The 50914-nt window shown below is 50.1% G+C and overlaps 2 protein-coding genes across 3 annotated transcripts; both read right to left on the minus strand.

The window, feature by feature from the left end:
• Positions 1-24931: 24931 nt before the first annotated feature.
• MCM5 (minichromosome maintenance complex component 5) lies at positions 24932-35337 on the minus strand. 2 transcript variants are annotated; one of them, XM_037390120.1, is made up of 17 exons: positions 35256-35337; positions 34775-34957; positions 33743-33869; positions 33503-33631; positions 32877-33049; positions 31454-31609; positions 31190-31356; positions 30410-30581; positions 30127-30238; positions 29235-29378; positions 28853-28918; positions 27719-27895; positions 27503-27615; positions 27104-27232; positions 26695-26837; positions 25734-25861; positions 24932-25291 (listed from the first exon to the last, which is right to left on the minus strand). In XM_037390120.1, exons 2-17 carry the CDS (start codon positions 34939-34941, stop codon positions 25190-25192), a joined length of 2205 nt encoding a protein of 734 aa, XP_037246017.1. In that variant the 5' UTR covers positions 34942-34957; positions 35256-35337; the 3' UTR covers positions 24932-25189. The 2 variants fall into 2 exon arrangements, with proteins under 2 accessions (XP_037246017.1, XP_037246018.1); XM_037390121.1 differs by having other exon boundaries at positions 35248-35332.
• Positions 35338-37672: 2335 nt separating this feature from the next.
• HMOX1 (heme oxygenase 1) lies at positions 37673-44061 on the minus strand. Its single transcript, XM_037389262.1, has 5 exons — positions 43920-44061; positions 43476-43596; positions 40585-41076; positions 39926-40034; positions 37673-38403 (listed from the first exon to the last, which is right to left on the minus strand). The coding sequence occupies exons 1-5, from the start codon at positions 43949-43951 to the stop codon at positions 38267-38269; spliced, it is 891 nt and encodes a 296-aa protein (XP_037245159.1). The 5' UTR covers positions 43952-44061; the 3' UTR covers positions 37673-38266.
• Positions 44062-50914: the final 6853 nt, after the last annotated feature.

Here is a 50914-nt window from a genome sequence, read left to right on the forward strand (position 1 = left end):
TGTCCTACATGCAAGACATGAGATACCTGGCCTGCAGCAAGGGAAAGTGAGGCAGTTAAGAGTTTCACATCTTAATCACCAGGCTCTATTGTCCTGCATCCCTCCACCACTGCTTGCAGAAAGTGCTGCGCTCTCTGTGCAGTGCCAGGTGAACACCACACTGAAAGCACAGCCAATAGCCCCCAAATGCACCCCCTCCCCAGGTAATGCTGTGCTTCTTGAAGGTGAAGCCTCTGCGTTCAGACATTGGCAGCCAGCATAGGGATAGGGATGCAAAGAGAGCCCAGCTTATTGCAAGTGGGGTTGAGAGCTCACAGTCTTAAGACTGGCTGGCTAATGGCAGACAAATTTGTTGCCCAACTTTGCTTCCCTACCTGCGAAGCCTCCCTGAGCCTGAAGTTAGGACTCCACTCCTTCCCCATCCCGCTTTGGGCCAGCTCGGACAAAGATATATTGCTCAGCTGGCTAAGCTTAACCCTCTGTGCAACCATTTTAATAGACTCTGAGTCTGCTTTAAATCAGTTTTGTTGCATTCAGTTCCTTACTGAGCTGGGATGAATTAGTGAGGCTTTACTGTCACCAAAGGCAGTGGTTTATTTTGGTTGTTCCAGTTAACTGTTTTCTCTGTTTCCCTTCAGTTCTTTTCCTGGTGCCTTCTGCACTCCAGGTTTTCCTCCCACTTCTTGTTTCCCAAGTGGTGCCCTTGTTGTGACATGCTGTTTGCTGAATTTAAGCATCCCCAGTGCGGATGGTGGCCAGGACCCTCAGCAGCTGTGCCCCTGCTCAGCCACCCACACCCTTGCCCCTCCATTCCTCCCTCACACAGCCCTTGTTGCTGCAGCCCATGTCTTCTTCTGGTCTCTCACCCCAGCACAACTAGAACATTTGAAAAATTTTTTACACTAAATGGAACTACTTGCAAAACTGGGTCAAAATCAGCAAATAATTTTGTCTTCTGAAAAAGTGTGAAGAGAAGGAGGAATTTTGAAAATGCCATGCAATGTCACTTAGACATGTGAAAAATGATATCTTCCATTTTGGAAAAGCCTAAATTGTATCAAAGTTTTTCAGAGTGAGTTGCAAACAACATTCCAACCAATGAATTTCAAACCAGTGGTTTGTGATTAAATAGTTAACTCGCGTTTTTGTTTAAAAAAAAAAAAACAAACGGTAAGATTTGCAGAAGTTTCACAAGATAATAGTCAAGTGTTTTCTTCCAGCCTGAGCAAAAAGGTTTCAGGATGATCTGAAGCAATGTTTAACATTTTTTTGAGAAAAATATACGTAAAACTTTCTCCTTCAGTTTGACCCAAACAGTCCCCTCTACCTCTCCCAGTATTTACCACGCTGAAAAGGCACACTAGGAAAGACCCTCTTTCACCCAGTCCAGCCAGGGCCTTAATTCCCACCATTTTAAACAGAATTTTGAACACCACCTTTAACCTTTGGCTACAGGGGCAGCTCCTTAAGAGAGATTGGCTTTGCTAGGCTAACAGCAGCCTTTGCAAATCCACCCAAGAAGGCACACCTAGAGATTATAATTATAATGTGAAAAGATTTGAAGTTAACGTAATGCGCTTCTTAATACAGCCAAACCTAGAGATAACAGCTCTCAGCACATGGTGCCTCAGTCGGAGAACGAAATGGGTGACCCACTGCATTGCAGTTTAAAATTAAAATGGAAATTAACTTCTCCATTCACCCATCATGACATTCTTACCTAAAAAAAGCTGAGGCTAGCAAGAAAAATGATATATTTTTTTAAAATCTATTTCCATTATACATGAGTTAGTTTTCATGGAAATTCTGAGAAAGCACTTGGGAGAGAGCCCAGAAAAAGAAGGAGAAAAAAGGACAAATTTTGTGTGGTTTATGGGAACGTGAAAAAGAAGACTTTGTGATCAGTTTCTGAAGCGAGGTGCATTTCCTTCAGCCAGAAGCAGTCCTGGCAGCCTCCTGGCATTCCCAGGAGTCAGGTTTGCAACCGGGACCTGCTGGGCAGAGCACGTGCCTGGCCTGGCTTGCCCAAGGACATCCTTGCTCACGAGGAGCCTGCCCAGGTCCGGCTGGCAGTGCGCAGAGCCGCAGGGTTTGCAGGCTGCGCTTCGCTCTGCTCTGCCGCAGGAATGATTCGTACAAGCCCATCTGCATCCATTTCTGCACGTCAGGGATTGCAGCGTGGGCTCATCTTCAGCACACAAAGGTGTCAAAAGAAAAGGTGACTTCAAAGGCTAGAAATGTCGCCCCACAAAGCCAGGCGACTGACTGCAGGACCTGAGTCTGGCTGGGAGCTGCAATGCCTGATCCTGTGAACGATTTGTGGCATTTTTTCCTCCAGTATCTCTTTAGTCTCTCTCATCAGCCCCGCTTGCTAATTAGCATGCTTATTATGGGTTGCTTGCTTCTTTTGAAATGTGCTAAGATACACAGTTCTGGAAAAAGCATGCTGATAAACTTGTAACACCTGTAATTATCTGCAGTAATAGCTACAACTTTGGTCCAATGGCAGCGAGCCACACTGTCATATCACATACTCTGCCTCCCAAAGCATCTTCTCCATAACCAAGCTGTAGCGCTTGGCCCTCTGCAGCAGAACAGTGCTCATCCCAACCAGGCAGCACCACCGGCATTTCCACCCCACACTCAGAAGTGTGTCTTTTGCTACAGGGGACTGTTGAGTACAGCTGCCAAAAATCACCAGGGAATCCATAAACTTCACAGTTAAAATGATTTCACCGCCTTCGTTGTCATTTCCTTTTTATATCTAAATCTGCTGTTCTTGCAGGACTTAGTCAAGACTCACCCCATCTTTCTCACCAGCACATGCCTGGCATACATTGCTGAAATCAAATGCAAATGCTGTGAATCCTGGGTCACTGTATGTCTCCTGAAGAAAACTGCAGACTTGAGGGCACAAGCAGTATCAAGCAGAGAGGCCTCTGCTGGAGAAACCATTGTGTTTTAATCAGCACCTGCCTCTGAGAAGGACACCAGCTTGCAGGATCTTCTGCTTTCTTCCAACCTATGTGCCAGCCCATGCATCCTTGCTCAGATCACACAGCATTTGCATGATCTGAATCACACAGTCAGCGTTTGTTCATGGTCACATGGCTGGAGCAAACCCACACGTCACTTGATATATCTGCAGTTTAACCCAGGACAAAGGAGGGACTGCCACGTTAGGTAGCAGTGGGAAGCTCCTTCTCCTGAGGCTCCCATGGGATGTGGAGATCTAATGAAGCTGTTCAGGCCTCCAAGCAATTCTGTACCAATGAATACACCAGTCATGTCATCATGAAACCAGATGTCCGTAAAAAAGCTTTATTTCAAGCCCACACAGAAGAGGAACAGAACAGCTGGGCCCAAAGAGCAAAATATTTTCTGTCCACCTTTGACAGGGGCAGCAATTTATCTGATCAGTCTAGAAAAAAGAGCTCCATCTCTGCCTTGAAAGAGTAGCCAACCTGCCTGCTCACTCCTGGAGGTGTACCCTTAACCCTCTCTGCTCCTTTAGCTGGATCCCAGCTGCAGTGTTAGCTGGGGTTAGGTTCTTACGCTGATTCTTGTCAACTGTGCCTTGTCTCCTCACCGATTTAAAAATATCTGTATACCCTGCTACTCTTTGCCAGGTGTGACTTTCTGTGACCCTGCAGAGCAGTTGCGGCATGGTGATGAATTGCACAGCTCGGGCCACACATCATGGCGTGGTGAAAGTGCAAGATGGGGAGAAGGTGAGGTGGAAGACTAATGCTTGGGATTTGAATGTGCTCAGCCATGAAACCCAGTGACCTGGAAAGCAATGGCAACATTTCTTCATCATCCCTGAGCTAATGTTTGTGCCTCTGGGCTTGCCTTGCTAACATCTCAATCACCCATGATGACTTCTTGCATCCCCCTTCCTGCTCTGCACCAGTTTTTCACCTGGGTTTGAGAGCACGTGAGGGTGTCGTCCTGTGTGGTTAAACACGAGTGACCTCGGACAACACCTCTGCCACTGTGGCATCCTTGCTGAAGCTGGTGCAGCCTTCGCCTTACAGATGCGTGACCGTGAGGGCTGGAGGCAGAGTGTTTCCATCAGAGGGTGGCATGGTCTCTCTGCTCACCAGGGCCAGCCACCACGTCAGAGAGAGCAGAGGTGATGGTGAGGGGCAGAGGCAGGAAGGGAAGCTCCTTGGTGCGTGGAGTAGGGCAGGAGGCTTAGAGAGTGGTGGACCACACCATACCCCCTCTCTTGAGTTTAAAGCCATGTGGCAACAGGTACTCTGCAGGACCTTGGAGACCTTGGTCTCAAAGAGGCAAGAGAGACAAAGGAGATGGTTGGAGGTCCCTTGGCCCTGCAGCCCACGGAGCTGAGACTGAGCCACGAACTGGAGAAGGGACCTGCTGCCTCTCTTCAACAGTTCCGCACCACTGCCCTTGGTACTGCTGAACACCAGTCCAAACCGCCACACTGGGTCTTTGGCCACAGTGTAATACCCATTCTTTCGGCCAGCAGCATTTTGGATCATGTATGTTTAAGCACCTATCTAAAACCAGCTTGAGAAAGGACCACGTCATGTCACCTGTCCTCTTAATATAGTTATATATATGCTGTGTATACATGCAATGGCTCAAACTCACTCAGATTCACCAAAATAAACAGAGACAGCAGACATTTGACAGCTGTTTCTGCAGATGGTGTAACTAAATTTTATTATTCTTTCATGTTCTACTTCAATAGAGAAATGTGATTTAATTGCACCAGTATTTGCAAGGCAGCTTTAATTCATTTTATAGAACAAGCAGAGTAAAATTCCTTTACCTAAATTATATGTGTAGATTTTTTGATTCTTTGCCTCTATTTCTCCTCAATTGCTTGTTCCTTTCTTTCTTTCTCCTCTCATGTTGGCTTAAAATGCATTTTTCCTTTGTTCCCCATATTTCTCCCTCTCTCCCTCCTCCCTGTTTTCCTCCCTCTTTTTTTATTTATTTCTTTAGTTCATTGAAATAAAAAAAAAGAAAGGTGGATTATTAATTTTTTTTTAATATGGCTGTCCTAAGGAAATAAGACATGAGACAACGCTGTCTGGTCATCAGTCTCCCTAGTTTGTACAGTAAAAGTCACAAAGATAAATTCTTACAAGTTGCATGAAAATTAATGACCAAGTGAAGGTATCCAAGCTAGGAACTTGCTCAGGGAAAGGCCACAGTGTACATTTAACAGTTATTTTTCCAGTTTAGTGTGCTATCAAGGTTGACTGCAAATGGATATCAGCCAGATGATCAGTGTCCGTGTTTTTTGGGCTCTGAGTGGAAACAGAGACAGGGACAGCACGTACAAATTTATAGGAACTCGCATTGCATTCTTTGTGCTGTCCATTGGACAACTTGCTTTCTATATTTCCTGGAAGACATTTTATTAAAGTGAAAATAAACAACCCCCTACATAAACACATGAATGCAAGAACTTAGAGAAGATGATCTTGAGACTAAATGCTGGCTCAGAATCATGAACAAAGAAACTGTTCCCTGCTGTTTCATTCCTGGTTTGTCCAAGGAAAGAGGGTTTCATGTACCCTCTTTGTAAATAAAACAGGGCTGCAGTAAGGAAATACAGGGCTCCGTTATGAGCCTTTTTCTCCTAAATGAAACAGTCCACAGGACGTTTAAAATTGTCTAACCATGCAAGTAAAAAAGGGATAATAGCTTTGTGAAGTGAACCGAAATGATCCCGACATTGCACAGACCTGGTATATGTGCATTATCTTAACACTCCACTTCTGTTTACTTTATACGTGTTGTCACGTCAGAGTTGTGACAAAGCTGGAGCTGAGTTTCCATTCCCCTGGAAACACTTAACCCTCCCAAGACTGACAGCCTTGCTCAAACGAACAGAGCCTAAACATCCTCCTGGCCTTGTCATCTTTCCCTGTACCTGGTGTTTCCCACCACCCTGCGTTACAACTCCTAAGCTCTCTTGTCCTCCAATGGAATCCAAACTGCAGCACTGATGGCTCCAGAGCATTAAACTGGGGTCTAGAAAATTCCCAATTGTACTTTTAACTGTAAAATGTTCATGGATTAAAAACTTTAGGTTCATTGTCTTTCCCTTCTGATTTTGAACTTCCAAGGTATGTTGGTCTTTTTTGTCAGATTTGTCTTTCCTAACACAAAAGTCTGCTTTTTTTATTTCTTTTTTTTTTTTCCTTCCTCCCTCCTCCCCTTTTTTTTCAATTGAAGGTAAGATGGTCATCTAGCTCATGGTTTCTGGGGTCTGAGCTTTAGAGAAGCAGCATCCCGGATCACAGATAAAGATTATGATGAAGATTGAGTAGTACTGGCATCTGCTTTAGTACACTTAGACTCTGAGATCTCTGCTGTTGTTTTGTTGTATTCCCTAGTTGCCAAAGAGCTTTCCTGACTAGCAACATGGGGCTCTTTACCCTCATTGTGATGAAGAGGATCTCTGATGCCAAGAAAGAAAATCATATGGATTGAGTGCATCAGGACTCAGTCCAAAAAGGAGTCACTGATGCTTTTGCTTTCCAACTTGCCTCAATAATCTTAACCAAATTTCCAGCTCCAAAATGCTGATATCCCTGTTTCTCAGATTTCAGATGTCCTTTGCCTGAGTGATGCACTGGACTGTATCCAGTGATTTAAGTGTTAAGGAAGTTTCCTTTATTGAATTGTATTTTCATTCTCTCTCTACCGTTCCCCATCCCACACACTCTCAGGATTTTATAACCTCCATGCTCTATTTTGGCTAGTGATGTCAGAGGCAGAGCAGTTACCATGGAGAAGAAGGGGACAGACTCCACTGAGATGGACACAAACATAGCCTACATCTACAGCAAACTTGTGATTCATCAGCCAAATTGCTTGTCATTGTTAATGGCTTGCAAAAGGGGTCATCGATAATTTTTCATTTTAATGTAAGTCGTGGTGGAGAAGTTTATTAAAAACTTTGTGAAAGCCTGGCCACAACACATGTTATTAATGAATAAATGGAACAATATCAGGCATCATCTCAAGAGTGGTTACAAGAACATGGCTATAGAAACCAAGCTAGGGGTGTGGAGATTTTCACTGAAAGCACACACAGTTACTCATTGCATAGTAGAGTCAATGTCGCAGTGATGCACCGACAATGCAATGAGCTCCTTAAATGGTGAGTAGAGAGCAAACCCAGTGGCACTAGGCTGTATAAAGGGCATCTCCATGAAGATGCACTGCTGCACTTCAAAATATTTCTGATTTTCTCTCTGTTGTTTTGTTAATTTCTAATGTTTGGTTTTCTTTTTTAATTTTGTTGGTTATGTGAAACATTTCACTCTTGCATAACCCTCTTTTCTCAACCACTGTTTAAATTTTGCCCTCTTCCATCACCCTAGGAATATTTTCATAAGGTGAAAGCTCCACAGTAGCCTTTGCTTGTGTGAAGGGGTAAGCTTGGTACCAGACAAGGTTATAGGAACATCGTTTGGCTGTCACAACAGTGTCACAACACTGTGACATCGAGTGTGTTCACAGGCCAAATAAGTGTTTAAGATGTCTGGAAAATGCTACGTGATACCTGGATTTGGGAAAAGCAGCTGAGAAACACCAAACCCCCCTTTTTTGGTCATAGAATTCAGCACAGAGATGCTCTGCAAAAATGTTCTGTGAAAATAACTTTGCGTGTTATTTCTTAGGAATAGGAAATATTCTCATCTTATAAATAATAATAACAGAGTTATTTGTTTTCTCTGTTTGCTTTATGGTTGAGAGGGTTTTTTGCTCATCACCACGCTGCTGAGAGTATTTCTTTCTCTAGCAATAGTCTAAGCTGAAACACTAAATTCAGCTCACAACCTGACACATGCAGAACTGCATCCAGTTCACTCTCCTGTAGTTTTACAATGTTTTGAAAACTGTCAAGTATGAAAATGTAGTTACAATGACAGCAGTAAGAACCCTCTGAATCTTGGCAAGAAATGCTCATTATTGCACAGTGGAACTTCTTGCTGAGGTGTTGTGGTAGCTATAACCAGGTTCTCCAGTGATTATTAAGCATAGTCACCCAGAAGCATCTCCCAGCTCAGGAATCCCTGTAACCACTGATTTTTGGAAGGGTTCTCCAGAGGCAAGACCGCTCCAGATTTACCCTGCGTGCTGTACTCTTCCTTATGCATGCAAAACTGTCTGCTGGAAGAGGCAAAGGAAAGCTGAATCTTGGGTTTGCACCACCATAGCTGTTTTTACCTGACATTCACCTTAGCCCCACTGACACGAATCACACGAACCTGCTTTGGAAATCATGACTCTCGTTTCTGTCACCATATTGGATGCACAGAGGAAGAAGTACGGGTCTGCTACCAGGTGTCCTTTTCCTCTCACAGCTCACCGCTGTGACTGCAACTGCTCTTTAACAGCATATGTAGCTGTAAATGCCATCAGGACCCTGGATCCCAGAAAGCACTCCTCTGTGAACACAGCCATGCTAAGACTAGGAGCAGCGCTATTTCCAGAGCCAGAGCAAACACAACGCACCAGCAAGGAGAGCTGAGAACTGCTGTCTGGAGGTTGCTACGACACCAGCATTAATCTTCCAAATGTCTTTTAAACAGCTTGACTCCATTTAATACTCACTACCAACATCTTTTTAAATCTTTTGAGAACATTCATTTACGGGGTCAGTTGTGATGGGAATCATCCCTCTGCTAAATCTGGGTTTTCTGCAGTGCTGTAACACTACCCTTTTCCCTAAAGGTTCTGACCCCTCTCAACTGGACTTGTTCTCTGTCATGAAACAGGGAGTCCTGCTCTGGCAAGAAAGAGGCACAGTATCCTTTAGAAACACATCCCACCCTGCTAGGGTAGTGGGGGAAAAAGAGAAAATGAAATAATGAAAGACTCCCAATTGTGCTGCAGTACAAAAAAATATCTTGTTCTTTTTAAGATCCATGTGGGAAGCTTAAAATGAATTAGTTTGCTTTATGGATTTTTAACTCTGAAGTCAAACAACCCCATGTATAACAAATTTGCAGAATGGGGGATCCTGCCACAAATCTGCAGTTCAAAGAGAAGAAATACATCTCTTTCTTCCCCATTTATTTCCTTTCCTGACCCCCCATCCCCTAGCTGAGGGAGCACTCCTGCAGAGTGCTTTTCATTAAGCAAAACCCATTTGTTTGACGGCTGGAACTCAGGGAAGCAGGAGTAAACATTCCCTGTGAAGCAGCAATGTAAATTTCTTTAAGGGTGGGAGTTTGTAAGGACCAAATCACATCTTGTACTCAAAAGCCACTTACGTATGTAACCAGACTGAGAGTGCTCAGAGACTGTCTGGGAGCTGTTTTTAGAGGAAGAATTGTTTTGTTCTGTTATCTGAGCTGTCCCAGGAAGACCATGCTGAAGGGATGTTGTTACCAAAGGGTGCCCTAAGTTGGTACTCATGGAATAATCCTCTGAGTAAAATGAGAGAGACCTGGGATGTGGCATGGCAAAACACTTGCAGAAAGCTACCAGCCTTTTCCTTTAGTGTGTTTAGAGATTACCTGTTTTCTTCCTTCCAAGATGAATGCCATACCAATTTTCATTCCTGGCTTTGGTGGAAAATGTAGTATTGAAAATTTAAAAAGATTTTTTTTTCCTTCTCAGATTCCAATGTTTTTCTTTTCTTTATGATAAAGCAAACATTAAGAACATGAAAGTTTGAAAAAAACCCCTTATTTTTCTATTTCACTAAAATTTTTCATTTGCTGACCTGGTTTGCCTACCAACAATGCAAAGACCCTTGCCTATGCCCCCCTCTATGACATTTCTGCTGAAATCCACCCTCATCAGGGTTAGATGGCACTGCCTGAATGCTCTCAGGGCAATGGTTCCCTCAAAATGAGCCATCTGGAAGTGGTCAGCTCTGCGTGTCACAGCCCGCACGCTCACCACAAGTTGGCTCTGGCAAACCAAGTATCATCGACCTTTTTCCGAGTCATTTATTTTAGTATACCTGTCATTGCTTGTTCCACTCTGCGGTACTCCATGTCCATCCTAATGGCCTCAGTACTTAGAGATGATGCTTCCCTCCTCCCTTCTGATTTCAGGTATTCCTGGTGTCAACTTCATCAGCATGCTTGTGTCTCTTTCTGCTGCATTCTGCACATTCCCCTGGACATGGGAGCTATGCTGCCGCTGCCTCTGCACAGCAATAGTGCTTTTGGGCTCAGGGCTGGGTGCAAGCCAGTCCCAAGAGGACATGCTGGCCCTCCTGTCTTCAGACATGAGAGCTCTGTTGAGGAAACGGTTGCTGGAAAACCCATTTTACCATTGCATCTCATGTTGGCCATTACCAAATGGTCACACGTGAAGCCCAGATCAGTGCAGGGCCAAACTAGAGACCCTCAGGGATGCACACAAGAAGCAGGAGTGCAGCTCCGGGCTCTCCTGGGGCCCAGGAAGCATTCTGCCCTGGTTGCAAATTGCTGGGCTGTATCTAGTCCTACTAACTCAGCAATATCACAGCACACCTTGCTGTAGGACAGATAGCTTTTAGGTGGAGAGCAAACGTCCAGGAGGAGTCCACGTCTTCTGGTAACCAACGTCCTTGTATTTAAGGACTAGAGGTCCCTCTGATGTAGAGGAGGCCAGGGAGAAAGCATGTTGTTCAATGGCAGGGTGTGCTTATCTTGGTGCATGCTGGCACTTTTTCCAACTTGGCCAAAGGTGGCTGGCCAACAGCTGACATCTGTTTAACATGAGTGTGCAGCAACATGTTTTGTAGTGGTTGCAAGCTGAGTTTGGCCCCAACCCATCCCTGCTCACTGCTGCTCTGTCACTGCTCCTGTGTCCTGGGTTTTGTTCCTCAGCCAGGGTACCAAGCTCCATCAGCTACCTCCTGCTGCACAAAGGCAGTCTGTGACACAGAGCTCCAAAGCTGGCTGCCTGCACTGGCCCTGTGTCTTGCTGTCACTGGTGGGACAACTGTACACCAGCATAGGGGTAAGTAGCCCTGTGGCATGCTAACAACCCCTGTCTTGATCTGCTGGATCGGCCTCAGCCATCGAGAACTTGCACCAGCTATAAGATCCTCAGTTCCTCCCTAAGGGCCTCCTTTCTGACACCCTTTATCCAGTTTTACTGGGGTCCCCTCTTCTCTCCCCCACAACAACCCCATTCTTGTCCCCTTAGCTACTGTCTTTTCTTCTGGCATCTCTGCAATGTCCCTTCCCTTATCTTCCTCCTCGATGTAGGTTCTCCATGACCTTTCTCATATTTCCTTCTGTATAATCTGTGGCAACTACTGGCACCAAACACCTAATCTATTTGCCCTCATGTGCCCTTCCTTCTTCTTTCTAGCACTGTCAGCAATACTACCCCCACCCTGCTTTGTCCCATAGGTGCCAAAATCCAGTGTGACCTTCAGTTCCCTCTTCCCTCTCTCCTTCCCTGACTTTCTAATTAATTCCTGCAGTTTCAGTTCAGCAGTGCATGGGGGGCAGGAACCCATGGACTGATCCAGCCCTGGGACTGGGACTGGTTCTGCACACCTGTTCACACACTATAAAGAGAGGTTTGTGCCAGCTGCTGAGACCAGAAAGCAGGGATTCATTCAGCCATGAGCCCCTTTTAAAAAAAGAAAAAATAGAAGTATGGTGAGAAATCGCAGCCACATTCCTATTTTGGGATGTGGGAAATTGCAGATCTCCCTGCTTATTTATGCTGGTAGTGTTTTCATCTGACAGTTCTCAGGGGTCTTCGGGAACAAAGAGCTACAGCTTTCTTCAGCTGAGGGGCATGGTGATTTACAACTTACAGATGAGTGCATTCATGCACACACACACAGACACAAACTCTTGCACATATCAAAAGCAGCAAGACCCAAGCAATGCACCAGAATTGCAGGCAACCGCTTAGTCATGCAACAGTTCCTTCCTGCAGAAACCTTACAGGTTCTGTGAGGAACTGTCAGAGGTAACAGTTCGTGGCGATCTTCACCATTCTGGAAAAATCCATGTCACCAGGCTCTGTTCTGCAGCTGTTGATCAGGTCCCCTCCAGACAGTGAGTCAACTCTGAGCAAGAAAGTATTAGCAAAGCCACCACCATGGATCCACTGGGACTTCTCTAGGAAACCATTTCTGCTTCATTCCCATCAATCCAGCTTTACTCATCCCTACTAATACAAACTACACCCCAGGGAAGATACTAACATAACATGAAACTGACCTTCACTCCTTATCTGAACACCCTACACAGATCCCACTCCCTGAAAGCCTCCACCACTGGGGCAGGGTGACAGATTCAGGCTGCAGTACACACCATCTGCTTTCAATGTCCTGTCCCTCATATGGTGACTGTGACACCCTTATACCACGTACTCAGTCAAAAGACAGACCTGTTCCATGGAAAATAACAAGATGCAGTGGGAAGGATGATGGGCAGGGTGATACTTTAATTCCAGTAAACGATGCTTGCCAGAAATAGGCTTTTCCTTTTCTCTACTATGGAAAGAGAACAGGTTTCTGCCCTTCTAAGTTTGTAAAGTATGGGTCTCAGAAACATATTTAGCCCTCATGGCACAAAATAAACCTCCTGAATGCAGTTGCTGTAGGCTTGAGCACAAGCGAGTGCTCTTCTGGTAAACTGGAACAATCTCAAACGTACTGATGATTACAGATTTTATACATTTTTTTCAATTGTGTAATTAGTCTCCAGGAAAACGGCAATAGACATCAGACAAGCTCAGATCAAGGGCTTCATTTCAAGTAAATATTCAAAGTGACCTCATGTCCTTTCCATTCTTCTCACACTGTTCTCCAGATCCCATCTTCATCTGTCCGGTAAATACCACACCTTTCCATCCATTGGCACGGCTCTGTACAAACAGTAGATAAGAAGCAGAAGTTAGGCAGTGGCAGAGGGACCGAAGCTGACAGCCCTGCAGTCCCAAACAGTGCGGGGAGGGCACTGCTGCAAAGAGGAACCTGGCCCCAGGACCCGTCCTCTCCCTCAAGCCTGCTGCAGCTGCTGAGGCCAAGGAAAGGCAAGACAGGTGTGGGGACTGGAGGCTACGGAGCTGGGGCTAAGCGGAGTGCATCCTTACGAAACATGCTGCATTTCTCTGCTTGCCTCCTTGGAGCCAGCTGCGCGTTTTGTCTGGAGCCAATCTCTCATCTGAGCTGCTTGAGAACAAGCACTGAGTAGCCCCTATTGTAAGCGCCACACAAAAACACAAAGGAGAGAGCCCAGAGTAAAAAAACATTTCCATCATAAAACTGTCAAGGGGAAATGAGACACTAGAAACCTTTGCAATGCCAAGTAATTACGTTAAGAATAGTGACGCCCTTTTCAAAGTGCTTGAGATAAACTGTCTCCTTATTACTCTGACTGGAGAAGTTTGGGGTGAGATGTACATGCAGACCAGGGGAGTAGGTGACCCAGGGAAGACAGCTGAAGAGCAGCAGGGGTTGGGTACGTGGCTTGAGCTCCTGCCAAGGAGCACAGAAATCCCCACTCCCCTGCGGGCTTCCCGATGCTCTTTCCACAGTCTCTCCAAATTAGGTCACTCCCACACAGCCTACGAGTAACAGCAGCCAACGCTGGACCACCCAGGGCAACGGGGGGAGGCCAATAAAGATGAAGCTGAACCACGGATGATATGATGCAAGGATGGATTGGGCAATAGAAACATACACTATGGTGGATGAGGAAAAACAAAAGGTCTTCACAGATGATGGTGGAATGTGATCTCTGAGCTGTGGCCCAGCCCAGGGTGGGAAGTCCTCACGGCACGGTGCTCTGCCCATGCACCCAGCCCAGACTGGCACATGGGGTCCCATCACCAGCCGTGCTGCACCCACAGCACAGTGGGTCCTCAGCTGAAGTGTTTTCCTGCCAACAGAAGAGGGTTGGCTCTGCCCAGCTGAGAGAGCTGTCCCTGTGCTCAGCTCTCAACAAGAGTTCACCAGCAAAGAATGAAACGTGGTGTCAGGGCCCCACATTATTTCTCAGTTAAATACTCAGAATCTCTCTCCTCTTGTGAGCTGTTTGGGATTTAACCTTCACATACCTGGACCAGTGGCTGTTTCCCTTCTGCATTTCACAGCTCTTTTCCTACCCACGTTGCTTTTACCAGAGGGCTGGCTGCCTGAAATAGTGAAGGATAACAGCAACAGATCACTGAAATCTAGTTTCCCTCTCTCCTTCTCTTCTCAGCTTCCCAGGCCACAGGGAGCCCTAGTCAGTAGATGCCAAATGAGAATCAGGCCTTTCTAGGGGAAATGGTGATGAACTCCAGATGTGGATGGTCTTACAGGCTCTCACAGGAGTTCTGTTCACCTTTAGGCTTGCAAAGAGGGTCACAGGAATACCCTCAGGCCGATTACCCTCTTCCTCACTGCAATTAGAAGGCATCTACCTGATGGAGAAAAATCACATTTGGTTCAGTTCAAAGAGCTGAATGAAGCAGACTGTAGCCCCTGAAAGCCACCCACACACCTGATGGCTCAAAGGAAAGGGATGGATTATTGTGGGACTAGGAAGAGGATCCATGTATCTGAACAAATCACCTGCTGTTTTTAGCCCAGACACTGGCATAAAATGCACTAAATGAAATTACAGATAAAACGCAGATGTGGAAACCAAGACAACCAAGAACTGATGGACTTCAAATGACAGAAATAACCCAAACAGATCAATAACAGCCAAGGCAACCCAGAAAAAACCAGCAGTCTCGCAAAGTCCTCTGTCAGATCGAGAGCAGAAGCTACTTCCATTTCAGAAGTGGAGTCACTCACATGCCAGGTATGAAATGTAAACACCAGACACTTGGTGTGCAGCTACCTGACAAAGGCATTAAGTTAGTTGGACTGGCTTGAAGCACGGTCTTTTTATATTTTCAAAACACCAAGTTCCATGCAAGTATTCAGGCTGCCATGGCAACATGGTACATTTGTTCCCAAGTGTCATTTCCTATCACAATTGGGGGATTTTTTTCAGAACTTTGCCCAACTTCAAAACTTTGGTTGCTGAGGCAACATCTCCTTTTAAAGGGAAATGGTTGGCTGCGCTCATCTGTGCTGAGGCAAGGGCTCTTCTTTGAAGACCGGCATGCTATGGCAAGGGAGGAGGTGTTAGGGAGGCTAAAAAGATACCCAGGAAAGCAGGGGCAGAGGAAGGAACTGTGCTGAGAAGTGGCTGTGGAGGGGCAACACACGCCTTTGCATGAGGCAAGTGGGACGGGCTCTGTGGGAGGCTCCAGGCTTAGCACTGGTGAGCTAATGTGGCATGTTACAGCACTGAGGATATTAAATGCAGTCTCGGTGAAAAAAATGCTTTGCCTTTGATGTATCCCGTAAGATCTCGTGGAGATGCATAGTCCTTACAAGACCTCTACAAGAAAGGAATCTGTCACTGGGCTTGTTTGCCACAAGAAGTGACCGAGGCAGAGAGAGTTTGAATGAATTACTGAAGGTCACACTGTGAATTAGTGGCTGATACAGGAATAAGCCCCCGGAGGTGTTGTGTTTCATTCGTAAGATCATCATTCCTCTGATATTTAACTTACGCTTAAACAGAAACCCGTTTACCTTCTGCAGAGAAGCACAGCAATCATTTTTCTCTCTAACATAATACAGTCTTCACCTCTGCTATTTGTCAACGTATTTGGCCGAAATGCACGGAAGCAGGGACTCCCTTCTTTCCAGACAGCAAGGCCCGGATCCACACTCTCCCTGAACTCCTGTTACAATAGATGTGATCACCACTAACAATCATCACAGCTCTGAGCAACTCTTTAACTGGGGTCATTCCCACCTTCCTTGTGACTGGAAGCACGGAGGGGTGCATCATCACCATCGCTTGGCTTCCTACAGGTTCTAGCCAACGCACACACACAGCGTGCTGCATCCAGCAGAAGGAGCAAATGGGTTGTGGAGGGAGCCCCAGAGGGGTGGCTGGGTGATCGCTGAGCAGAAGCTGGTGGCTCTGAGGAAATGCACAGGATGAGGCCATGCACGCACCACAGGAACGGACACAGGCTGAGAAGCACAAAGCAGGATGAGAACAGGCAAGGGACAGCGACAGGACAACAGCATGGAGGTCAGGACAGCACACCACTGCTGCTAATGCTGGGACTGAGAGCAAAACCTGGCAAATCAGTACTGGGAAGACTGTCCTGCCACAAATCAGTATGAATGGCATGAGCAGGAAAATTAGCTTTTGTTTCATTAAAGTTGCTGAGGACACATAATCAAAGCAGCAGCAAATGTAGGTCAGCCAGGCAAAACACTTCAGAGGGGATTTATTCATGGTGTCGCTGGCCTTTTGTGGAGCAAAGGTGTTCCACACAGAGGGCTGTGATTTAGCCCACGAGGAGAGGAAGGCTTGAGATGGAAGGAAAGTGGGAAAACAAAAAAGAGCTAACAACAGAAGGAAGGGGACATTACGGAGGTGAAAAGTCATGGCACATGTTTCTCTGCTTCCTAAAGAGCAGGGGAGAGTTCAGCAGGATTAAAAAATACCGTGGATGTGGCATCTGTAGGATGAAGGAAATCCCCATGAGCAGAGCCTAGGACTGAAGAAGCTGGATTTTTTAGTCCTTCTTTGTTGTTAACTGTTGTGCACCTTGGGCTAATACATACCATTTTCCTGTGTCCCAACTCCTTCCTCTGCAGGAGGATGAACAGTCTTCTCTACCACCAAAGGGTTTGAAAGGATAGATGTTGTTATTGATTGCAAGGTGCCAAGTCACTGCTCGAACTAGGAACCAGTTTAGGACTGAGGAGGCACAGGCATGCTTTACACAAGATCTCCCCTCCTGCCTCTCAGCAGCCCCACTGTTAGCCTTGCACCTCCCTTGCCTCTACCAGCACCCATCGATTGCCTCACATGCCCTGTCCAGGCAGCCTTCGATTGCACCAACAACCCTTTGCTCTGTTGTCACCTTCACATAAAGGGAGCCCACAAAAGAGACCAGAATAATCAGAGAAGCTAGCTCATTCAGAGCAATTTGGGCTGTACAGATCCCACCTACCTCTTGCTGCTCACCGTGGGACCCAGGACAGAACCTTTCTTACACTATAAGCAGGCAGTTTACCTGCTTTGAAACAAATTACCACTTCAACAGGGGTTCTCCAAAGCCCTCAGCCGTTGCACTGCCTGTGAGCCAGCATCTTCCCCAGCCCGGAGATGCGCACGGTAGGTGCTGCTGAAAAGCAAAGCCAGTGAGTAGATGCAGGGTTGGCACCAGTGCTTGCTTCACCAGAGGGCGCGATGGATTCCTTAGGCTAGCTCACCATGTCTCTACTTCGCAGCCTGTGTCTCAGTGCCCCAGTTCCAGACTGACAGTGCTACGATGCCCGTGTATGGGTCACTGGAGATTAGGCTTTGATTTCTTTCCGTTTCAGCAATTCATAGCTGGCTGCATAAGCAGAGTTAGATAGAAGCCCACTGCCTGGATCACCACCTGCCTGTTCCATATCTGGGTCACTGTGGCATTTAAAAACATGAACAGCCAACACAGTCCTGCCAGGCAGAAGCAAAGAAGGAAAGCAAACATGAAAAGTGATTTTGATTTGAAAAGAGAAGCACACAGACACAGGAGGCAGCAAGCTTTGTCTTTCTCCTGCATTTAGTTGTCTTTGATGCTTCTTTCCCAAGGGTGTTGTAATTTAACTGCCTCTTCCATGTTGATGGAGGAGACCAAAAATGGCCGATGGTGATTGCATGTCTGGCAGGGAACACCCCAGGGGCTGCATCCTCCACATCCTGAGACACTCTTTGTCCGAGTGACCACAAAAGCAGCTCGAGGAGTGGCTCCCATGGTGATAATATTTCGCCAGTGATTTCCAGGGATTGCCCACATCCCCAGACTTCTTTTGCCTAGGCCCTGACTACAGGGATTTTCTCTCCCTGGTCCTGGATGCCTCATAGCTTTGGCAACCCCGCCTCATGTCTAGCAGCATTTGCCAAGGTTATGAGACCCCAAGACAGCGCACTGCCTCTGCTCTCCCATGGATAATGCAGAACATCCCTGGGGCACAGATCAACCAGGTGGAGAAGGTGAAGGAGGCCCTACAGCTCCCAACATACTCCAGCACATGGCAGAAGCTGAAGATGTCCTCGGTACCTCTTTCCTGCCTGCCAATCCCAGTGTAGGGGGAGCAAGTCTTCTCCCATGCTCAAGCATTTGAGAACTGCCTGGGAGTCTCCTGTTCTCAAAGGCAGGACGTTCAGCAGCTGCTGGATGGCCCAGTGAACAAACGAGCAACTTCTGCGAAACCTATCTGGACATCAGCCATATTAACCATGAGCGCTGCTCTCTCCTGGGGATACAACAGCTGCCCATTGGAATAAACAGGAAACCATTTTATCCTCTGAGGAGCAAGAAAGGTGACGGGGTCATGACAGTAAATTGTGTGTCTCTGGGTTTGGGGCTGCAGCATGAACCACAAACAAATAGGTCTTCTGTTTTTTCTCATAGAGAAAGGACTCAAATGATGGGCTTCTCCTTCTGAGCTGGTTCTCTGACCTCATGTTACCCTTTTCTCCAGTGCAAGAGACAAGAGAGCAGAAGTCCTGGTTTCTCCACTGAGGTTTTGGAAAACAGTCAAATAGCATGGCATGGGGAGGCACTGCAGCAATATGCCTGCCAAGTCACGTGAAATACAGGTGTGGATCTGTCTTGTCTGATTCCGCATGACCACACATGATTGTTTTGTGTGGTCCTGGGTATGAATACATGTGCTTCTGCGCTTTGCCTTCATACCAATTGGTGATGTTCATTGGGGAAAACTTTGAGGGCCTTTGGGATCAACTTTTCTTGGCCATTTTAGAATCCTGAGTTTTCCAGCCTCTTGGAAAGCAAATCAATTTTACATCACATGAAGGCAGCCAGTGAGAATTTGCTTTTTCCCATGGAGCGCTTCAATTGCTGGGCTCCTTGGCCGGACCTCTAGGGCTTGTGTCATGCAGGAGGTCAGGTAAGCTGGGACAAAAGGGTCCTTCTGACCACAACAACTCAGGTTTCACTTTAACTCAAGACTAGGGTCTTCACCCTCTCTCCACGTGACGTATCTATTATTGGAAGTTGCATCTGCATCTGAATAGGGTACAGTAAAGTGACGTTGGTGCGGCGTGGCAGTAGTGATGTTACTGTGGAAACCATGATATTTTAACTGCCTGACTCAGGAGAAGCCAGGTAAATCAGACATTGTGGTTCCCCTGTTGCAGCAATTGTGCTGCTGGAAGATCTGGACTGAGCATCAAGTACGTAGAGCTCTGCCACTGACCAGTTTGTGAGAGCCACATGGTACTGGGAGAGCTGTTCCCCTCTTTGTGTCCTTTGTTTTTTCCCAACCTGGGCGCTCACCCTTCACCTGCTGGACCCACATGGGTGGCAAACTTCCCAGATCGGTGACAGTCCCTGCACTCCTGGTCAGACCACAAAACTCTTCCTTATTACAAAACACAAATTGAAGATAACTTGTAATGGTGGATGTACACCTTATTCTGGTGCGAGGGTCTAGGATGGCAATATTACCTAGACCTTTCAACTAGATGCTAGATGACCTTTCAACTGTTGCTCTAAAAACCTTATACATATCTTGAGCGCTGTGTGTTTAACTCTGTAGCTCTAGCGATATGCTGAAGTTCATCTTTATGATCACTTGTGACAGAGTCCACAAAGTACCAGATGCAGTTTGAGACCTGACAGATTCCATCAAGTGAAGGATTTCCAGAAAGGAAAGATGTCTACATATCTATTTATAGATGTCTATTTATACTGCAGAGGTGTGGATGCTGATGAGTGCACAGCATGTGGCCAGCTGTGGATAGACTCAGCAAGCATTTCATGGGTAGTTGGAGCATGGCAGGCAGGATAATGCTTCTGCTTTCATTCTGAGGGTCAAAAAGTGTGTGGTGCAAAGAGCATATATATATAATCCAGTGTTGCCTGTCTTTTCTGGCCAAATTGCCTGCACAGGAGTCTGAGAAAAGGAAAAAAACCAAAACAAACCATTAGAAATAAAGGGACGGTGACATGAGGTAAAGATCAAGAACAGGGAGAGGAGGTGGCGCATCTTGGCTGGATGAAAGCTGAAGGGCAGGGAGGAAAGGAACAGCCAAGAAGCAGCAGATGGTCCAGGGGACGTTCTCTGATGCATGTCCCTTGGTGTCACGTTCCTAACAGGCCGCCCTGCAAGCTGATCCAGCATGTTATGCCCCAGTGTCCTGCCTGCCTGTGAAGGCAGCAGGCTTGAAAACAGAAGCTGGAGGCTTGTGCTGGGCACTCTGCAAGGTGGCCAGGGTCTGAGCGCCATGGCCAAGAAGGGGAATAGGAGGGGATGACCATGCAGAGGAGAAAAGAGAGCAGGCATGAGCCATGCAGTGGAGTGGAGGAGGACAAAATGGACTGGCTGGCATTGCTGGGAGAAACCTGGAGCAGGTGTGCAATAAGGAGCAAAGGATGTTGCAAAGGGATGGGCAAAATGGGAGAAAGAACAGTAGCGGGCATTTGTACAACACAGCTTTGGGAGAATGAGTGATTTTGAAGGAACCTAGCCCAGAATTAGGTGATACGGGCTGTTAGTCAAACCTCCTGAAGGACTTGAAACTCAGCATGAGACACCCCTGCCCAGCAGACCACATCACAGACACCCAGACCCACGACACATGAGCGATGTCATGGCAGCATGGCGTTGCTGCAGCATGGCATCACTGCACCATGGTCTCCCTCCCAGAGACTTCTCCCTTTGTCTCTTGGTCTTTTCTGGCACTGTCCAGAGAAACCACGGGGATTTCTTTGCCTCCAGGAGATCAGTTCTCAGCCTCGTGATGGCTGGAGAAGCCTTAGAATGTGTTAATGTTATTTATGTCAGCAGATAGACTCTGCCACTGAGACTGGGCTACTGTTGTGCCAGGCACTACACAAAATCATGGTAAGAGCTGGTCTCTGCTCCAAAAAGGTTATTACCCAGGACAGGCAAGGAGATGAAGTCGCTTGCTTAACTAGCCCAGCAAGTCAGTAGCAGAAAGGGGGAAGGAGCTCCAGCTTCCTTCGTTTGAGGTCAGTGCTTGGTGGACCAGCTCAGATAGTTTCTCACGTTGCCCATATCAGCATATTCTGCTTGCCAGTGTTTATCTCACATCCTTGAGCAATAGCCCTCAGGACTCTGCAGTTCAGTTTTGTTTTATTTTATGGAGGAAGTGACACTCACAACACTCTCAGAGGTTATGTTGTTGCATTGCAACAGCTCTCATCCTACACAGAGATGGAAGAGATCTGAGCAGTGCAGATGTGATGACTCAGCTTTGCTGGATTTTACAGCAGTGGAGCTCCACTGAATTTCCAGAGAGATATTCTGATGAGCTTGATGTAAGAGGAAAGAGAATCAAACCTAGTGAAGCTGCCCCAAAGTTAGCCACCCAAAGCAAGCCTCCACCAAAGCCCTTCTCCAATACAGCGGTGCAGCACACAGGGGGGAAGGACACGCACATCTCCCCAGTTTGAGATGCCTATGATGCAAAAATACCTACTCAGTCTAGTTGCCCTGACCTCCTTTTGTAGTCAACAGAGAGAAAACAAATGCAACTAGGGCACAGCTTCTCTGGTTTCTTTTAAACATTTACTTTGGATAAAACAGCTTGCTGTCTGGAAGCGCTCACCCCCCTGCACTGACATGGAGCACCTTGCTCAGACACAGCTCTTGACACCTGTCAGATGAATCCCAACCTGGCCCTCCCACAGAGATCCAAAAAGGCTGGCAAAAGCCCAGTGCACTGGATCTGTTTGGAGTGAGAAACTCCTCCCAGCTCACAGGGATGAACACCTCTCATACAGAATCACATGTAATCTGCAAGTTCTTCAGGGGCCATTACTGTGGCAAGAAGTGGGTGGCTCCTACACCAGCCCAAGCTTTGAATCAAAGGCACCTGAGCATCCCTGGCAGCTGCCTGGTTTGTGGTGGTTTCACTCATCCAGCTGTACTACCCCAGGTGACCAGCCAAGGGTGGGGAAGGGGCCTCCTGTGCTGGTGCCATAGCACTGAGGTAAAGGACAAGGCCAGGTCAGCAGGCTAGGCAAGGGAACGCTGCACTGGTCAGATGAGAAGTGGCTAAGGCTGGCTGGTTTTACTCTCTCTGTTAGCACTGGATTTGAGAACAGTATTTTTGGTCACCGAAGGACACCTAGACAGGGACTCTGTCCCAAGTCTCAGCATGCCAGAACCTCAGGGATGACTAAAGTTTAGGCACCTTCATCCGGAGGATGACCAATCCTTCATCAAGTAGTTATCATTTGAGGAAAAAGCTGGTCGTCTTCACCAGGAGGACCACCGACCCCTTGTCAAGTACATATTGCCAAGCATTTACCCAACTGTTCCCCACAAAATTTCCATCTTCAGTGCAATGTTCAAAACAAGCTATTACTAATCAATGATCTCTATTTCCAAGATGATACCGGAGTTAGACACATCCCAGCTCCACTTCTTGTGATAGAGCTGCATATATTAGTTGCTAAACAATGTCTCAAACTGTACGTACACTTACATAACCTTGTGCTGTATAATCAACACATTTTATAGCACGAAGAGATCAATCATGCTGATCATCATCACAGAAACATGCCTCTGCCTCCTATCATGTCATTAAAACAACAAAACAACCCCCCAAAAATTTCCAACCTCTGCACCTGCCAACACCCAGCATAGCTTGATGTACCTTGGGACGCTGGCTCTTCTGTAACTTGTGAGCACCACCTGAGCACCACTGGCAGTCAGCAGTCAAAATCCACCCATGCACTACTGCTCCAGCACAGGGCAAAGATCATGAAGAAAGGCTGGGATGATGTCTGCGGAGGGAGGGAGGGAGGAAGGAAAGAAACAAGAAGGGTGATGGAAACAGAGCTGTTTGCACTGTGTTCCACTTGCCAGTCCCTTTCCCAGCACACTCTCTGCCCACCTAGCCTCTTCCCATTGCTGGGTGCTCTTTCCAAGCCTGGAAACAGAGGCTCACATCTTCCTCCAGATGCAGCATTAACAGCAGGCTGTGGGTATCAGTCCCATACTCACCTCCTCGTTTGCTTTGCTCTTGCTGCACCTCCAGAAGAAGGACCACAGACAGACAGGCACTGCCAGCATTTCCAAAGCAAGGACAGAGGTACTGCGGAAGGGTGGCAGGGGCTGAGACACCCGTAGGGCCATTACAACAGCACTGAGTGGGCTACAGCATGTGGCAGGAAAACAGCCATGACACCACGCTGCTGCATGGGGCCGTGTTGACCCTGCTTTAACCTCCTGATGCTGCAATATCAAGTGCTTGATCAGGGGCACAGGAGCCTGCAAGGGGGGCAGGATGCTTTCAAATAGACACTGGCGGTTTGGGGAACTCCAGTCTCCAGGTGAGAATGTGGCCCTGTTACTCCCATATTCATTTATTTCTCCTCAATGGAGCTGATCCTCTCCACAGAGCAGCATCATCCTTCTCTTATTCCAGCCCTACCTCCTAGCCAGGGAACAGTGTGGGAAGAGGAGTCTTTTAAAGGGAAAATACAAGGCAATACAATGACTGAGGGGAGGTTTCTGGAGACCTGTCCCTGCCTATCCTATTGGGAGCCTTTGGGACAGCCTCTTCACCCCTCCAGCCCTTCTTTGTGGTCAGCCCCATCCGAAAAATTAGACAATGAAGAGCAGGAGGTTGTTTCTCGAATGTGCAGCCAGTCCCACCAGGGCCACCATGACCCTGGCCCCTCTAGACAGACCCCCGACCTCATAACCACCTCCAGCCCCATCAGGAGTGCACTGTGAGCCGTGCAGAAACAGAAGGATGCTGTTGAACCCCCCGGCAAGGGTTGCAGTGGAGCCTAGTCCTTGTGTGACAGCTGCCAGGCTGGGGGTACCCTACACTCTGCACCCTCCCACAAGGGACCCCTTGGTTCCTGCTCTCAGAGGGAGCAGCGCTGCATGCAGCACCGCAGCCCAGCATCCTCAAGGCTCTGGTACCCTCTGCTGGCCCTGAACGTTTCTTTTGCTAACGAAGCCTCTCCTGTGGTGTTTTTCAGCCTGAAGGTCACCCACAGACATAGCAGCAGCCTCTTGGCACCTGCAGTGTCTTTGCTCGCTTGCAACGCCCAAGACTTCACTGCCTTCAGTCCCTCACCATCTCACACACCGGCAGTGGCCCCCAGGTGCCTGGCAAGGGACAACCTGCACCTTAGGTCTGCAGGAGGACATTGAAGAGAACCAATACTACTTTGCTAGAAATGATAAAAACCTGCAGGGTTGGACAAGCGCAAGGTCATGCAGCAAATACAGAAGGGCTACTGGCGGCTGCACAAGCCCACCCCAGGGCAGAGAGCATGAGAGGTTCCTGGTGAGCAGGACCACTGTCCCTACAGCAGTCAGCACATAAACAAGGTGGCAGAGGCTACTTGGATGAGGGCACACAGCTCTTGGGTATCACCCTGCACCCCCATCCTCAGTGGGGCAAACGGGGGGCTCTGCCCATGCCTCCAGCAGGGCTCTCACACAGCGCTTTGCTGCAGGGTAAAGCATTTGACTGCTGCAGCCCTTGGAGAGGGGAAGGAGGGAAGAGCTGAGCAGCTTTGAAGCCTGGAACAGCAGGCTGTTTCCTCCGCTGCCGCCAGGAGACTGGGAAGACGGCAGCTGCTGCACACTGTGACCAGGTAAGGTGCTTCCCACACCAAAGCCCAACAGGGCAGCCTGTGCCAACAGCATTTATATCTTAATAGACAGACCAAACCCCGAGTGAGAAATTAGTTTCTGCCTTTAGGACTGCTGGTGCTGCCCATGGGATTGCATCCTGCTTTGAGGCAAGTCCCCAGGGGGGTGCTGGGGTGTGGGTAACATGGGATGAGCAGGAGGGATGCCTTTCCAGCCAAAATCCTGCACTACCTCTCAAGGGGAAAGGGGATACGTTCCCTCTGTCATTCCGAGCAGCCAAAGACCCTGGGCTACCAATACTAGTTTTTATTTTAATACACACGAAAAGCTTTTGGAATTCAGAGAAACACCAACATGATACAGTGACAAAGCATCCAAGGGGAACTCTGACCACCGCGAACGAACCCTGGTTCAAGAGGGAGGCCCTGGGCTGTTTGGCTCCCCAAGGAAAAGCTGCTTCCAGGAGCGGGCTCCAATGCCATGGGGCACTGCCTGTACACGCGCAGGCGTCAGACAGCAGCGGTTCCCTCTCAGTGCGAGATGGGGAGGTCACTTGAGGCGGTAGAGGACTTTGCGTTGCATACGGTGCTGGATCTCCCCCCGCCGCATCATCAGCTGCAGCACCTTGTAGATGGCATGTTCTGGGTATTTCTGGAAAAGGGGAGAACAAGGGGAGATAAGCTGGCAGTGGAAAGCTCACTAGAGTCCAGCAGAAACCTGCAACCTCCACTAAAGCCTGGCTTGTCCCTCTTTGAAGGGAAGGAGCCCTGTGGCGTCAGGTGCCGATGTTCCTTTCACTATTTCACGTGTGACTGCAGCCAGTATCATAAATCAAATGGTTCTGGTTGCAAGGGTAGCACAGCAACCTACCCAAACAGCCCCAAACCTCAGTGCTTCTGCAGAAAAATGCATTCTTCCTTCACTCCCTTAAACTCTGCAATCACACTGCACACCACTCCCTACAAATAACTTCAAAAGCAGGTATGACCAGAACGCTCTTCAGCCACCTCTTGGGGAATGGCTTTCACCCCCCAAGCGGCAGCCTGGAGTCCCCACTTTCACAGCCCAACCCTCCGCAGGGTCCCTGTCCCACCTGTCGCGTGAAGTCCTGGACAATGCTGTGCTCTGACACTTGAGAGCCGATGGCAAAGCGACGCTTGAGCTGCTTCTCAATGCGGGACAGCATCTCTTGGTCCTCCTGTGTCGTGAAGCCTTCTGCCCCTGGAGGGAGAGCCTGCATGAACTCCCTGTGCCACCCAGGCATCACTCTAAGCCACTGCCCATCTCCTGTGTGTCCCACAAGAAGCATGTCTGAGACTTTAGGAAACCCATAAACTAATCTACCATCAAAGGTTGTGGAGCTCCAAAGACACAGCTGAATGCGGACATGACTGCTGGAGCTTCCTTCAAACCCTTTGTGCCACGCTGCCTCCCAAGGAAATGTAGTTGCCACCCCCACGGGGAAATATGTTAAGAGGACAAACAGGTTGGGGAACCACCTCCAGCACTGGGCTCTGCTCTTGGGACCACAGGGAGCCAAGACCATCCCTCCCTTGTCCAGCATGGGTGAAGACCCTCGGTGCTATTTGTTGTTGCCCTCCCTGTGAGCCACAGCCATAACAGTCCCTTGCCACCACAAGCAGTGCTTTGCCTTTGCTCAGAAAGCAGGTCCAGCACCTGTCTCATAGCACCCCCTGCCAGCCTGGTCCTGGGAGGGTGCAGAGGAATGAAGGCAGTGGGTTGATTAGCATTGATAACATGCAGCTGTGGCCTTGATTGACATGGATGATGTGCAGCTGTAGCTCGTTTCAGCTAAGTAGTTAAATAGCCCTGAGGATGGTGGGAGAGGTGGCTGGATGGAGGAGGAGCAGTGTGGTCTGACCTCTGGAGGAAGGAGATACAGCACAGACAGTAGAATCTGACCAACGGTAAAGCCTTGTTGCAGTCTACTAGTTTGATCATGCTGCAAAAGGAGGGGAGCTTGTCTTCCCTGCCGCGAGCAACCAGACCCATAATGTCCCTCCTGCCCCCAGCACAGAGCATCTCCCCCTCACCTGACAGGCTGCCTGACATGGCTGCATCAAGGGTGGACACCTGGAAGAGCCGCAAAGCCTCCTCAACGTCTGCCTCTGTGGCGAAGGGCTGAAGCTTCATCTTTGCCAGGGACTCAGCAATGCGCACAATGGCCTCCAGCTGCCTGCAGCCAGAAGAGATGTTCCCTGCTTTCTACAGTAGCTATGAGGGGTCTTCTCCTTCCACCCAACCCGACACCCCCACCTACTCCGGTCTGGCCACCTTCTGCCCCCCCGTGGCACCTCCAATGTTGCCCTGTTCACAGAAGGCTCCCCTAAACCCCAGCACCCCACTAACCCCCTCTTCCTGGGCTATCCCAGGTGACTCCCAGTAATGCAACCCCAATCCCGAGGGTTTCGGTGGGGGGAGGAGGAGGGCGGGGCTGCTCACCGGATGGTGATGGGGATGCTGGAGCGGCGGTCGCTCTCCTGCTCGTGCTGGCGAGTGCCGCTCCGCATCAGGATGTAGCGGTTCTTCAGCTTCTCCGCTGCTGCCACTGACAGCCGAGGGCCACACCTCCTGCAAGGGGGGACAGGAGCTGGAAGCAGTGCCGCTGGGGAGGGTCCCCTGCACAGAGGGTTCCCCAGACACCCCTCGCTTCCTTGCACCATGCTGCGGCACCATTATGAGCTGCTCTTGCTTCCCTTTTTTTGAGACGGGACTTCAAAAAAGGTCACCCAGATTGGGTGCCACCACTTGCAAGCATCTGCTGCGTGGTTTGCTCCTCACCGCTGCCTCCCTCCCACTGGGCAGCCTGGGCGCTGCCAAAAGGTCATGCCTCTCACTCACGTCCGACAGAAGGAGATGAGCTTCTTCAGCTTGTTCAGCTCGATCTCACCCTCCACCGCCTGAGTCTGTGTCAAGGCACTCACGTGTAAGGACATCACATGCTTGGCCAGTGTCTAGGAGAGCAGAAGGCAGTCAGGCAGCAGGAACCCCCCTGCTTCCTCCTCCCAAAAAACGGGGCACCATGAGTCCCCACTGCACCCACATGCCCCAACCCACCATGTCTCGCTCCTCGTTGTGCTCATCCTTGACGATGAAGATCATGTCAAACCGGGACAGGATGGTGGGCATAAAATCAATGTTCTCCTCACCCTTGGTCTCGTCCCAGCGCCCAAAGACGGAGTTGGCAGCTGCCAACACTGAGCACCGAGAGTTGAGTGTGGTTGTGATTCCTGCCTGCGGAGGGAGGGAGGAATGGATGGGGTCAAGACCATGACCGTGTCACAGCAGGGTAGAAGGCTATTAACTCATAGCAAAAGGTCTAAAGCAGTTTGTAAGGACTCATCCTCAATCACTTGCACATAAATAAAACCCCTTAAGTAGCATCCAGTTGCTCTGTAGTCGTTCCATATTGGAGAAGGGTCAGCACAGGAGCTATGTGGGGCTCCCACATGTCCTTCTAGAGGAGGACTGGCTTCAGCTAAGACTTGAGCACTGAGTAACTTCATTTGAACCTCAAGCCAAGGGCAAAGACACACAAGACCCCACCCTAGGTTTGTGACCTGCGCCAGAACCTGGGCAGCTGGGGCTGAGTGTCCCTGGGCAACTTCGGGGGCAAAGTGCAGGTCTGCAGGTAGCAGGGCAAGAGCGACCAGCAAGGAAAAGCTGTGGCAGGTGCTCTGTTACCACCAGCTGAACAGCTGAAGGGTGGGCCAGAACAAACAGGAGGGAGCAGAACTGCTACCAAAAAAAAAAAAAAGAAGCAAGCTTGAGCAGTGGAAACAAAGAGAAACTCTGATTTGAGAGAAGACCTGGTACCAGGATATCAGACAGTTTCTGTAAATCTCCTCAGGGGGTGGAGAACAGTGGAAAGGAAGAAAAAGAAGTGACATCAGGCTGTGACACAGGGACATCAGCCAAACTACTAAATCTAGAGGAGCAGAGGACAGGCAGAGCAAAGGGAGCTCATTTCAGCCCTGTTGAAGTTCAAGCTGCCTAAGAGAAGACAACCCAAAGCCTACACATAGGGCTGACCAGTCTCAGATCAGAGAAACCAGTAACCATCAAAACCACTGCCTGGACACTAAAACAGGCAATTCTGGCAGAAGATGCATGACCATTGGTTGCTGGGCTCTCAGAAACTCAGTGGCAAGTCAGGCTCCTGCCCTGGGGTGATGTGCACCCACAGCCCACCTTAGCAATGGAGATGGTTTGCTGCTCCATGGCCTCGTGAATGGCTACACGGTCATCCTCCCGCATCTTCTCATCCAAGATGGGAAAAAAAAGAGGCGAGAAAAAAAAAAAAAAAAAAAAGTCATCATCAGTCACCTCTGCTGGACCTCAGATACACACCCACTGATGCTAACCCCCAAGGTAAAGCTCTGCAAGAAACCTCTGCCCAAGAGCACAGGACATAACCAGGATTTCCCTGCAGCCCCATGCCCTGACCTTCCCCATAAGAAAATGAGGCAGCATCAGGAGTTGCCCTTTCTCCTGCAGCTCTGGGCTCTCCCAGGAGGAGCTGGCAGCCCAAGGGCTCTCTTCCCTGCTCCCACACAAGCAGCCCCACGGGTACCTTGTCAAACTCATCGATGCACACCACTCCCCCATCTGCCAGCACCATGGCTCCTCCCTCCATGAAGAAACTCCTGGAGGAAGGGTCGCGGATCACTGAGGCCGTCAAGCCGGCAGCACTGCTGCCTTTCCCTGAGGTGTAAACCTAGCAGCATGCAGGACAAGGGGACAGCACGTCAGCCGCTGTAGGGCTCCGGAGCACCTCCAGCACTGCCAAATCCAGCACTGCTGGAGGAAATTCAAGGACCTCAAGCAAAACCCCTCAGCACATACAAAAAGCAGACCTGCTGCGTACAGAGCAAGACTATTGCCTAGTCCCAGCCCGTGGACTAAGCAGCTGTGACGCACCAGATGGCTTGCAGACACACAAATACAGGTATTCAGTGCAGAACAAGGACTGACTCATTGTTTGGTGGGCTGCTGCATTAGCTTTGTTTCCCCCCCTGCCGATGAAACAATGTAGTCATGGGCTGAGTTTAATAGAGACTACAAGAAAGCACAGCTGAAAGTATAATTTCATGCCTGGGTTCAGCCTAGAGGTTCGTGCCTGAGATGCAGTCAACTTCATTTGTCCTGACCAGCCAGCCTCTCCACTGATCAAGATTCAACAATAAACAGCAGCACCAGTCACGTCTTTTGATGTCTGCAAATAGCCTGGCTCATATCATAATGAAAGGCATTACCTGCTCCCCCTTCCCTCCTCCACCCTCTGTCCTGCACCCCACCTCTTCCAAGATAGCACCAGAAATGGCAGTTTGCACCTCTGCCAGCTGATCCAGCTGTGGATGCACGGGCAGGTATCTGCTGTGACCACCGTCTAGTCTTTGGTGCTATGCCAGGAGCAGAAGGAAGAAACAAGCTGCACTACAAGGGGGCACCCTCAAGCCACCTACCCCAATGGGCGAACACTTCTCAACGAACTTCAGCAGCTGCGATTTGGCTGTACCGGGGTCACCTAACATCAGCAAGTTGATGTCTCCTCTGCGGGTCAGCCCATCCGGGAGCCTGGAGTGACAGGGTGGGAAGAAGAGAGGCAGGAAAGATGGGTGAGCCTTTCAAGCATTGCTGACAAAGTGGCAGGTGGCTGGCAGCACCACCAGAAGACTGTACAAAGGCTTTGTGGATAAATGACAACCACGCCACCACTCTCTCTCCACCAGGATGACTCTTCCTCACCTCTTGCGAGAGCCTCCAAATAAGAGGCAGGCAATGGCCTTCTTGATGTCGGTGCTGCCATAGATGGAGGGAGCAATGCTTTTGGCAATAGTCTCATAGATGTTGGGCATAGCAGCAAGGCGACGAAGTTCCTCCTCCTCTTGAGGGGTCACTGAGCCAGCAAAGGTATGTCCTGTACACAGATGAGGAGAGTGATGCAACAGCAAACAAATGGATGTTTTCAAGTAAATGACACTACTCCCCCCCCACTGCCACCACCAAAATCCCTTCTTTAAGATCATGCCAAGTGCCACCAAGTGGAAAGGGTGGAGAGGGCAGGCATTTGCTATCCCAGCAAGGCAGGCTGTGTCCTTTGAGGCTGGTAGGAGAAAAGGAAGGATCTTGGGCAAAACAGCTCTGGAGGAACCAGAGGGAGAATTACAGTCAGGACCATGTTTTAAATACATAGCTCAATTGTAACTATTGACTGCAGCCCAGATCCTCAGGGATGGCTTAGTAGATTCCCACTATGATCAATAAGATAAAAGCACTTAAATACCCTGGAGAACTCAGGCTGAAGCCTCATTTAATATCACTGAAAGTCATACAGGAGACTACTGCAGAGCATCCAGGGCAAGATAGACCCCTGGACTGGTTTGAACCTTCTGCCATCTAAGCAGCGGAGAAGGATCCAGGCTGTGATTTCACACAGTCCTTGCTGAGGGACCACCTTGTTCAGGGAGGGGCCTCTCCCAACGCCAAGCCACCAACACAGACCAGGTCACCAAAAGCAGCCCTCACCTGAGCCCTCCATGTCCACCCGGATGCCCACCACGCGAATGTAAGCACTTCGGATGCCCACGCCCACGTTGTCACGGCTTCTGTTCTTGCTCTGGGCAGATTTCTTGATGGAGTAGATGCCCATGATAGTGACTCTGTTCCCTGGGACAACTTTGTCGCACAGGTACCTAAGAGGAGGAAGGGGAAAGCAGAGGAATCTTAGTGGGGGAAAGGATGGCACCAGCAACACCCAGCGGGGCCAGGGTGGGGAGACGGCGCCGGTACCTGTCGCAGTACAGCTGCAAGTGCCGGGGCATCTCGCCATGTGGCACAGCGTCTGGGGACTCCTGCAGCTTCAGGATCTGGAAGTCCACACACTTGCACTTATCTGGCATGATGAAATAGGGGTCCAGCGGGCACTTTGGGCGGCCAGCTTGTTCTCTGTGCGGAGAGATCAATCAGGTAAAGTTGCTGGCACTCAAGAGCCACCCCTGGGAGCCCCCCTGTAGAGGGGACAGCAGTGACAGAGCCCAGAGCAGCCGCCCCCCTGAGCAGTGCCCAGCAGGTGAGAATGGCAGTCACACAAGGCCATACCAAGCCCCCTGTCTTGTCAACAGCTGCCGAAAGCATGCAGGAGAACAAGCCATAAACAGGGTGATACTTGTCTGAGTGCTCTCCCTGCCTTCCCCCTGTCCCCTGCAAGCTAAAAGCAGGGAGGAAGGTAATTCATTAATTACACAGAAGGTAACAGTATACGCTCAGCAACACAGCAGGGCATTTTTCTTTATGACCTCGCACACAAAGCAAATGTTAAGTGGTTTCTGGTGAGAAAGCAATTAGCAATGTGACAAGGCTGCCATCAACCTCTCAGTCTCTCGAGACGCATTTGCCTTGCTAGACTACAAGCTCTCCGAGACAAGGAGCACCTCCGTGTCCTGCTGCTGTCTCAGTACATCACTACCGATGCCTGACTCCACGCAGAGCTTTCAGGGAGGGTAACACAAGAGTGCAGATGCACTCACACAGTCAAGGATCAGGTGTGAGGTGCCATACAGACTACGTGCAGGAACGATCCCTATCCCAAAGGCTTCTCAAGTTGCATTATAGGTAAGCCACAGAAAATAATACTGGCAGGCATGAGCTCGAAGACGCAACCCACTAGGATTCAGTTGGCGTAGGAGCTGCAGCACAGCGGCAGCCTCATGCTCACAGTTCACATTGGCATCCAGAGCTGTAAAGCAGGATTTGAAGGTTAGTAGCAAGGCATCCCTACAGAAGGTAACGCAAAACAGCCCCCTGGAGAGGGGGAAGCAGAAGAAAGAAGTTTGTTTGAAAAAGGACAGCAGCTTAACACAGCATTATGGGACAGCTAGAGGCAGGAATGAACCTTTAGGTACACGAGGCAAAATGCCCTACAGATAAAAAGAACTCCCTGGACATGGCTGCTCAACACTGCTTGCAGCACTGGTCAGGCAGCATCAAAACCAGCGTGACCACGGATGTATGGAACTAAAACTCGCCAGCCACAGGTGCATGCAGCCACAAGGGCAAAACGTAGGGAGGAGGCAGAAGGCAGCACAGATGCTTGTCTGGTGCAACAGGGAGCTGACTCTGCGGTGCTCATGGGATGGAGGGGGAGGAAGAGAAGGGGGCACAGTCTTTTTTTCCCCCACCAGCCTGCTGCACGTATCCCCATGTCAGCCCTTACGTGTTGCATTTCCTGGGAAGAGCATAACCCTCCAGGCCTGGGCGCACCGCGATGTTGCTGATGGTGTTGCGGCAGCTACGGCACTGGATGGCTATTCTGGTGGCTTTGGCTCTCACAGGGGTTGCTGCAATTACGATCCCAGGGATCTTCACAAGGTGGGACATCTGGTCAGACTGAAAAGGAAAAGGAAAGGTGAGAAAGTCATCACTGGAGGATGGCTGGGAAAATATAGAAGCTAAAGAAACACAGTTCTTTCTTAGCCACACTTCCCACATTCATGAGACTAAAGTACCAGAACAAAAAAGCCTGCACAATGTCACTCTTCTGCTCTGCAGCAACAGAGGAATGTGGCATGACTTAAGCCATGCTGATTTCAAAGCAAGAGAGGAAAGAACAAAACACTCCATGCAGAACATCATCAACAGCAATAATGTCCCCGCAGCAGGGACCAGCAATAACAGTCGTTTGCAGTGTGATTTAAGTTGCAGGGTATCTCTCCTTGTGAATTAATGTACAACCCATGTCCTGAACTACACAATCAAGTACCAAAAGCTTTCCTGCAATCACGACCACACACAAGGAAGCCCTGTCACTCACTGCTCAGTGTGACAGCCTATTCACCTCACCTTCAGGCTGCGGATGTTGGCTGCATTGGCATCTGATCTCAGCATCACCTGGATATCTTGGAGAGTTTCCTCCCCTGAAGGACGAGGACGGGTAACCTCATCTGCAACTTCTTTTGCTGCTTCTTCCAACTAGAAAGGGAATAACTAGGATATTACAGGTATATTACAGTATATTGTCAGAGCTGCTCTCACGATGTGACAACGTCAGCATGCCAGGTTGCCAGCCTCCTCCACCCTTACCAGATGCAGGTGCTCTGCTGGTTGCTTGTAGAGGTAGTCAGCAAGATCTTCATCAAAGCTGGCCAAGTCTTCCATCTCCACCTCCACCCAGTACTGACTCAGGTTATAGTGGCGTTTAAGCTCATCCCTGGAAGGCAATAAGCGGTTTGCAGGGCAGAAAGCAGCAGTCACCCACAGTGACCTTATGACAAGCAAGGAGAAGAGAAGAAAGGTTCTGAAGGGAGTCCTTGGTTTGGAAAGCAAACAGGGAAAATCAAGAGAATGCCAAGAGAAGCACAGGGGGACCAGGGCAAATCTTTCACCCAAAACCACTTTGAAATTTAACAGAAAATGACAGAAAGACCAGGGACACCAGGGCTTGCAGTCACAATGCAAAGCACTAATGGTTTACTAAACAACCAGACAGGCAATTGGAAAACTTCTACACAAGATAATACACTATTATACCTAAAATATGGTTTAAAGACACCAAAGTAATAGCACAGCAGGCAATGTTCTCCTTAGAAAAGCCAGGAAGGATCCATGAAATTCAGAGATGAAAGGTGAAAGACTGTTCCAGCCCTGGCATGATACATCTCCGTGTTCATGCTCTACAGGTGTGTCCCCAGGCTGCACAGGCAAAGGGATGGTCAAGGGACCTTCCCAGCCTCAGAAGGCACACGTGGACAGTGCTGCACCGATTTTAATGGATACAGACAAAATTCCAGACCAGAAAGCACTAGAACTTCAAGACAGACCTTGAATTTCACAATTAAGTGCAAGCCTGGCAGTGCGGATCCCTCTATTGCTACCTCTGCCTGGCTGCCAAAAAATCTGGGAGAACACCAGACCTCAGTTTTCCTATAAGGCTAAATGGGAAAGGCAAAATTTCTTATACTGACAAAGAGCTCTTCACAGCCTATGGCAAGAAAAAAGCTGACATGGGCTATTGTCTCTCTGGGGTGTGCATAGCTGGCAGGAGGTTAACAGCAGAGTGGAAGCATGGAGAGGAGTGGGTAAGGTGCAGAAGGAGAAAAGCGGCTGCAGCAGCACCTGTATTTGAAGGTGAAGCCCGTCCGGTCCGTGCCCACCCGGTACTGCCGCAGGAACTCCTTGAACCGCTTCTGCAGCTGCGACTTCCGAACCTGCCCCTCATCCACCGACGCATCACCCCCAAAGCTGTCACTGTAGAAAACGCCAAGGTCGTCGAAGCCAGACATGGCGACTACTGCTCCCCTGCGGGGGTGGGAGTGCACGGTCAGCCCCAGCCCAGCCCCGTCCCAGGCCCAGCCTCAGGCCCGGGCCCAGCCTCAGCCTCAGCCCCAGGCCCAGGCCCAGGCCCAGCCTCAGCCTCAGGCCCAGGCCCCTCCTCCTCCCACCCCCCCGCACCAAATGTCCCACGGGATCCCCCCCACCGCCGCACCGCACTCACCCCACGCACCGGTCCTGTCGTCCTCCACCCCCACCCCAAAACCCCAGGGACACCCCCGACACCCCATTCCACCCCACGCCGCCCCGCCCCGCACCTCGCTACCTGCGGGAAGCCGCCACCAACTTTTTCGCGGCAAAAGCAGCGCGCGGCGGAAACCAAACTGCCGCACGGGGCGCGCCACCGCCCCCCCCGCGCACTCCTATTGGCCCGGCCGCAGCGCGCCGCCGCGGATTGGGCCCCCGCCGTCCTCTCGCCCCGCCCCGGGAGGAAGCGCGTGGCCTCGCCGCTGCCGTAGATTGGTCGGGGCGCGCCGTCCCCTGCCGGCCGCGCGCGGTTTGGCGCGAAATCTGGGGGAGAAGGGCGGGGAGGGGAGAGGCGAAATGGCGGGCGGGATCTCGGTGGCGGTGCGGGGGGGGGGGGAGCGCGTCGGTGGCCCCCAGCTGTCGGGTGGGAGGCGCGGCCGCGGCGGGGGCAGCGTTGCAGGCCGAGGGGTGGGCGGAGGCGTTAGTTACCGAGGGTAAAATGAATGACTGCTGCCGGCTCCTGGGGGGCGGCTGGGGGCTCCGCCTGCGGGGCTCGGGGGGTGGTGGACCCTGAGCGGTAGGTTGCTGTAGGCTGGAGGGGCCGGGCCGGGCCGGGCCTGTTGCGGTGGGATGCGCTGTGGGGAAATGGCAGGCAGGCCGCACCGCCGCAGGGGTGGCCCCGGCGGGGCAGCGGGGCTGGCGGCACCCGAACGGGGGCGGCTGCCGGTGGTGCTGCCGCCGCCTCAGCGTGCGTGTTCTCCGGGGCGCTTGTCTCGTGACTAGCGGTGTATTTTGGGGGGCGGCTGGCGGGTCATCGCGTCAGCATTCTGGCCCTTCAGAAACGGGGTCGTGCCCAGCAGAGATGAAAACGAAGCTGGGCGGCGCGGTGCGGTGCGAGGGAGGTTTTAACTGCGGCGGGTGCAAAATAACAGACCATCCTGTCATTGCAGAGAAACCAGATACCAGTGTCGCAGCCAAGTACAAGCAAAGCTTTAGCCTCTACTTCTGAAGACTGCTTGAAGCTCAGTCTGGGGTCCTCTAGCGTGCGGTAGCGCAATGGCCGTGCGATACCCAGAGCACCACACCCCTTCTGCCGTGAGCAGGCTGGACCCAGGTTTCCTAACTTTGAGGTCACAGTTATGATCTCTTTCAGCGGCAGGAGGGGCCGAGTGTGGCAGGAGTGCATTTCAGAGCTCGTGGGCATTTGTTTGCGTGTTTGGAATGTTTTGTTAGTTGTTCAGCATGGTTGAATGAACATAATGATTTAGTTGGAGTGGGTTAGAGGGACTGAATAGGTAGAACTTAATATGAATTTGAATGTTCTTGTATTTTAATAGCTTTAAAGCTCATATCCCAGCTTTTCAGATATCTTTTTTTTAAAGAATTAACTGTTTTTTCTACCAGGCATTGGCAAATGGGTCCAAATAGAGAAGCATTAAAGGGGATTTTGGAAGGGAGGCAGGGCAGAGAAGCGCCTGAGATTAATGACAGCCCATCTTTCCCACTGCTTATTCTCAGCAGGACCTGCCTTCTGATTCTTGCTGTTTGAGCAGGTTCAGTGCTGATCGTTAAAACGGATCAGTAGGAAAGCATGTCTTTGGGATTAAGGTCACAACCAGAACAGACGGCATCACGGAGACAGGTTGATCACAGAGGCTTTCTGGTAGAAAGAGAGGAAGGGACTCTGAGGTGATAGGTAATGGCCTTGTCAGTGTGCCTGCTGTGCCATACCCAAACTGCACCCTCTCCTGCAGTGACTCCTGTGTTAGAGGACCCTCCAAAGCAGATAGGGCCTATGGCCGTAATAGTGGCTGGCCACAAAGCCAGCCCTGCAGATATCTGCCTCAGCAAAAAGAGGGGAAAGAAAGCTGTATGCATGGGCTGCTCCAGCAGTCCTGTGTGTTTGGAGTGTCTTTAGCAATGCCGTGTGTGTGCTGAATCCTGGGAGTAAGTTGGGTTGGTTTGTTACCTAGGTGAGGGTGTGCATGCTTGATGTCTCTCATTTACCTGCCTCGTAGGAGCAAAACCTACTGTGCCTTTCATTTCTGGGTGGTGAAGACATACTTGCTTTTCTGATTTGTGCTGGCAAAGTTCTGGCAAAGACAGTCTGGTAATGGAACCCTTAGCTGGTAGCAGTCAGGGACAGCTGTCCTTGTTTTGACAGGTTGAGGGTCCCATCACCTTTTGCTTTTAACAGAATAGCAGCCAGCTCTCGCATATGGCTTCCACCCCTTAAAAATACTTTATATGTTCACAGAATTTCGTGTGGTTTCTAGAAATAGAGACCAGTGTGTAGGAGCTGAAGAAACCTGCCCCAGCTTGTAACAGGTTATTATTAGCACTGAGTGGGAGCAGAGTCTGGCTCTGATGATAGCTCCCACTTCCGTCTATTGTCATGGCTGTGGGGGCAGCAGCTTCTAAAGACACAGAACTGGGAGGAAGAAAGATTCCTCCTCTCTTCCCAGGTAAGGCTTTAATAACAGGAACCACCAGGCCTGAAGATTTTACATTGAAGTTTATGTGTATAAATTATATAACCAGACAAGAGGATGACATTGTATCTTCAACAACCGTCTTCTGCTTTTTAAAAACCAAAAATGATTGGAGAAAGAATTAACAAAGACCTACTAGTGTCATAGAAAACAGTCTGTAACTCACAGGAGCCGTGTGGCTCCACAGAAAAAGTGATCACAGTATTATCTAGCAGTATAAAAAAATTGAGCAAACAGAGCTCTGGGGAGCGTCGTATTTCTGAGGCGAGACACATGTCAAAGCTGCGTTTCTGATCCTGTAGGATTTTGCAGGCACTCTGTAAGGCAACGACAATTCTTGGCTGTTGTTTTTAGCCTTTTCTACCCATAGTTTTTGGTGGTAAAGTTAGTCTCTGAGAAGAGCTGACACCAAGCATGAGAGAGACTTTGAACCCCCTTACAGCACTCTGTTTGATTTCTGGGGAGAAAAGTCTCCTAATATTAGTGGCAGAGCCAAGATCACAGTAGCCAGTCGGGGGGGATTTCTCTCACGAGGACTGGGAAAGGTGGATTAGTTCAGGATGAGGGAAGGCACAAAGAAAAGGAAGGTCCTGCTCTTTCACATGGCAAATAAGCCCACGGCAACTGTCATGGCTAGGAAGCCAAGCGCCAGGATCCACCGCACGAGGGGAGTTGTGGGCATCATGTCTTTGTGTCTCCCACTTGTCTTCTCACTTTCTTTCCCAGGTGCTGGACCTAGATCAAGTAGGGAAGGAGAAAAAAAAAGGTGGGTAAGAAGAGGGTGAGGCAAGAAGCCGCTGGTATCGCTTGCTCTCCCCACTGCCAGAGCAGACCCTGCTGGAGTTGTCAAGGGGAGAGGGAGGAAGGCCAGAGCTTGGTTGGGCTGGGGGAAGCGGCAGCAGCAGGTTCTTCTCTCCTGAGGTCAGTGAGGAAGGGAAGCAGCAGGCTCGACCTGGGAATCGCAAAGGCTCACAACCTCTCCTGCCTGTATCTGAGTACCTGCAAGTGCTGGCCTCTTCCCTTATCTCCTTACAGGCTTACAAATGCACCGCCCAGTTCCATCAAACCCCTGATGTGTGCAGAAGACAGCCAAATACTTAAGTCAGAATTTTAAAAGGCATTTTGTCTCCAACGAAGTCAGAATTTTAAAAGGCATTTTGTCTCCTGCTTTTCGTTGGTTTGATTCGTAGGCATCGAATGACCTTAAACAGTCCTCAGCACTCCAGGTAATTTTCTCAGTGTAACTTCAGGATGGGATTCCTCATCCAACACCAAACTTTTCTGAAAATCTTACTTTTATGAGCATATTGGGAAAGGAATGGCAAAGCTTCACAGAGAACTTTTTCTCACTTTCCTAAAGAAGTAGCTTTAAGCTTCATTGTCTAGAGATGTGTAAGATGAGGTCTGCTTTATATTTTTTGCCACAGGAAAACTGTGGTTCAGTCCCGTATGCACTGAAAAATCTCCCTTTTTGTTTCAGAATCAGTAGGTATTTATAAGGGCTTTTTTATTTGCATCACACGTTATCAGGGAAACCACTCTCCTCTGTAAACATCTGAGCCCACTCCTCACTCAGTCACAAGCCTGACTGAAAAGGGATTGCTTTGCTTGCAGCTGCTGCTCGGGCTTTGCCCAGTTCGGGATCGGCCCTTGCCAGCAGTGGAGCTTTTTAAGTCTTGCAAAACTGATGGCAGCCTGCACATCCCCACTTCCCAGCTGGTTACGTTGCACCATCCAGAATGATGTTCACTGCAAACCCAGCACACTTTCAGGAGTGCTTTCAGTAAATGCTTCTGGAAGGCAGAAAAGTGACCAGAGGGAGATTTAATCCAAAAGGACAGGCTGTTGGGATAGGGATCTGTGTCTGAAAGAAACTTCTGTCAGAATCACAGCACCGTGGCTGATCTGCTGGGCCCAAAAGTGCTGCCTTTAGTTCTGTGAACTCAACCAGTTTTCCCTGTGGTCAAAACCCATGTGGCGAGCAAACCTTGCCCTTGTTAAAGCCTAAGAGGACGAGAGGGGAGTCTCTTCTTGTAAAGCTCCCTCACTGACACTATTTCTGGAGAGCCCACGTGTCATCCTTCCTCAGTCGTGTCTAGAAGGAGCTTTGCACACACCATCGCACCTTGCACTGCTGCTGATGGCTGGAGAAGCATCTCATGCTCATTTCTCAGTGGCTTTTACAAAGGACAACAAAGGAAGGAAAGCAAAACCACAAAGGGGCAATGTTAAACACCTGCCCTTGGAAGTGGCTTACCGTGCTGGTATGACCTGTTCATGTTCCTTGTGCGAAGCTCTGCCTTCGGCTGCACGGGGTGATCATTCTCCTGGCCCTTAGACACCAGCTTCTGCAATGCCTCAAACACCTGAGAAGAGGGAATACTGTCTCGTTAGGTGGCCACCTCTTCCCTGCCCCTGCCCCAGGCACTTTAAGAACTAGAGGAAGACACAAGCCTTCAGTCTAAGTCTCTTGGTACTTTTTGCACAAAACATAACCTGCCTGTGGGGTCAAGAGCATGTCTTTCATGCTTCTTGTTCGCTTCACAGGTTCTCTCAGAAGCTTCCAGCTCAGGTATTGCCCATCTGATGGGAGGGAAAGCAAGGTACCTGTGTGGCTAGTAAGCATGCACAGAGGACCTGTGGAGCTATACTATAGAGGTAGGACAGATGGGTGGTGATCCCCACTCCCAGTATAAGCCCTCATTCGTATCTGAATACTGGTGCATGGAAGAGACTGAATTCAAACCCTGAGGGAGGAGGAAAAGCTTTTCGGAGACCAGCCTTTTACTAGGCTGCCACGTTGGACAAGTGTAGCCATCTGACTAGCTTGCTCGTCACAACTTCCCAGAAACTCTGTAGCTATTATCTTGTTTCAGAGAGGGTGTGGGCAGGCAGGGCTGGCTGGTTGTTACTCACCTGTATATTTAGCAGGAATGCTTTCTTGGCCTCCTCCAAAACTCTTTTCTTAGTGGCAACGTCCATCTCGAGGGCATTCATGCGGGAGCGATAGAGCTGCTTGAACTTGGTGGCATTGGAGACTCCATCAAACGTGAAGAAAGCCAGCCCTTCTCCCGTGCTAGGCAGCTGGAGGGCCTTCTGGGCAATTTTCTTCAGCACCTGCCCCCCAGACAGGTCTCCCAGATACCGAGTGTAGGCATGGGCCACCAGGAGCTCTGGGTGGTTCTTGCCTACATAGTGGAGCCTCTCGACATATTTCTGAGTAGCCTCAGGACATGGGATCTCTTCCTTCCAGTTGCTGCCGTAGAAGTACTCCAAGTCTTCCTCTAGGGCAGCTTTCCGGTGCAGCTCCACTGGGAAATACACAGGGGCATAAACTGGGTTGTTCTTGTTACGTTCAATCTCTTCCTCCAGAGCAGAGTAGATGAAGTACAAGGATGCCGTAACCAGCTGAAAGAGAAGGAAGAGGATGAGCTACAGGTGCATCTGTCTGTCGTCTTCAGGTTTGAGGGACAAATCCTGCTAACAAGAAAGGCACCTGTGGGCACACCCCGTGTGAGTCAGTCGTGCACGACTGTAGTTTTGCAGGTTTCCCATGTGGAAAACAGAGCTGCAAGGTGCAGTGAGACACCTTTAGCTCTTCCCCTTCTGCTTGAGGCAGCATCAGGTAAGACCTAAGCCCTTTTCAGCAAGATACTGGTCTTACCTGCCCTTAAAAGCTGCTGCCTTCACCTTTTAAGTTAAAGATCTTGCAGCTTGATGTACTGGAAACTGGAGCCATCTTATGTCATGCCTGGCCTATTCTCCCTGTTCCCTCAGTCAATAGGGTATTCCCAAAGGTATATTTGCTGGTGCATTGTTTAAATCTGAATGCCTCAAGATGTGGCTTCCCTTGCTGGGGCCTTGGGAGATGATGACACACCCTGTTTATTTTTCAATGTATTCATCCTGTTGGCATCCCACCATCCTGGGAACTGAGACACCACTGCTCTCCTCATTTGGTCTTGCAAGTGGGGTTGCTTCCTTGGTTGCCCCGAGGAGACAACATAAAAGGAGGCTGGAAGCACAGCGTGCCTCTGACAGATGCCTTTGTGAAGGAGTGCTGCGAGGCTGTGCGTTCTCCTCTCAATTTTGAAACCACTGTTATTGTTGTTTTCCCCAGCTTACGCAATTCTCTTCTATCTGCCAGCTTTTCCACGTGGAATAAGACAGTCTGGCTGTATTCTTTCCTTCCCCTGGCATACTCTTTTCAGAGGCTGTATTCATGTGTACAGCCACAGCACCCCTTCCTTGGACTGGAATCCCTTATCAGCAGTAAAGGGTAAAACGTGAAGGTATTGCAGTACGGGTGCGTGGGGTTTGGGGTGGGGGGCTTGGGGAATGTTATGCTGGTAGACAGGAGAGAAAGTTTTCTCTCCCATAAAGCAGTCAGTTCTGCAGTAAAGGAGTTGCCGTTTCAACTTTTCCCCACTGTGCCAGCAAATAGGACTTTGATAAGCACACAGGCAGTGGCTTGGTTGTGGAAACAAATAGTCAGTCTGGGGAGTCACGTATCAGGGTAGATATATAGGTTTGCCAAGAGAGTAAACAAAAACAGAGGTTTTTAAACAATAACCTGTTACCCAGCTTACTGGAAAAGAAACAAAATACAGGAGCATTGCCTAACAAATTAAGAAAATATAACGTGACTGGTTGTTTTCAGAGGCAAGTAGTGGTTTAATGGGAAATGTTGAAAGCTGTCGTTGCTTTTTAAAACCCACATCACATCTCACTCTCCCTGACAGTATGTAAATATCTTCTGAGAAACTGGGCTGTATTTGTGAGGGCCTGACTTTTTATGTTACTGCCAGCCTGTCTCAAAGTTCACTGCCTAACCAATGTCACATTTCTAACAGCAGGAAATTGGCACGTGAGATTAAATTTATGCTTGACTAAGTATCCTGGATGCAACCTGCCAGAAATAAGTAGTCTTTTTCCTGCTCTTGTGGATTTATTTGCTAAGGAACAATTCAACAACAAAGTAATTAAGCCACAGGTTGGATCACTAGCTGTTATTTGCAAGTCCATGCGTCACATCCTATAGCCTCCCAGGAATTTCTGGCCCAGGTGTGTGCTTTGTTTTTGCTCCTGGCTTTGTTATGTAGCTCAGATCCCAGGAATCATGTATCTAGCTAGGTCAGAGCAGACTAATATCTGCAAATGTTTCTCTTTTATCTTAAGAAAAGTAACGAGCTTCTATACGCTAGTGGCAGACATGGCTTGCTCAAACTCAGTCTGCCTCCCTTATTAATGTTCACAGTATCAGCTCTGGTATAAACCAGGTGACAACTGAAACATTGCAAAGGTCAGTGCCAGAGATGATCCCACATACTCACTTTCTCACTATTATTCTAGCTGTAGCTGCTTAGAGTGCTGTAAATTTAGTATTCTCCCTCTTTGGGGCATTTCAGCTGCTCAAGTATCTCCATATAGTCGTATCTCCATTACCTATCATTGCCAGTAATTAACATGCAGGCATTTATGAGGAAAGAGAAAAGCAATTGCCTTAATCTCATCAGCTCTTTGTCTTTTTTTATCCTGTTGCAGCTTGGCTGTCCATCCTGATACGCACAATCCTGTGCTGCCTTCTGCAAGAGGAGCTGGTAAGATCTTGGGATGCTGGAGTTTGATGAAGAGCATGTTTTGCACAGGAGATGCTGATACCAGACAGTTGTAATGCAAAGGACCTCCTTCCTCATGCCGTCCCCATCCTCCCCCCCTTCTTTAGACCCTGCACAGCCCCATCTGATCTGACGTTTTATTTCCTGGCGAGGAAATCCCATCCCCAAGTAATGCTGCTACAAAAGTACCTTAAACTCATGGAGCGACACCTGCCCTTTCTGGAAGTTCTTCATGAACGGCGTGTTCTCCGCCTGCTCGTGCACTTCCTTGGTAGCTTCCTTCATCAGTTCTGACAGGTCCCTGGACATGCTGTGGAAGAGCCACAAAACAGAAGGCAATGCTGTCACTCTCCTTTGGCAAAATGGATCTTAGCTCTCCAGGAAAAAAAGGGGAGCCTGGGGTGGCAGGAAAAGGAGCAGAGCATTCCCAAGAGCCGTGGATGGGAATCAGGGAGCACTAGCATCCCAAACGCTGTCCGAGCAAGGAAGACTGACAGACTCCATCCAGAGGTGAAAGCAGGCACATGCCGTTCCCTGCAGAGCAGAAACAGGAACAGCGTGCCTAAAAGCAAGGGGAGAAATACAACACTCCTCTGGCAAAAAAATCCCCTCTGGTTCCCATCCCACTCTCACCCTTCAGATCGGTGTGCCTGGGAAGTTTCCATGTTTCTCCACGTCGTTTCACTCCTCCGCTTGCCTGTTGTTTTTTCTTGCTCGTGCTCTCCTCCTTCCCTGCTGCTCCCAGGACAGCGAAGCTCTGAGCTGGGCAGCCCGGCTCAGCATCCAGCTTTATACAGCCAGGCCACGTGAGCGGCCCGGCCGCTGACCTCAGCCTCGGTGCAAACTTCTTGCAACACGATTGCACTTCCCTTCCCAGCTTGGCTGGCAGCCCCTGCTTGCCTGTAGCCCCAAGGGACGAGAAGGAAGTCACCTGATTCACTTTGATAACTAAGCACAAACAAGAGGCTGTCCGTAACTTCTCCGTCAAGGGTGCCTGGCTCCCCACAACCCTCTCAGCGCAGTGCCCGTGCTGCAAGAGGGGCTGGCTGTGCTGGGGGCTGCAGGGCTGGACGAGGAGGGGTGGCTTCACAGGGCTAGTGCCTGGGTCAGGGTGGGCAACCTCCTCTCCTTCCAGCCCAGTTTGTGTCCTGGCACCCCCCTCCCTGGGGTGCCAGTAACAGCACCCGCCTTCATCTGCTCTAGCATGGCTTGGGTGTAATCGTCGTCTTTCCCATAACTGTGCACATCTTCAGGGAGTCTTTCAGGTAACATCGTATTTGCGGACCGTGGGGTGGGGAGCTCAGCACTACCGGTTAGGAGCATACCCCCTGCACGGCAGGGAGCACCACAGGCACCCTGGGGTATGTACCAGTCATGGGCACCCAGAGTAATCTGGCTGCTGTGGCACGTGCATGCACCAGCTCTGGTCTGTGAGCACTAGAACTGCCCTTGCTCGGTGCTAGGCACCGGGGAGTAAACCCTGTGACTTTGCACAGAGCTAGCACGGCTGTGCCAGCACTGAGGCACAGTGAAATCCTTCCCATGCTGTCTTGTGCATTGAAAAAATGCCATCTGATTTGTGTGGCAACTGGCCCCTGCTGTTACTGTAGCTGTGTACAAGGCAATTTAGGAGAATAGCACTCCATCTCCTAGATACCCAGAAGGCGGCTGGGGTAGCTGGTGAACTGCAAAGTTGTCGTGCGAGACTTGGGGGGGGAAACTGAGGAAGTCTGCAGAGACTTTCAAAGGCAACTCATTTCTCTGGCTTGAGAAAAAAGAATTGGATAAGGTGCCTCTGCCAGTAGCTGGCTGCTCTGCTGTTCTGTCTGGCAAAGTGGTCAGTGAGGCAGTCAACAGGTGAAGCAGGGCCCTTCTTGTCCAACTGTAGCTGTGCTGGGAGCAGGGCTAGCCAGGACAGATGATGCATTGGCCAGCTGTACTTCAGAAAACCACACGTTCTGTGCTCAACCCAAAGAGCAGGGTACTTAAAAGCCACCTTTCCCCTGCTGCTGTGGTTGTGAGAAAGCTCTGTGCTGCAGTCGTGCAGCAGGTGGTAGGGAGGCAGAGGCTGGGGAGGTGGCAGAAGGACTGTGGCATTATCTGTCTGTCCCCTCCAGCAAGTCCTGTCTGGGGCTTTGCTGGTGGCTGCTGCTGTCCAAGCCACACATATCTCCTTCTCATAGCACCGACACCTGGCCACGCTTGGGTTTGATGCTGCAGGTTCAAAAGCTGTCCTGGAGGAAATATGCTTCCGTGCTTATTTTTCAACTCAGGCAGACATCTGGTGTGCGGTGCAGTGCTCAGGAAGGATTACTCAGCGCTTCCACCCTGACTCAGCCAGACTTTTCCTGTCTTGCTTTTGTCTTTTAAAGCCACAGTGCTTGCTAGCAAAAGCTGTCATGTTCCACTCTTACCCCCATCCCACTGCAGACAACTTGCTGCTGCCTTGCTTGTTTTTCTGTAGGGTAAAATGAATGGGTCCGGATGTCTGCACCTTTGAAGCAACTGTGACAAAGCCCCAGACATCCCCTGAGAGAGGACTCCTGTGCGGAGTCCACAGGAGCACAGGGCTGCATGGCCAGTCCCTCCTGAAAACATTGATGCCATTTTGCCACGGGGATGGCCCTGAAATGAGCATTTCCCTCTGGCATCACTCCTTAAAGCTCACATTTTCCGTCCTTTTCGATGAGTCCTGTTTTGACATGGGAAACTGGAGCACAGATGGAACTTGTAGTTGTGGTGGAAGGAAGTAGGGAATATATAAGGATATGAAAATGAATAATATTATTTATTTTATGAAATAACATGAAAAAAATCCAGCCCTCGAGCCGTGCCCCTCTTTTCATCTCTGTTCTGCAGCTCTGGTAATGCACCCGGTTCCTCACCAAGGACTTTCTGGTTGCTCTCAAGCCAGCCCTTTTGTTCCCTGCCTGCGTGCCTTCTTCCAAGAGGCTGCATGCTTGGGGGCACTATAAAGGTTGTATCCAAAAGGTCCTCCTCCTTCCTTTTCATCCAGGGTTGTGGTAGGTGTGGTTGTGAGACTGGGGAGAAGAGAGAGAAAGGGTGTCTCGTCATGTCACTGCCATTCCAAGTAGGATACTTCTTCCCAGGAAGAAGTCCTGGCTCGTAACCACACTTCCCCAAGACATGGAGTCAATATTCCTCCTCGTGGATCTTGGGGCTTTACCTTCTCCTGGCTGGTCACAAAATATGAGGTCCCTACTGCAGCTCACCTCCACTGTAGGGTTTTCCATCAGGCAAGCAAGCTGTGCCCCGTGACTGATTTACGCTGCCTGATCTCTAGCTGGTCAGGGTTACTTGGGACGGAGCAGCTGAGACTGGGCCCCGCTCCCCGGAAAGGCCCAGATGCCCTGCAGCGAGATGGAAGGAGAACTGAAAGTGGGGGGTCATCATCTTTGCAGTTGCTGGACTGAGGCATTTCTGGCCCCATCCAGTGCTGTGCTGCGAGGACTTGTATTGCTTCTGCCATGCTGTTGCTGTGCAGTGTGGGGAAGATTAATGACACCGAGTGTGCTAATGTGCTGGCAGAGTTTTGTGAGGGAACATCTCTTCCCTGAAGAGAACTTGGGAAGTCGACACTTGGGAGTGATGCGTAGGGAACGAGGTATGTGCTTTTAGTGGAAGGAGCAATCTGGCTCCCAGGGCAACTCCCGCTGTGTGTAGCGGGCCACGAGAAGGCAGAGGTCAGCCCACATCTAGGTAAGCAGGACATCTTGCTTGAATTTTGTCAAGGTGTCAGACTTGTGGTCTCCACCATACCTGCCAGAAGTCCTGTTGTCTCCTGCTTTTCCAGCAAGCTGGGTGGTACCAGAGCTACTCGCTGTGAGGGTGAGGTGCATGGGCACCGGTGAAACTGCCCAGGAGATTTCTAGCAAAGATGAACCAAATAGCCTTAGGCAAGATACTTTTAATAGTTCCTGCTGGGCTTAAAAGCCTCAATCAGCACATCCCAACCCCTGAGAAAATGCTTGGTCAAGAAATGGTGTAGATGAATGGTTAACAACAACAGAAGGTTTTGGAGTGGTCAGTGTTTTCATCTGCGATAGGGAAGTGGGGGGAGGGTTCTCCTCTTTATACACTTAACAGCCTGTTCTGCCAATAGATACATGGTCAGAAATGTCTAGTTACACGGGCAGTCACGGAGTGCAAAGTCAGCTCTCCTGAACCTGTGTGGGAAGTGCTGTTCCATGCTGGCCTCTGGCAGGCAGCTCCCAGCAGCTTGGCTTGGCTCGGCTTGGCTTGGCTCAGCTCCGTGGGGAAGGCAGCACCCTGGAAAACCAGCCTTCACTGGCTCGGAGGGGTTAATGGTCTCTCTTGGACCGTGACACAGCAAAATGCAGCTGCCAGCCCAGTTTGCACCGGAAAGCTGACTCAGTAACCAGGACTTGCTGTGTAATGGCAGGGGAAAAAAAGAAAAAAAAAAGGCTGTGATAACTGCTTTAGTAACTAGCTGAAGGCAGCAATTAGTACTGGAATATGCAGAGATACTCTGTGGGTTAACTGGTGTTTACCAAAGGAGATTGCCCAGCACAGCCCAGCTGGCAGAACTGACTGTGCTCCTGCCGTCAGCATCAAACAATCCAGCTCCAGATCAAAGATGCAGGTGGAAAAAGGGAGGTTGGGAGTGCAGTGCACTGGGAACCCCCGTGGGGAGCGCAGGCCCACAGCGGTTTGCCAGACTGGCACTACTGGTGCCTTTTGGGGGGTCCTATAGACAGATATGGGGCAAACCCCACACACAGGAACCCTGAAGACCAGCATGGTGGGAGATGGAGGTGCAGGCAGATCTCTCAGATATAGATGAATCAGCATGACAAAAATAGGAAATGCAGATTACAATACATATTTTTACAGATGTATGGATCTGCGTGCCGCAGTGGCAGTGCATGAGCGTCTCCAGCCCATGACTACCAGAAAGGAGAGAGCTCTGGCCTGGCTGGGACTAGAGCAGGGAGGAGGAGTGGGAACAGGGCAAACACCCTGCAAGGCACTTTCTGGCTTTGTGAGTAGAGACTTAGTGTCAGGCAGCGACCTAAAACATGCAGCAGGTCTCTGGGTTAGGGGTGCACTGGGCTGAAATTTTGGGGCAGCATGCATAGAGCCTACCACGCTCCTTAGAGCTGAGGGGTGGGGGAACAGCCCTGTGCTCTGCTGGGGATTTGCCCTGGGAGCAAAAGGGAGGCGTGAAAGGCAGCAGGGCAGAGTTAGCAAATAAAAATCCCATTTGTGTAAACGTTTCAGTCCGTGCTGCCTCCTTTGTTTCAGAGCTACAAACGTGTAAAACAAAGCGTGCTCTGACTGCGGGACAGAACAAACTGTGAAAATCTGGATTTGAAAACCACACATATGCAACAAGGAGGACCTTGTGCCAACAGCTCACCCCCCTTCCTCAGGGGAGGCGGGGGGGATGGAGCTGGAAACCAAGTTTTGCCAAGAGAGTGAGACCCAGGCTCCCCTCCCTCCAGATTTCCAAGCCACCCCTGGCTGGTTCCCTGCCCCCGGGTATGGGAGACCCATGTCCCCCTCCTCCGTGGCGCCGTGCAGCCCATGGGCTGGGGGCAGCTGGGGCTCTTTCTGGAGATTTCTCTGATTTTCCCGAGAAGTGGGACTAGGGCCAACAGCGGCAGCTGCAATCTCAGGGCGGTGCACGGAAAACCGCCCCTTGATAAACAGCCTCACATGGACTCTGCTCCACCGTGACTCAGCAAAACAGCCCCTCGCCACAGCCCCGAAACCTTTACTCAGCAATATGGGGTGGCCCGGCCTGACCCTGACTCAACAGGACACCCACGTGGGGTGACTCGGCACTAGCTGTGGGGTGACTCAGCATTAGCGGGAGGAGGGCTGCGGGGGTCTGGGGCTGTGGCAGGCGCAGGGAGCCCTGGCAGGACTCGCAGCGCCACTGGCAGCAGCAAAATGCTCCCATTCCTGCTGTGCTTCCCAGCCCCCTGCAGCTGTGCTGGGCCGGCAGGGAAGGGTCGGAAAAGGTGGTGTTCCAGGCTGGGAAAGCCGCACGCCTCACTGACCCGGGGGCGTGGAGGATGCTGTGGCCATCTGCCCTGGGACCCGGGTGGTCCCCACTCCATTATGGGGGGAATCAAGGCATGGGAGCGCTGCTCTTTAGGGTGCAGGATGGGCACCCAGCTTCACCGGTGCTGGTGGAAAACACCAAACCCAGGAAATAGGGTGTGTGGGAATGAGGTTATTTTAGAGGCTGGCATGTGGGGCATGCCAAATTTAAGCGGCTTACCCAAGCACACAGAGGGTGTCTGTGGCACAGCCGTGTGCCTCCCTTTCCCCCTCCCTTTTTCTTCACTCCTTACCGAAGATCACTCCTGGGCGGGCAGGCAAATCTGTATTTACACCACCAAGCCACCACCTATTTTAAAAGTGTGATGGCTACACGCTAACAGGAATAAATAGGCCGTAGAAGGGTTAGCAAGGATAAATGCTTTTTCAAAGCCCTACATTTAGGGGCACAGTGGGCTCAATGTCGGAGAGCCCCATGCACCACGGTGCTTATGGGCTGCAGCCACTAGTGCAAAAGAGCAAGAACATCCCCCTTTTTGGGGAGGCCTTCCCCAGCCTCCTGGGCACCTGGGGAGCCTGGGCTGTCAGCTGTGTGTGGCAGAGACCCCCTGCCCAGTGCCTAGCCCAGCAGGACCTCAGTGCTGTGGTTGCGGCTGTTGCACTAAATAATCATTAATAGGCACACCTGTGCAACATGGGATTTGAATTAAAGTGTTCAGCTGCTGGGCGCAGTCTGGCAGAGGTGAGAGGGACTGGAGATGCTTGACATGAGGTGAGCCACCCCCTTATTGCTCTGCAGGAGCTTGTGGTTGATGGTGTGAATTGCTACAAAAAGTGTTTGCCTGCCCGGAGGCAGTGGGGATGGGCAGAGGGGCACTGCTGGCAGCAGATCACCCACACTCTGGCTGCCCCCACCTCCCTGCTCCCTTTTGGACTGAAATTGTGAAAAGAAGCTCAGAACATTGCCACTTATCTCCCACTGAGACTGGTCTGATATTTAAGTCCCTTCTTTTTTTTGGTCAAGGAGCTAAAAATACCGCAGAAGTGCCTTGCGGCAATTTTTCTGAACACAGATTTTCCTGCTGCTCTGTGCTGGTGAAAAGAACCTCCCTTAAAGCTGCAGGAAAGCCATATCCTTGCCTCACTCCACCATCAGATTCACCTTGTGCCCGATGTGTGCTTTTCTGCCACGTTCGGCCAGGAAAGCACAGCACCTGGGGACTGGCATGTGCAGCTTTTCTGTGCCAGGAGGAAATGACTGACCCCCCCGACAAAGCCCTGCTGCAGCGCCTGTCTCCCCAGGGCTCTCCTTGCAAGGGCTGAGAACCCAGCCTCGCTGCTGTAGATCAAAACACACCCCTGCCCCCCGGCCAGGGGCTCCCACCAAGGACCAAGGTCAAGCCCTGCAGAAATGCTGCTGGAGACAGTGCTGCAGCAAACTTCTCCTCCCCACGGGGAGCAATCCTGTCCCCTCTGACCCATCTCTGTCCCTCTGACTGCTGGTGACCCTGCCAGGAGAGGGAAGCGAATCTGCCTGCTTGTGTAGACCAAACCCGCTGTGGTTCCCAGCACCCTCA

The sequence above is a fragment of the Falco rusticolus genome, chromosome 5, assembly GCF_015220075.1.
Source record: "Falco rusticolus isolate bFalRus1 chromosome 5, bFalRus1.pri, whole genome shotgun sequence".
In the NCBI taxonomy this organism is placed as follows: Eukaryota; Metazoa; Chordata; class Aves; order Falconiformes; family Falconidae; genus Falco; species Falco rusticolus.

What these genes read in the sequence shown, in the direction of transcription:
- MCM5 (XM_037390120.1), bottom strand. Translation starts at nt 34,941, where the DNA reads ATGTCTGGCTTCGACGACCTTGGCGTTTTCTACAGTGACAGCTTTGGG. An exon ending in AGAAGTGTTCGCCCATTGGG is followed by an intron (nt 29,379 to 30,126) that starts GTAGGTGGCTTG and finishes GCATGCTGCTAG; the next exon opens with GTTTACACCTCAGGGAAAGG. An exon ending in TCCAGGACTTCACGCGACAG is followed by an intron (nt 25,292 to 25,733) that starts GTGGGACAGGGA and finishes CCCCTTTTCCAG; the next exon opens with AAATACCCAGAACATGCCAT.
- HMOX1 (XM_037389262.1), bottom strand. Translation starts at nt 43,951, where the DNA reads ATGGAAACTTCCCAGGCACACCGATCTGAAGG. An exon ending in CAGGCACACCGATCTGAAGG is followed by an intron (nt 43,597 to 43,919) that starts GTGAGAGTGGGA and finishes GCTCTTCCACAG; the next exon opens with CATGTCCAGGGACCTGTCAG. An exon ending in CATTCCTGCTAAATATACAG is followed by an intron (nt 40,035 to 40,584) that starts GTGAGTAACAAC and finishes CCCTCTTCTCAG; the next exon opens with GTGTTTGAGGCATTGCAGAA.